The sequence below is a fragment of the Pan paniscus genome, chromosome 23 (assembly GCF_029289425.2).
Source record: "Pan paniscus chromosome 23, NHGRI_mPanPan1-v2.0_pri, whole genome shotgun sequence".
In the NCBI taxonomy this organism is placed as follows: Eukaryota; Metazoa; Chordata; class Mammalia; order Primates; family Hominidae; genus Pan; species Pan paniscus.
In genome coordinates this window covers 27173941-27240988 of record NC_085927.1, presented here as the reverse complement: position 1 = coordinate 27240988, position 67048 = coordinate 27173941, and the positions used below count along the sequence as shown (strand labels likewise).

The 67048-nt window shown below is 40.5% G+C and overlaps 1 pseudogene and 2 gene segments (V, D, J or C); all 3 read left to right on the top strand.

Annotated features, from left to right (window-relative positions):
• The first annotated feature begins 14262 nt into the window (after positions 1-14262).
• LOC100968710 (immunoglobulin kappa variable 2-28-like) lies at positions 14263-15080 on the top strand. The segment is given in 2 exon segments: positions 14263-14311; positions 14692-15080. Coding segments are annotated over 2 exon segments (405 nt in total).
• Positions 15081-22480: 7400 nt separating this feature from the next.
• Positions 22481-28748, top strand: LOC117974300 (immunoglobulin kappa variable 1-39-like). The segment is given in 4 exon segments: positions 22481-22594; positions 24428-24527; positions 24652-24939; positions 28588-28748. Coding segments are annotated over 4 exon segments (663 nt in total).
• A 19062-nt stretch (positions 28749-47810) lies between these two features.
• LOC100968666 (zinc finger protein 532-like) lies at positions 47811-65886 on the top strand (annotated as a pseudogene).
• The last annotated feature ends 1162 nt before the right edge of the window (positions 65887-67048 follow it).

The following is a 67048-nucleotide window of genomic DNA, read 5'->3' as shown; positions in this document are numbered from 1 at the left end:
TCATATTATAGTTGTCTTTGTTCTCAGAGTCTGTGATTTCTGGCCTGTTGATACAGGGGAAGATTGAAGAGTTATTACTTCAAGTTTACACCCGATCTACAAAGAGGGAGAGGCAAAGGGGTGTGAAGCTAAGGTGTTTCCTAGACAGTTGCTTTACCTGGATTGATATATTAATTTTTCCATTTTCTTGCAGCATATAAGAGCACTCCAAAACTTAAAGGAGTGAAACAACAATTTATTATTTGTTGTGATTCTATGGGTTGGTTGGGAGGTTTTTCTGCTGCCTGGCCTGGGCTTTCTTATGCAGCTGCCGTCAGCTGATTGGTTTTTATGTGTCATGAACTGAACTAACTCTTTTTATGACAAGTATGTTTTATTCTCATCTTCAGCTGACAATACTGAGGCAAGGAGAGGTCATGAAATGCCTCCAAGGGGCGCATTACATCCAAATTGTAAGCCAGGATTCTACTCAGAAAATCTGATTCACAGAAGTCAGTGAGGAGTGTGACAAGACAGGGATTCTGCAGGGCTACCTGGATGGGACACTCCGTGAGAGGCCCCAGAAGTGCTGCTAGAGAGTGGAGTGGTCCCTGTGCAACAATTTGAGCACATGGTTTTGTCTCTTAACACCTTCGAGAAGTTCATTAATATATATTAAGGTAAGTAGTGTGATTAAAATGGCATTTTCAATAGCTAAGAATCACAGAAAAATGTTACTTTATGTGACTCCTAAGATAATGACAAGGAAACAAGAAAATAATATGAAGGCAAAAAAGAAAACATTAGACTGAGGCCTTTGGATAGCAGGTTGAGACTCCTCGTAGTGGAGAGCACATGGGTATCTTCTTTCAGGAGATGTGAACAAGCAGGGAAAGGAAATGTGAGCTAGAACAAAATCTTGGTTACTCACAAGAAGCCTAAGAGGAAATGAGAAGTCTTCTTCCTGAGCACCAGAAGGCAGAGAAAAAAATTCTCCATGAAAAAAAACAAACAAGAGAACTTAGAGGAATTGCATGCTCAACACATTCCACAAAACACCTTGCAACCAGCAGAGGGGGAGCCAATAATCTCAGAACTCAGATGTTTCCCAAATCTCACCATTTCCCCACCTTCACCCCTACTGCTCCACACTAGTGAAACCAACATCATCTTCATCTTAGACCATGGCCAGGCTCTCCTCAGATCACCCAGCTTCTCCCCTCACCCACCAGCAGTCTACTCCCAATTCAGTAGCCAGAGTGATCTTTTAAATAGATGAATAGTGCTTCTCCAGGGCCAAAATCTCACAAAAGTTTCCACATCACACAGAGTAAAAGGCCAATTCCTACCTGGCCCCATCTTCCCTGAACCCTTCCTGTTACTTATGCAACCGCTTTCATGGTTCTGTCCTCTGACTCACTGGACTCCAGACTTGACTCTCTGGTTTCCTGGTTCTGCCCTAAACAAGCCTCACACAGTCCCACCCTTGGAGCTCTACTCACTGGTCCCTCAGCAGTGATGCTTTTCTCCAGTCCCCTCTTGGGCTCCCTCCCTGACTCCCAAAGACAACCTAGAACTTCCCATCTTAATGATCTCTCTGAATGTGTTCATAGGACACCCTACTCCATGCTTTTGCTGGAGGTGTTTTTTACGTTCTACCTTATAATATAATTTATTTCTTTATGATTTTACACTTTATAGGCTGACTCCCTTTAGAGGAATTTAAGCTTCATGGGATCGGGGCCATTGTCTATTTTTGCATTGCTGTATCCCAGTATATTGGGAGTACCTGGCAAACAGTAGGTGCTCAGTGGGGGGCACTCTTCCCAGCAGTCTGTATGTCTAGAATTCTGGGAAGATTGTAAAGAGTGGATTAAACTGCTTGTTATATGGAAATGTTTCCTTTTCCTTTTTCTATTCCTTTTTCATACTCAGTCTTTAGGAAATAAGGAAAATTATAATTCTCAGAACTTATATCCTTTTCTCAAGTGATATTTTAGGTTCTATTTCCTGAAAACATGTAATAGCAATATAACATTATTGTACTCAATTGATTATATTACATATATAATGATCTATGTACTACACAAGTCATAACTACAGTAAAATTGACTTTCCATTTAAAAGACAAAACATATCAGATTATATCAGGAGTAAAATAATTGATACTTCAGTTTTGTTAGCTAAGAAAGAAAATGAGTACATTACTTAGATGTTTAGATAAGAAAGAAAACAAATTTCCACAATTGTGATTAATAATTTTAAATGGAATGTAATTTAAAGAGCTTCTCAGTCTGTTCAGGGGAACCTCGCTCACCACTACATGTTCACAATTCTGAGGAACACAAGAAAACCCCAGATAAGATTCTTGTTTCCATCAGTGGTGTGAACAGAGGTTTTCAAAACTGTTAAAGGGAAAAGAGTCTGAGTGTGGGTGAATGGTTGTGTTGTGCAGAATGGAGTGCTTTAGAGAAGAGAAGATACCACCCCCAATTTTTCCTGGCCAGCTGGACAGCACCATCGTCTGTCTGCAGAGAGTGGAATCACACAATGATGAGTCTGAGCCTGGAGTCTGCTTATCTTTGTAGCTGTGGTCACTCATGCACCCACAGTGCTTGGCCTAACAAAGTGATGTCCTTTACTAGTTCTTCCAAATAATGGAAAATGTTCAGGGCTCATAGAAATGATGTCTAAGCTGCAAAGGAAAAGTGTGTATAGAAGATGAATTTCTGATCAATGACTTCAGCCAGGTACAATCATGCAGCCAGGAAGATGACTGGGCATGTTAGGGGAAGAAAGAGAAAAAGAAACCATAGATTTTTATTTTTTCTTTCAAGAGGTTTGTACTAAACACCATCTGTCTGAGCCTAGGTAATTGGTGAGGTAGGACGGGGATTAAATTGGGAGTCCGGAAGGGAGAAGGTCTACCCTCATGCTGAGCCAATAGCCTTTCTGACCTGACCACTTGGGCAGGGGCTTCTCAATGAAAAAAAGAGGAGGCAGGTGGTCTCTGCAGCTAGAAGCACAGCAATTCCAATGCTTCTTTGCATGTTCCTCCCAGCCATGCTGCTGTTCAGAGCCCATATCAATACCTGGGTCAGAACTCAGGGCAAGCACTGCTCAGTTAGGACAAGAGAGACTCATGGAAGCCCCATCTCAGCTTCTCTGCCTCCTGTACTCTAGCTCCCAGGTGAGGGGAAGAGGAGATGGCTCTACACTGAAACTCTCTCAACCTTGTTGGTTCCTCTGACCTGGCATCCCTGCTGAGCAAGAACAGTAATTATAATTCAATGTAGATTAGTGACTGTGGTTATACTATGAAGATTGTGGGCTTGATGCAGTTTATATGAGTGATTTTCCTGTTTTATTCTAATCTCATGTCCCTCCAGAGAAGTTATGTTGATGCAGTCTCTTGACTCCTTGTCTTTGTCTTCAGGGAAAAGAGACTCTCTCATCTGTGTGTGCAGTCAGAGCATTGGCAGCTCCTTAGCCTGGTATCAGCAGAAACCTGGAAAAGCTCCCTGGTTCCTCATCTAAGGCACATCCAACAGGGCCACTAGCATCCTGGGGTTTAGTGGTCATGGATTGGAGACAGACTTTACTATCACCATCAGCTGCCTGAAGCCTAAAGATTTTTCACTTCTTTGTCTTTTTTTTTAATCTTTGTTTGTTTAAAGTCTGTTTTGTCAGAAACGGTAACCCCTTCTTTTTTCTGTTTTCCATTTCCTTGGTAGGTTTTTCTCCATCCCTTTATTTTGAGCATATGTGTATCATTGCATGTGAGATGGGGCTCTTGAAAACAGCATACCAATGAGTCTTAGTTCTTTTTCCAACTTTCCATTCCGTGTCTTTTAATTGAAGCACTTAGCCCATTTACTTCTAAGGTTAGCATGAATATGTGTGGGTTTGATCGTGTCATCATGATGTCAGCTGGTTATTTCACAGACTTGTTTATGTGATTGCTTTATTGCATCACTTGTTTGAGTACTTCAGTGTGTTTTTGTAGTGGCTGGTAATGGTCTTTCCTTTCCATACTTAGTGCTTCCTTCAGGAGCTCTCGTAAGGCAGGTTTGGTGGTGACGTATTCCCTCAGCATTTGCTTGTCTTAAAAGGATCTTATTTCTCTTCACTTATGAAGCTTAGTTTGGCTGGACATAACATCCTGGGTTGGAGTTTCTTTTCCTTTAGAATGTTGAATATTGACCCACAATTTCTTCCAGTTTGTAGGATTTCTGCTTAGAGAGCCACTGTTAGTCTGATGGGCTTTTGTTTGTAGGTGAGCTGGCCTTTCTCTCCAGCTGCCTTTAAAATTTTTGCTTTCATTCTCACCTTGGAGAATCTGACAATTATGTGTCTTGGAAATGATCTTCTTGTAGATTATCTTACTTTTGTGTTCTCCAAATTTCCTGAATTTGAATGTTGGCCTCTTTAGATAGGTGGGGGAATTTTTCATAGATGATACCCTGAAATATATTCTCCAGGTTTGTTTCATTTGCCCCATCCCTTTCAGGTATACCAATCAGCTGTAGAATGGGTCTCTTTACATAATCCAATATCTCTTGGAGGTTTTGTTTATTCCTTTTCATTATTTTTTCTATATTCCTGCCTGCCCACCTTATCTTAGTCAGTGTTCAAGCTCTGAGATTCTTTTCCCCACATGGTATGTTGTGCTATTAATACTTGTGATTGCACTATGAAATTCCTGTAGTGTGTTTTTCAGATCTAACATGCTGGTTATGTGCTTCTCTGTACTGGCTATTTTGTCTGTCATCTGCTGAAATTTTTTTTCATTATTTTTAGCTTTCTTGAATTGGGTTACAACATACTCCTGCAACTCAATGAATTTTATTCCTATTCCTATTATAAATTCTACTTCTATCATTTCAGCCATCTCAGGTTCAGCCTGGATGTGAACCCTTGATGGAGAGGTGATGTAGTCATTTGGCAGAAAGAAACCATTCTGGCTTTTTGAGTTTTCAGTGGAGAACTAATTGATTAATTTTTTTGTGCTTAGTGCTTTGTGTATCTTCTATACAAAATCTTTTTTTACATATATAGTCATGAAATATCTTTTTATGGTATTGTTTAAAAGCTTTATACTTTTGACTTTACATTTCAGGTTATGATTTACAATTAATATGCGTATCAATATAGAGGTAAAATGTGCAGGATAAGATTCATTTTGACATCATATGGATATCCAATTGATCCAATATAATTCAGTTATCATATTTTTTTCTACTAAATCACCGCTATGGTCTGATTGTGTCTCCTCCAAAGTTCCTGTTGAAACTGAATTTTCAAGGCAACAGTATTAGACATTGGATTCTTTGGTGATTAGCTCATGAGGGCTCTGCACTCATGATAAGATTAATAAGATTAATAATGCCTAAGAAAAGTGGCTTCACATTGATTCCAGCCTTCATCTGGACTCCCCCCCAAAAAACCACATAAACACACACAAAATAGCAAAACCAACAATTAGACAGCTATCCAAGAAAGAAAACAGCCCTTGGAGTGCTCCAGAATCCAATTAAGGAAGTGCAGGAACACAACGGGAGAAAAGCCCAGAGTAACCATGCAGGAAGGATGGCTGGGAGATGGCACATCTGAGAGTTTTGAGACAGCCAGGGGCAAAGAAGCAGGAGGCAAGTGTTACCAGCTAGGAGGCAGGGCCACTGCAGTCCCCATGGCCTGCTCTGTGGAGGACCCTGCAGCCTTGGCAGCTGAGGACCTCAGTATCCCCCAAGGCAGCTCCACTCTACAGCTTTCCTAATGAAGGCCCCTTAGTGTTCATTAATAAGGATCACAACAGCCTGCTCCAAAGAGGACACTGGTGACTTTGGCACTAAAAAAATCTGCAGCCATGGGCATGTACATCACCGCAGAGAGGAAGATTCTGCGACCTTCCCTCCACATCCTCCCAAGAAGCAGCCACTGTTGTGCGGCCTGGGATGGGGCTGCCTCCCAGCCCCAACTCTGCATCATGCCAACCCAGGCTCCAGGACCTCATCCTGTGTTGGCAACTCAGACCCTGAGCCACTTCCATGTGGACCAGCCCAGGCCCAAGCCCAGAGCTGCTGTCACACTCCAGAGACTGGCCTGAGGCTGCTCCGGAAATTACCTAGGACATAACATAAAAAGAGAATGTACAGCAACACAGTAGAGTGAATTGCAGAGAATAACCACACAGAGAGCATCTCTGGGAGGTGGCACACCTGAGAGACCTGAGAAATTCTGCGAAATGTGTCAAGGGTAATGAAACACATTAGTCTATGAGATCAAAAAAATGGAAACTTATCCAGGATAAACATCAAGACATGCATCATTATACAGATTGTAGTTAAAATGCAGAATCACATACAAAGTGAAAATCTCAAATGTATCAAGAAAATACTGGTTTCTTATACCAGAGAAACAGTAATAAAACACTTGGTGAACTGTTCATGGGACCAATAGAGGCAGAAGACAGTGAGATTATATATTTACATACTGGGTGGAAGGGACTCACCCAAGGATTCAATATCCAGTGAAGATATGCTTCAAAAATAAAGGTAAAGTAAAAACACTTCTTTATGAACAAAATGAAGAGAAATGATTACTTGCAGATATATTCTATAAGATATTCAAGAGGAAACTTTTCAGAATCACAGGAAATGACAGCAGATGGTAATCTGAATGCACAGAAATAAATGAAGATTTCAGAAACAGTAAAGAAAAGAGGAAGAAGCAAGGAAAAAACAAAAAAGTGTTTCCTTCAATTTATATGAAATTCTAGGCCAGGGGAAACCAAGCTATTGTGATGAATATCTGAATTCCAGTTACCTTGACTGAAATTGGGGAGCAGCTGTTGCCTGGGAAGGTGCATGAGGGATGAATCTGGAGAATTTGAAATATTCTAGAGATTCATTGGGATGGAGAACATACAGAAAACTTAGTTGCATATTTAACATTTCAGTTGTTTACTGGGCGTGTGTATTACCTCAAGAAAAAAACTGAAAAAGCCAATTCTGGACTCAAACAAATACAAAAAAAGAAAGAAGAATTATCAGTTACTTATGGAATCTCAACCTTAGTAAGGAGAAGTGAAAAGTGCCCCTGGGAAGTGCTAAGAAACAGGAAATCTAAGAGAGGAGACGAAAGGGACAGGGAATTTATCCTACTCATGCAGCATAGATTTTTATCTCTGTTGGTTTCCCTCCAAACAGAGAAGACATTTAAGGAACTTTTCTCACAAGAGAGGCCCCTTCACCCTTCCCTTGACTCTTTCCACTCCACTGCACCCACCAGGTGATTTGCATGTTGTCCCTTAGGGAGGACCTTCCCTTGTGAGTCTGAGATAAAAGCTCGGCTCTAACCTTGCCTTGACTGATCAGGACTCCTCAGTTCACCTTCTCACAATGAGGCTCCCTGCTCAGCTCCTGGTGCTGCTAATGCTCTGGGTCCCTGGTAAGGATAGAAATAAGATGAGGTGGGAAAATGGGGTGGGAGGGTGAGATCTGGGGGCTCCACAGCTTCCTATATTTATTTCAAACGTGTTAGAGGCACATGGTCTATGCTCCAGGAAAGAGAATTCATATTCTTGCCTTATGAATAACCAGGATTCTCCAAGGAACTATGACCAGTGCTCTGGTTAAGATCTTGAAAATAGAGTTTCGTACTGGCTAGTAAATTGTGCATTCATTTTAGAAAGTCTACTTTTGATGATATAAATCTAAACTTGAAAAAATACGTAACTGTAAATGAATATCATAAGGGAAATCATGAAAGTTGCTCATAGTGTGTCTATATAACCTTACACTTCTTTCATGTTATTTCAGGGTCCAGTGGGGATATTATGATGACCCAAACTCCACTCTCCCTGCTCGTCACCCCTGGATAGCTGGCCTCCATCTCCTTCTGCAGGTCTAGTCACAGCCTTGTATACAGGGGGGAATAAACCTATTTGTTTGGTACCTGCAGAAGCCAGGCCAGTCTCTACAGCTCCTGATCTATTTGGTTTCGAACCAGGCCTCTGCAGTCCCAGACAGGTTCAGTGGCAGTGGGTCAGGCACTGATTTCACACTGAAAATCAGCCGGGTGGAGGCTGAGGATGTTGGGGTTTATTACTGCATGCAAGCTCTACAAACTCCTCCCACAGTGGTACAGCCCCCAAAAGAAACCTCCCTCCTGTGGCATCCCAGCTGCTCACATGCACTGCTTGTCTGGGGAGCAGCTCAGCAGGGTCTCTGGGTCTGCAGAACAGGAGGTTCTTGGAGAATTCAGGGCAGAGTTTGCTGCTGAGGACTATGGCCCATGAGAGACTCAGTTGCACCTCAGTCCCACATGTTAAGGCTCCATCAGCTGTCACATGTGGCCACGTGCTCTGGGAACAACCAGCTCTAATGAAGGGAGAGCGAATGAAAACTCATCCTCATCCTCCCTCTCTTGCCCACATTTTTCGAGTCCATTTATTTGGCAGAACAATCAGATCATGGAAGCAGGTTAGTGGTAACTCAAGTGAAATACATGTTAGAAACGACTGGTTTGGGAATAGTTTTACACATGATAACATTTGGTCATGCTGGGAAATTGCTATCTTCCCAGTTTCCAAACTTTCTGTCTCCTTCACCACTCACATGAACCTGCCCTCCCTAGTATTATGATGGAGAAAGCATTGTACACCAGCTGTCAGGGAAGTATGGCTCAGAATAAATAGATAACCTATTTGATTTTTTTTTCCACTTACGGATTTTTAAAATCCATGTCAAATATAAGATAATAATACCAAAATAGTTTGACATGCCTCAGTTACCTTTTGCTGACAGAAAAATGGAGGTCTTGCAATTCCAAAAGTGGACTTTGAAAATAAACAACACAATTCAGATGTAAAACATAAAGTTTATGTGATGTACCACAGGAAAAATGCAGAATTATATGTGATTTTTATTTCCTTCTCAAATTCTTAGAATTTTAAAATTATTTTACAGACATAGTATTTTAGAGAAGAAATATTTAGTTCTATGCTGTCATAAGAAAATGATTTAAAAAATGAAAAAATGCATTATTTTTACATGACACTATTTTTTCCTGAAAATATATTTGAATCGTCTCTTTTAATAGATTTCATTGACAATAGTGCACTAAATTTATCTGCTTTTTTAATTTGAGGGCTACGGTGTGATAAATATCTATATACATTTTGCCATGCAACTTTAAAACCTAACAGAAATGCTTTCTGTTAAAAAAGCAATAGTGCTTTTTCCACCATAATGCTAGAGAGGGCAGTTTCATGTGAGTGGTAAATGAGAGAGAAAGTTTCCAAAGTAGGAAGATGGCAATTTCTCAATATGACCAAGTGTTAACATGTAGAAAACTATTTCCAAACGAGTCATTTCTAACATGTATTTCACTTGTGTTGCCACTAGTCTGCATCCATGATCTGATTTTTCTGCCAAATCCATTTATATGAATCCGAGTAATGAGTGATGTCTGTTACATGTGATAATACGGTGCAGAGACACATAAGACTGATTGAATTAATAGAACAAGATCCCGATGCAGGCTAATGGCTTAAATTATACTTGAGATGATTTATTTTAAGATAATGGATTCTGTAGTAAGTACAATTAAAATTCCAATGTGTCATTTCTGTTATGTTTAAAAGTTGCATGGCAAAATGTATATAGATATTTATCAGGCCATAGCGCAGGTGGCATCTGCAAACCCGGAAGAAGGTCTTTACCAGAAAGCGAACCCTGCTGGACATTGATCTGGGCACCAGAAATGTGAAACATGAAAATTAAATTCTGTGGTTTATGTCATCCAGATCAGTGTTTTTGGTGTGGCAGCGCAAGCTGACTCATCCACCTTCCCCGCCCTCTGTGAGCAGGAGCAGCCTTAGGAGGCCCTCATGGAGGCGGGGACCCAGCTTTGCTCCTCTTCCTCCTGCTTTTCCAACTCTCTGGTGAGGAGGGAGAACTCAGGCTTCATCTGCAGTTCCTGTGCATTAAACATGAATGTTTCCTTCAGGACGAAGTTTTTAGCCCATTTTGCTTTCTCATCAGAATTTAATCGGACATGAAAGTTAAGGATTATGAAATGGGCAGATCATCCTGTATTGACCAGATGGGCCCTGGTCCAGGTGGGTCAATAAAAAGGCTTTGTTAAAATGTCTGCCTATCTCTATCTTATAAGGACATCACGATTGTCCTTATAAGATAGATAGGCAGACATTTAACAAAGACTGCAGAAGAGAAGGTGATTTGAAGACAGAGACAGAGATTGAAGTGACGTGGACACAGAATGCTCAGGAAGGAAACAGAATCATTGCTTCCCTTTGTGCAGTTTGTTGGTAGGTGAGGTGGGCCCTGCAGAAAGATTAGCAAGCACAGAGGAAAAACTCACCACTTATTCCCACAGCTGTGTATATAGTTTTATAGGATTTCTAAACATTTTTTTTCCAAGGAAAAGTAAAGAACAATAACTCAAATATTTGGAAACAGGGTCAGCTTAGACAGGTCTAGAACACGGTCTGAAGGTACAACATATGAACAACCCTGTTTCTTCCAGTGCCAGAGAGATGGATTCTCAGAAGCAGAAGATACACATTCATGAAGCCTTCATTCCCTGAGCTGTCTGTGTTCCAGAATATTTATCTGTGAATCTATTCTCCAGTGAGTGACAATTTACAGTTAGTGAGATAATGCAGACAGCTTCAACCCCAGGTGCCTTGCAGCCAGGAATCCAGTCACAGGACCTGCAGCTTCACGAAGGGATGCTCAGTGGGTGGCTTGCATGCAAAGAGAAACTCTCCCCTTTAACAAAAAGAACCTTCATTGTGCCCCAAGTGGGGAACAGGCCTCTGTGTTACTCAACCTCATCCATGGTAGTGTTGGTTTGGAAAATACGGACTAATGCCGTCTGTAGAACAAAGTCTACAGAATTAGAAACAGTGACATATAAATGAGCTAAAGATGGCCTGTGGGTCCTGGCCCCCATGTTGTTTATTTCAAAACTGTGTTTACTTCTTTTTTTTTTGAGACGGAGTCTCACTCTGTCAACCAGGCTGGAGTGCAATGGCGTGATCTTGGCTCAATGCAACCTCCGCCTCACGGGTTCAAGCAATTCTCCTGCCTCAGCCTCCAGAGTAGCTGGGACTACAGGCACGTGCCACCATGCCAAGCTAATTTTTGTATTTTTAGTAGAGACGCGGGTTCACCATGTTGGTCAGGCTGGTCTCCAACTCCTGACCTTGTGATCCGCACACCTTGGCCTCCCAAAGAGCTGGGATTACAGGCGTGAGCCACCGGGCCCGGCCAAAACTGTGTTTACTTCCTAATGGCCTCTTCCAAACTCAAATTTTACAATGCAATTATTTTAAAAACAGCCCAAAGAAGAATACTTTTAGCCTTTTAGAAAATACTTACTTTGCATGTCCAGAAAATTTCAACCACATCTACTCGCAGTAAGATAAACCCCAGTTATGAAAACCTTAAACCAGAAACTCCCCACTGTGCTGCTGTGAGGCGTCCCCTAGACACACAGCCCCTTGTCCAGTGTCCCATCGTTTTGAGAAGCAACCCTGGCACCTTATTCTCTGCACAGATTCCTGCTGGGAGGGGCTTCTCTCTGCAAACCTGACAAAACGTCACCCAATAAAGTCATGTGTGCGACTGCCCCCCTGTGGCCATCTCTTTTTCCTTGATGAGCCCGCAAGTCCTTCCAATCCCCTACAAATCGGATCACAGTGTCCACCCCAAACACTGACTCCAGGGTCATGAACACAAACAGTTCCACTTCTAAGACTCTTGCCAAGTCTTACGAATAATGCAGTTGCTCCCAGTTTTATGGACCCCAAACTAACCGCATCAGGAAAAGGAGACACAGCCATAATAAACCCCACCTGTATAAGTCCTCCCTCATTCAGGTGACCATGGTTCATGTTAGAGACACTCAGAGGCAGAGGCCTGCCGCACACCTAGATCCGAATGGAGGTGGTTGTGACACCTTCTGATCTGTGTCCACTGTGGAGTGACCAGCTTTATCTGCTGTTGTGAAAGCCTTGGCATAATGTGTCAACAGATAAGAAAGGGAGGTTTCTAATCAGAATTAGTAATATTATCCTTTAAGTCTATAGGTAATAAAGAGTAATTTCAAAGCTCTTTTCTGACTAAAAAAGATTTCTACAAAATTTCACAATTTATATTTATGTACAGCAACAGATCATGAGATTTTTTAAAATCACAATAGTAACCTTCTTAACGATGTATTACTAAGTTTCATAGGAAATAGCAAGACTATCTTAAATTCAAGCATCTTAAGGAATACTTTGCAAAAACAACATTTTCAAGAATTGACCTTTAGTAAAAGAAAACCTGACAAATTTTTTTATTGTTAGTCACTTCCCTGCAATTCAAGTTTGTTTTTAATTAGAGATAGAACTGATTCCTCATTTAATACCCTTTCAGAATAATTATTTAAAACTTACAATATGATGCACCATCTCGTTCTACTTTAGTTAGGCTGATTGTGTTTTCTTTTTCTTTTCCTTCAGCCTCTGATGTTTCTATTGTTCACTAGTATGATTATTTAGGAGTCTAACTTTTTGAAGAATAAGAACTAGGTTTGAATTGGTTAATAACATAAGAAAAAGTCAAATGCACAAAAGTTACTAAATTTAATGAGAAAAGAGTAAATAAAATTGACATAGTTTTCTACAGTTTACTGTGAGCCTTTAATCAAATTTCTTAAGCACAATTTGATCTCCTTAACCCCCATTATTGCAATGGTGTTAAACATTGAAAGGTCTATAATATTATTTTTATTCAATTATCTTTTCCAATCTTGGAAAAAAGGTTATTTTGGTAGATTTCTCAGAAGATATTGAAACCAAGCTTTCTTCTGGAATCTTACCTAGAATTTCATGTATTTGTGTTCTTGGGCAATTAGATATAAATTTTTGTTAAATTACCCAAGATTACATAGCACTACAAGCTAGTCTTTCAGTTGTAGCTGAATTTTTTTTTTCCAGAAATGTGACTGTCTTTGTGATAGTGTTTGGTGTTGGCAGCATTATTCAGGAGCTGTTCAATTAAATACTAAGCACATCACTAACAAATCAAGAAACATGAGATTGTTTCCCTTAGTAATGATCAGCTGTGTGAAAGACTCACATCCCTGAACCATGTGCATCTTTACATGAAACCATGAAAATGTCAGTTACAGGTCCAGGTTACCCTGAGACATAAAACTGTAGATGCAGTCCTTGCTCTTCTCACATAGACAATTTCCTTTTCAACTGCAGACTCATGGCTGTGGCTGCACCACATCCAGGCTGGGGGTGACTCAGGTCTCACTCAGGGTTGGCAATAACCTGGAAGCCCTCATAGGACCTGATGCCACATGACCAGGGAGACTGTGTGAGAAGAGTTTTCGTAAGCACCACTCAGAAAAACATGATGCAATGTTATTTCTTATTTGTTTTGTATTATTAACCAAGGAAATTCTTCCCTATGAGATCCTGCTGGTTAATCTTGTATATGTGAGATGATTATGATGGGATTATCCCAGATTGAACAGTTGGTCACCAGGAATTTTATATTCACTGCCTGAGGTGTAACATTCTTGCCCCATTGCCTCTTACTTATGCTGGGCTCTTGGCTCTAAATGTAGAGACCCACATCATTCTCCCTGTGAGGTCCTTGGACAGAGTGCTTTTTTGGGGCTCACTCATCAGGTGCCAGGGACGGGGAGATTCTAACACTTGCACTGAATAATATTGAACAGTTATCCTGGAAACAGCACATACCAGGCAACACTTGAACTGGCTCAGGAGCACTTTTCATTTGCAGGCCCTCTGCCCGTCTGTGCTTGTGGGAATGGGGCTGTTTTCTTTCTCTAGATTGATTGGGAGGGAGGCCTGCAGGATGGCATTCACCTCCCAAAGATGCATCCTAGAAACACATTTCCACGTTGTCAGGGTCCTTGTGCGTTCTCAGTGTGGCATGCACTGCACAATGTGTCCCTGCCCAAGGTCCCGACTTCCACAGTCAGAGCCTTCTTCCCTTGACCACAGGCAAACTTGACTTGAACTACATTTGTTTGGCTCCAGCAAACATTTTATGTCACATTGTTCACAGAAGAGACATTCCCCCTGCCCCATCAACCTTTTCCACATCACTGCACCCACCAGGTGATTTGCATGTTGTCCCTTGGGGAGGACCTTCCCTTGTGAGTCTGAGATAAAAGCTCAGCTCTAACCTTGCCTTGACTGATCGGGACTCCTCAGTTCACCTTCTCACAAGGAGGCTCCCTGCTCAGCTCCTGGGGCTGCTAATGCTCTGGGTCTCTGGTAAGGATAGGATCAAAAGTGAGGTGGGAAAATGGGGTGGGAGGGTGAGATCTGGGGTCTCCACAGCTTCCTATTTTTATTTCAACCATGTGTTACGGGCACATGGTCTGTGCTCCGGGAAAGATTACTCATATTTTTTGTCTCAGGAATAGTCAGGAATCATCTCCCAGGAAAAATGACCAGTGCTCTGATTAAGCTCTTGAAAATAAATTGCTCCCTGCTGGCTAGTAACAAATTGGTTCATTTTAGAAAGTCTACTTTTCATGATAAAAATCAAAACTTGAAAAAATATGTAACTCTAAATCAAAATCTTAAGGAAAATCATGAAAGTTGCTCAAAATGTGTTTATATAACCTTGCACTTCTCTGTTATTATTTCAGGATCCAGTGGGGACATTGTGATGACCCAGACTCCACTCTCCCTGCCTGTCACTCCTGGAGAGCCAGCCTCCATCTCCTGCAGATCTAGTGAGAGCCTCTTGGATACTGATGATGAACACACCTATTTGAATTGGTACCTGCAGAAGCCAGGCCAGTCTCCACAGCTCCTGATCTATGAGGTTTCCAACCGGGCCTCTGGAGTCCCAGACAGGTTCAGTGGCAGTGGGTCAGGCACTGATTTCACACTGAAAATCAGTAGGGTGGAGGCTGAGGATGTTGGGGTTTATTACTGCATGCAAGCTCTACAAACTCCTCCCACAGTGCCACATCCTCGAACAGAAACCTCCCTGCTGGGTTGGCCCAGCTGCCCGCATGGGCTGCTTGTCTGAGGGAACAGCTGAGCAGAGTCTCTGAGTCTGCAGAAGAGAAGGCTGTTGGGGATGTCAGGGCAGGGTTTGCTGCTGAGGACGCTGGTCCATGACAGCCTCAGTAGCACCTCAGATTTCATATGTTAAGGCCCCACCAGCAGTCACAGCCTGGGGAAGGCATCAGGAGGAGGAGAATTCATGGGGGCTACGTGCCCTGGGAGCAACCAGCTATGATGAAGGGAGAGTGAATGAAAGCTCACATCCTCACCCTCCCTGTCTTGCCCACATTTGTCAAGTTCATGTAACTGTCAGAATAACCAGACCATGGATGCAGTTTAGTGACAACACAAGTAGAACACATATGGGAAATGACCATCTTGGGGTTTATTTCACACACGATGACACTTAGTCATATTGGGAAATTCATACTCTCCCATCTTCCTAATTCTGCTCTCTGACTCCCACCAAACCCTCCTCTCCAGTGTCTTACAGGTAGAAGCATTCTACACAAGCTGTGTGCAGGGGAGTACAGCTAACACTTAGAAAAAATGTTTGATGTTGGATTATTCAAATAGACTTTGTAAACTCATGGCAGGTATGAGATCTTAATGTTAAAAGATTGATTACTCTTAATTATTATTTGCCAAGTGAAAGAAGAGTTTTCACAATTCCAAAGGTGGCCTTTGAAAATAAACTGCAGGAACTCAAAGATGGAAAATATAAAGTTTATTTCAAGTAAAAAAGGGAACATTCAGAATTATGTGAGATTTTTATTTCTTTTCCAAATTCTAAAGGTTTTGAAAGTATTTAGGCTAAGTTCTATTTTAGAGTAGAAATGTATTACTATGTTTTCAAAAGAAAAGGTTTCAAAAAATACAGAAATGCATTCTTTTCACATGATTATATCATTACCTGAAAATGAATCTGAATTCAATGTTTTAGTTGTAAATGCCTGGAGCATCTATGCTTTTCATAGATTTTATTAAATATAGTGTTCTAAATGATATTGAACCCAATAATGAGTCACATGAGGTACATATAATTACACTGTGTGATAGACACAAAATAATGACAGAATCAACAGAAGAACTTCTGCTTCAGGCTAAGGGTAGAAAGTACACTAGGATGATTGTTTATTCCAATATAACAAATTTCATGGTAAGTGCAATTAAAATTCCAAAGTTCCACTTCTGTTACGTTTAAAAATTGTATGGCAATATTTTTATAGATATCAATCACACTGGAGCCTGCAAATGAAAAAAAAAAGTGACACCATATATTTTAAAAATACTGATAAATGAATCGTTGATCTCAAGAGTCATTATACAGAATTCAGTTAAGGAACAGAAAGTGTATCGGGGCGTGGTGGCTCATGCCTGTAATTCCAACACTTTGGGAGGTCAAGATGGGCTAATACCCTGAGATCAGGAGTTCAAGACCAGCCTGGCCAACATGGTGAAACCCTGTCTCTACTAAAAATACAAAAATTAGCCAGGTGTGGTGGCATGTGCCTGTGATTCCAGCTACTCGGGAGGCTGAGGCAGGAGAATCACTTGAACCTGGGAGGTGGAGGTTGCAGTGAGCTGAGATTGTGCCAGTGCACTCCAGCCTGGTTAACAGGGCAAGACTGTCAAAAAAAAAAAAAAATGTAAGTTGTATGACCCCGAGCTAAGCAATGATGTTGTCATCTTTAGCCCTCATGTAATTGATAGCCTCTAGCAACCTTGAATTTCTGCTTTGCTGTGAGACACAAGATTAGTCCCAACCCATTCAAGATGGTTAGATATCTTAAACAAACAAACAAACAAACAACTTATATAATGCTGATGTAACAAAGGGCTACACACTCTCAAAACAAAATGGTGAAAGGTGAACGATCCCCTGAACCTGAGAGAAGATACAAGCAGAATCAAAAGTGGCTGCTACAAAGAAGCTTCTAGTTACACTTGACCAAATGTGACAAGGTTTCTGTGTCTGTGCCATGGCAGTGGAGAGGCAGGTGGGTGGCCTTGGTGGTGTCGTTGGCTCTGTTCCATGAGGTCACTCAGGTGCGCAGGAGGCACGACCACCCTTAGTGCACAGCTTTCCTCCTTCCTCACAGTCACAGCCCCCATGGCCATCCTGAGAAGCGTGAGTGGAACAGAGTGAAGGGAAAGCTGTTTTCTTCTAAAGCTCAAAAATCTTGAACTTTCAAATAGGGATAAGTGTTATTTTTGCTCCAAGCACACATTTGAGAAATCTTCCATTTAGCGGATCTGATGATAAACCCACATTTTTTGTTTGTTTTAATCTGAAAATGTATTTGTATGGTTCTTGGAAATATTTTTTTGCATATAAAATTATATTTTATCAGCTTATTTGAAGTTTTATTTACCATTTGATAATTACTCCTAAAATGTCATTGATTAAAGAAAGAATCATCTATTGCTCCAACTGTTCTTTACTAAAGGTAATTTGTCTTTTTAACCTCATCAGTCTCCTTTTAAGCTCTCAAACTGACCTTATTTTTTTTTTACAGATTCAATGCATTAAGTCAATCTATTATTTATGATGAATTTATTTATGTATTTTCGCTATCACAAGTAGAAAAAGCCTATAAGTTGCTATGCCAAAAACCTGCCTCTAGATGGCAAACAAACCCCACAATACACAAAAGAGAGCCAAATTCTTAGAAACCCTGGGAAAGGAAGAGGGCTACTGTCCCATTAACCACTTGGAGCCCTTAAGGCAAGAATGAACTGGAACATCTGGAACATCTGGGAGGAGACACCAGGGTGCGGAGTAGTGGGGAACCTGCTCTGTGCTCTGAGACTGAAAGCCCAGCCTTGCCTCTCACTGCTGCCTTGACTGTGTCCCCATCTGCTGTGAAGTGAATGGTGTCTTCTAAATTCATGCTGAGCCCTAATTGCTGAAAAGTGTAAGACATGCAATGGGGGGATTATGTGCATCTTCCCGACACCAACATGATGCTCAGGAAGGAGACTTCTTGTTTTCTCTTAGGATTCTTTTACTAACCAAGATTTTGCCTCTACTGCATATTTCCCTTTGCTGATTGTCCCTCCCTTTTGACAGAAGATGGCCCAGGGGATTCACGACTAAGTCTCAACCTCTTACCCAAAGCCCTCAGTCTAGTGCTGCTCTTTCCTTCATGCTATTTTTGTTTGTTTCTTTTCTTGTAATCATCTTGGCAATAAAATAATCACTTTTTTCTTTCTACCTATTAAAGATGTTACCGTAGTTAATTACAGTGGTTTCCTTCAGAATGATAAATGGTCTTTCAAAATGATGTAAAGAGATCTAAATCCGTGTGCTCCAGAAGTTGAAAGAAGCTCTGTCTAGCACGGGTGCCAGTGACTCTCCCAGAGTGCTCCATGCAGCTGGCCCCACAGAGTCCCTCTGTGCTGTCATATCACCCACTGCCTTCTGTGAATGAGATATTCTGATTGGAATCCTGGTGGATGCTATTTGAGCCAGTGCCCCCACAACTCCTATGAAAGCCGAGGACCACAGGCCCCTGAAGACAATCACAGGTCTCTAGACTCACAGCTCATGACCGTCCTCTGCAGACACAGCTTCTCCTCGGATGGCTGAGGGTTGTCATTGGCTGTGTCCTTCCTTGTGCATGACAACAGGAGACATAGAAGGTCTGTAAGCAGCCCTGCAAGCCAGGTTCTGAGCAAGCCCTCCTGTGTGGGGCCCTCTTATCTGGACATAGGTGTGTAAACCAAAAATGAAACTCTAAGCTCCCTAACCAACTGAATGAACTCCTCCTCTCAGCCAAGGACACACCAAAATCAACCTGAAATACAATGCAGTCCATGATCGGAACGGATGATTGGATATGCCTTAACTTACCCTCTTCCCTTTAAAATTCAGGCACAACTGACCAGCTTTTAATATGAAGACAGAGACCTTGAGACTGACAAAGAAAACTCTTTATAGCAATAAGATACCAATGTGACAGATACCACGTCCTAAGATAAATCAAAGTATTTTCCCCAAGATATTGTTATTTAATGTATTTAAAAATGCCTCTGCAAAGCTGGTTCTTGTGGGAAAAATCTACATTCTGTAGAGATTCCTTTTTAAGTCTCTTTCCTGACCCAGAGAGATTTAACTAAGAGTTTGGCACCTTTTAAGTCTACTAAGAAACAATTACAATCTATTCTCTCTGAAACCTGCTACCTGGAGGCTTCATCTGCATGATGCAACCTTGGCTCCAAAACCCTTTTTCTAAACCCAGAAACTCCCTTGTGTTGATTACAGGTCATTAGATAAACTCTTTCAACCACCTATGAAATCTTTGAATCCACCTATGACCTGGAAGTCCCCAACATCCCCCCTCCTTCGGGCTGTCCTGCCTTTCCATATCAAAGCAATGTACAGCTTACACGTATTGATTGATATCTTATGTCTCCCTAAAATGTGTAAAACCAACCTGTAGCCCGACGACCTTTGACACGTGTTCTCAGGACCTCCTGAGGCTGTTTCACTGATATTTCTTTAACTTTGACCAAATAAATTTCTAAACTGATTGAGACTTTTCTCAGATACTTATTTGTTTATAGGTATCACTGGATACACTTAAGGAATTGAAGAGATTTATGACATTGAGAAAAGGAGGAAGCCAGGGTGTGTGGAGAGAGAGAGAGAGAGAGAGAGAGATTGTGATGTATGTACAGGACTAACACTGAGACCTGGTTATGTAATGGTGTAGTACTGAGTATCATCCCCAAATAGTGAGGTTTCATTCCAAGAAGACTATGCATGTGTCTCATTTGGGAAAACAGCTTTTGCAGGTGTAAATTAAGGAGCTTGAAACAGGGAGATGGTCTTAGATTAATCAACTGGGACTTAAATGTAAACTCAAGTGTCCTAAAAAAAAACAAGAGGTAGAGAGACATTTAGCATAGACTGAAGTGGAGAAGGCAATGTGAACACAGAGACAGAGATTGCAGTGATGTGTCCACATCCCGGGAGAGAGAAGCCACCAGAAGCTGGAAGAGCTAAATCAGACTGCTCCCTAGAGCTTCAGAAGGAGCCAGAACTGATGACTCCAAGATCTTAGCCCAGTGAAACTGATCTGGACTTCTGAACTATGAGAGATTCCATTCCTGTTGTTTGAAGCTACCACATTTTTGAGAACTTGTTACAGTAGCCCGAGGACACTAACACAAATGGGGCTCCGGGAAAATCCAGACTAAAGGTGTTGTGTTGGTTTGCAATCTCCTTGCTTAACTTTCTGATACTAGACATAAATATGTTGGTGAAAAATTTTGTGATTGAAGAAATGTACATGAAACCTACAGCGTACAGAGAAGCATCTGTTAGTTATAAGATAAATATTGATAATTTTAGTTGAAAATGCCATATGACTCTTAATATCTCACATAACATTCTGAGTTACTCAAGAATGCATAAAAGGGGCACTAGATACTCTTCTCATGTATGTGTGTGTGTCTCTCTATACATGTATGTACACTTCATGGTGCATCAGCTGGTGGAACCCTCAGGACACCCCTTCACATCCTCAGTGCCCCATTTCACACATGAGGAAACTGGTCATGACAGCACATGGCTGATTTGCATAAAAGTCACTTGGTCAGCAGTTGTTGAAGCTGAACTTGGAATCTAGGTCTGTCTGACCTTAACTATGTCCCTTCCACAGAGCCACGTTCATTCCATAGAGGAACCCACCACCTATAAAACCAGGAAAGAGACAAAGCCAGAAGTGCAGGGTGGATTTCCTAACACAAGCTCACTGTGACCTCTAGTCCTCATCACGCTGACACTAAGCTTAAACCCAGACCCTTCTACAGTTTTGTCTACAAAGCACAATTTGCCCAAAGCCTTTACAAACACCAACAGCCTTTCTTTCAGATATGGCAGCAGGGTCACATCTTACACGGCCCTGACCACATTTTGTCTCCTCTGCCATCCCCATCTCTCTGACTCAGTCCTCGCTTGCAGCCATAAAAAAGGATGAGTTCATGTCCTTTGTAGGGACATGGATGAGCTGGAAACCATCATTCTCAGCAAACTATCGCAAGGACAAAAAACCAATCACTGCATGTTCTCACTCATAGGTGGGAATTGAACAATGAGAACACATGGACACAGGAAGGGGAACATCACACACCGGGGACTGTTGTGGGGTATAGGGAGAGGGGAGGGATAGCATTAGGAGATATACCTAATGTAAATGACGAGTTAATGGGTGCAGCACACCAACATGGCACATGTATACTTATGTAACAAACCTGCACGTTCTGCACATGTACCCTAGAACTTAAAGAACAATAATAATAATAATAAAAAGAATGGGTCTTGTACATCCAATTTGCCCTACAAATGTTAAAACAGCAAACCCGCTTCCCCTTCCTCTTCTCATGTGCTGTGAGAGATGACCTCCAGGCTCTCAGATACCAAGATTGTACAAGACCTAACCCAGAGAATTACTCAAGACACTTTCTATGTAAGAAGAATTGTGGTGCTAGCTCTCCTCATAGAAAAATGTTTTCTGTCTCTTCTTGAAATTGACAGCAAACACAACAACACAGAACTATTTGGGAGAACAGAGGACAGTGATACACTAGGGAAGTAAAACACACCCCTTCCCCTTGCATTGGTTTCCTGTTGCTGCTGTAACAAATTACCACAACCTTACTGCTCCGCATAACACAAGTGTATTATCTTACATTTCTGGAGGTCAGAAGTCTCAGTGAAGTAAAATCAAGGAGTAATAGGGCTCTATTCATTCTAGGCTTCAAGAGAGAGAATCCAATATGGAGCATTCCATCTTTCTGATGTTCCCACATTCCTAGCAGCATGGCCCCTTCCTCCATCACTCCAGTTTCCCTGTCCATTGTCCCAGGTCCTCTCTGGCTGTTACCTTCCTCCCTCCCTATTATAAGGACCCTTATGATTATGATGGTCTCACCCAGATAATTCAGGATACTCTCCTGACCTCAAAATTCTCAACCATGTCTGCCAAGTTATTTTTGACTTCTTCATAAGTAATGATCATAGATTCCAGATATTAGGACAATGATGTCTTTAGTGGGTATATTATTCATTCCACAAACAACCCTCATCATCCACACCATGGTCTTCCCCTAAGGTAGAATAAAAATATCACAAGGCAGATTTATGAGGCGATGGACCTAGAAAAAACCTGAGACTCTAGGACTGTCTGATGTGTGGATGTCAAATCCTGGGAGATTCTGAGTCTCTGCTCTATGTGGACTCTATGTTGTGTAGCCATTTGTGGAAGGCTTCTGTGATTTTGTGACCTAGAGAAAATGAATCTCTGCTAAAATCAAATCTAAGAAAGATTGGCAAAGGGAATTTAAAGATTTCCTAAATTTTTGGAATTTCCCTATGCACTGAAACATGAGAAGTGGCAATAATTCAAACCAACGATGCCCTCCAAGAATGAGGATTTTTCCAATGCGTTAGGTTGGGTCCCCTCAGTGAGAAGGATGCCAAAGATTCGCATGCAGGCAGTATATTTACAAAGTGTGGGAAACAAGCAAGTGAGCAAGGGAGGGGAGGAGGGAAAGGGAAAGTGAAAGGTGCCTCAGAAGGAGCCACCTCTGAGGATGACGAGAGCTCAAGCCCACATAGAAACACAGGAAAAATGCCTCTGTTATTCCACCTGAGAGGTGAGGGAGCTGGGGGATGTGTACACCTCCTTTGTCATCACTGATTGACAGCCGTCCTAGGGGATGCTAATTCCAGGCCATGAGGTCTGCCTCATTTGCAGCCTGAGCTGCTTCCCCAGGTTCAGATAGAGCAGTGAAGGGGAGAAAGGGCCATAGAGAGTCAGCTGAAGTATAATGACTAGAATCCCCAAGGCGTAGTAACAATGACTGCTAAAATTATGCACAAAGAAAAAGCGCATTTGAATCCAGAGATGTATCTCTCTGAATCTGGATATATGGATCCTGGCAGCCTGTTCGGTAGCCATTTCCCAGAAATCCAGTCCTCTGGAAAAGCAGCAGGAGGTTTGTGCACAGGCTGCACTACCTTGGTCTGGCCACTGGTAGTCGTGCATGAGAACTGCTCCCTGGAGTATTTCTCAGTCCACTGACACTGATGTAATTGGCTCCACTTCCCCTGCTGTTGAGCCAGGCCGACACGCCCTGGGCAAAGGCATCTGTGTGAAGTATTGAGGTTCAAATCAGTGCTTAAGATATGTTTGGATGCAAAATACTTTTTCATCTACATGGGCAGTGTCTTGGCAGAAGATGGAGATTCTCTCTAAATGGATGTGAGACAGGGTGGCTGGCATCTGGTTCAGGATGATGCCCTGGTGCATGGCAAGAACATGCATTGGGCAGCAGCTGCCCTCGCTAAGGAGAGAGGTTCACTGACCTGGCTTTTCCCCCCTCACCTGCTCTCCAGAAAGCCAGACTCTAGGGCAGATGCTCCTGAGACCCCAGGAACAGGCTGGTGGGGAGCGCAGCTCAGAGCATTACTCAGGGATGTGGCCTTTGTCATCCTACTTTGAAACAATTGACTATTTGAGCCTAGATTGATAGAGGGCTTCAAGTTGATTTTAACCCAGGCTCCTATAGTCAGCGAGTGAAAATGAGATTTTAGTTGAAATAATGAGACCTGGTATTACTAGTCAGCTCTCCATGCTGGAGAACCATAAGAAATTATACCAAAGGCAGGAAAGGGGATAGAATATGGGGATCATCACGCCAAGAATAAGGTGCAGCCCATTTAGCCCCTGGGTCTTAAAGAGACCCATAGCTCTGGATAATGGCAGATCTATGCGTGACAGAGTTATCATCTTTGTGCATCTTCGGAGAATTGTTTTTCCTTTTACTCCTAGGAACAATGTCTTAAGTTTGTTAGTAAATTCTATTGAATTTATTAAAGATGCTTCTAATAAATTCTTTTTATATCATTTCAAAAAAGAAGCAACTTCACACTGACAGAGACATTGTTATTATAACACTAAATGCTATTACACTCATCAAATTCCTTTGAGACAAACTGAAATTTCTGACAGCCCCACATTCTACAACTTTATTGTAAATTTTCTGCCAAAAATGATGCTTTCCTATACACTCCTAATGCAAGTATAAATATATTATTTAATCTAGTCTTAGGTTGATTTAAAATTTTGAAAATTCACTCCAAAAATATGTTCTGTAACCGTATGGCCACTAATGAGAAGTGTACTCTTTCAAGGTAAATCTCTGCTGCCCTGGTCTGACCTGGGACTCTGGGGATACTGCACCCCTGTGCTGAGTTACTGAGATGAGCCAGCCCTGCAGCTGTGCTCAGCCTGCCCCATCCCCTGCTGATTTGCCTGTTCCTAGAGCACAGCCCCCTGCCCTGAAGACTTTTTATAGGCTGGTCACACCCGGTGCAGGAGTCAGCCCCAGTCAGGACACAGCACGGATGCAAGGTCCCCCACTCAGCTCCTGGGGCTCCTGGGGCTCTGGCTGCCAGGTAAGGAAGGAGAACACTAGGATTATACTCGGTCAGTGTGCTCAGTACTGTCTGGAACTCCAGGGAAGTCCTCTGATAACATGATTAATTGCAAGAATGTTTGTTTTTATGTTTCCAACTTCAGGTGCCAGATGTGACATCCAGATGACCCAGTCTCCATCCTCTCTGTCTGCATCTGTAGGAGACAGAGTCACCATCACTTGCCGGGCGAGTCAGGGCATTAGCAATAATTTAAATTGGTATCAGCAGAAACCAGGGAAAACTCCTAAGCTCCTGATCTATGCTGCATCCAGTCTGCAAAGTGGGATTCCCTTTCGGTTCAGTGACAGTGGCTCTGGGACAGATTACACTCTCACCATCAGCAGCCTGCAGCCTGAAGATTTTGCAACTTATTACTGTCAACGGAGTGACAGTACCCCTCCCACAGTGTTGCAAGTCATAACATAAACCCCAAGGAAGCAGATGTGTGAGGCTGGGCTGCCCCAATGCTCCTTCTGGTGCCTCTATCTGCCGAGGGAAGTTCTCAAACTCAGTCAGGCTTGGAAAATCATTGGGAGATTTTCCTAGAGGAGGCCAGGGAGGTTCCTCTGAACCCTAAGCCTCTTTTGCCCTCATCCCCAGCAGAAAAGATGTGACAATGCCTGTCCTGACTGAATAAAGAAGAGAGAGAAGTCCAGCTGAGGAGTCTGTGTTATGGGATAATCGGAATTTGTACAGCAAAAGAGAAGCTATTCTCAGTATTTCAAGGAGAAATTATTCAAGTTGAATAAATTAGAGTCTAAACCACAGTCTTTCCGAAGTCTATGGAGTGTTATTCATGAAGCAGGTACTAGACACAGGGGATTCTCAGGTGCTACTTCAGAAGCCAGGGTGCACCTGCCCCTGGTGGTATGTGCTGAACACCGTGTGATGATCCTCGGTCCTGTCTGGGAAGCCCAGGGCTGGGGGTGCTGATGCTCTCAGCTGCCTGCAGCACATCTCTAGGTGATTCTCCAGTCCACACCTAACTGCGTGTGTTTTACTTCAGGTGTCAGTGTACATGAATCTACCACTCTGACTTCCCAATCTCATGACAGTAATTAGTTGTAACTTATTGTAACCTCATGGAGCAACTCTAAAGAAACCATAGAGAGAAAAGGAGTTTTGGAAAATGTGCTCCCAGAAGTGATAGTAGTGATGGGGAATTGACAGCTGACGGGGAAGTAAGGTGACTCTTTCCACAAGGCTCAACATTTTGCCAGTTATGAATTGTTGCAAAATATATCTGAATGTGCTTTCAAGTATTACCAGTTTGGAGTCATAGCTGAAAAACTTTATTAAGTCACAGACAAAATGGGAAAATCAGGAAATTGTATGAAATATACAATAACACTGTGTGTGATGGCTCAGGTCTGTAATCCTGTGATAGTTAATACTGATTGTCAACTTGATTACATTGAAGGATGTAAGCATTGCTCCTGGGTGTGTCTGTGAGGGTGTTGCCAAAGGAGATTAATATTTGAGTCAGTAGTCTGGGGAAGGCAGACCCCCTACTTAATCTATGGGCACCATTTAATCAGCTACCAGTGAATATAAAGCAGGCAGAAAAAAGTGAAAAAGTGAGTCTGGCCCAGCCTCCCAGCCTACATCTCTCTCCCGTGCTGGATGCTTCCTACCCTTGAACATCGGACTCCAAGTTCTTTAGTTTTGAGACTCGAGCTGGCTCTCCTTACTCCTCACTCCTCATGCCTGCAGACAGCCTACTGTGGGACCTTGTGATCCTGTAAGTTAATATGTAATAAACCCATATATATATATATATAGAACTTATTAGTTCTGTCCCTCTAGAGAACCCTCACCAATACAGATTTTGGTACCAGGAATGGTTCTGCAGGAACAGAATATTAAGGTTGGAGTTCTTTTGTTGGTTTTGGGGTTTCTGGATTTGGCTGCTAAATATGATTAGATCCCTAAATGCTAAGGACTCTACTTTTAATAGTGTAGAGAACATTGACAGTTCTTGGCATGAAAGGTTTAAAGAGCTATGCAAAACAAATTCATTTGACACTAATGAATCATTGCTCATGAGAGGCAAGGAGTTTTGTGACTCTGTACCTAATACCCTTGACAAACACCTTGCAAAATAGATTCGTGAGGACAGCACCTGCGTCTTTGAAGAGCCCTGTAAAGGCTCTTCTCTGTATGTCAGATCTAATGGTGAGAACTGCAGTCACTCAGTTACAAAAGTTAAATACAATTTGGAATAATTGGATCCTGAAGTGGCAGGTACCAAGTGGTAGCACTCAACCCTCAAAGGCACGGTGGGCATAGCTACCGTAATGGGCAGAAAAGACAAAGCAGCAATCTGAACAGTCTGACTCATGTAGAGCTCTGGCATTGGCTAACTAATCACAGTGTTCCTAGAAGTGAAACTGACAGGAAGACTAATGCATTCCTACTTAATTTATGTAAGGAGGAAACTTAAGGTCAAACAGATAAAAGACTAATTGGAATTATAAAAACAGAGATTCACGGCCCCTCAATCAATTTCCAGCCTTGAGCCAGTTTACAGACCCAGAACCCCTTGAATGAAGGGGAGGCTGGGTCCCCCTGAGGTGTCCATGGCAGATAGGAATGCTGCTTTGAGGCTTTGGCAGGCCTGCATAGGTGAATCATGGTGGAGGCCTCTAGTATTTTGCAGCAAGGCCCGGTCATCTTCTCCAGTTAACTACTCTCCTTTTGAGAGACAGCTCTTGTCCTATACTGGGCTTTTGTGGAAACTGAACATTTGACTATAAGTCAACAAGTCACCATGCGACCAGAACTGCCTATCGTGAACTGGGTGCTTTCTGACTCATGTAGCCATAAAGTGGGTCATGCACAGTAGCATTCCATCATCAAATGGAAATGGTGTATAAGTGATTGGGCTCAAGCAGGTCCTGGGGGCACAAGTAAGTTACATGAGGAAGTGGCTCAAATGCCCACGGTCTCTACTCCTGCCACCCTGCCTTCTCTCTCACGGCCTGCACTGATGACCTCATGGGGACTTGCCTTTGAGCAGTTGACACAGGAAGGGAGGACTAGGGCCTGGTTCACAGATGGTTCTCCACAATAGGCAGGTACCGCCCAAAAGTGGACAGCTGAAGCACTACAGCCCCTTTCTAGGACATCCCTGAAGGACAGTGGTGAAGGACAATCTTCCCAGTGGGCAGAACATTGAACAGTGCACCTGATTGTGCACTTTGCATGGAAGGAGAAATTTCCAGATGTGTGGTTATATACTGATTCATGGGCTGTAGTCAATGGTTTGGCTGGATGGTCAGGGACTTGGAAGAAGCATGATTGGAAAATTGGTGACAAAGAAACTTGGAGAAAGAGTATGTAGATGGACCTCTCTGAGTGGTCAAAAACTGAAGATATTTGTACCCTGTGTGAGTGTTGACCAACAAGTGACTTCAGCAGAGGAGGATTTTGATAATCAAGTGGATAAGATGACCCGTTCTGTGGATACCACTCAGCCTCTTTCCTCAGACACCCCTGTCATTGTCCAATGAGCCCATGAACATAGTGGCCATGGTGGCAGGGATGGAGGCTATGCATGGATTCAGCAATGTGGACTTCCACTCACCAAGGCTGAACTGTCTGTGGCCACTGCTGAGTGCCCAATTTGCCAGCAGCAGCAGAAACTAACAGTGAACCCTTTGTATGGCATCATTCCCTGGGGTGATCGACCAGCTACCCGGTGGCAGGTTGATTATATTGGACCTCTTCCACCATGGAAAGGAGAGAGGTTTGTCCTCATTGGAACAGGCACTTACTCAGGATATGGGTTTGCCTACCTGCATGCAATGCTTCTGCCAAGACTACCATTTATGGACTCAAGGAATGCCTTATCCACTATCACGGTATTCCACACAGCATTACCTCTGACCAAGCACTCACTTTACAGGTAAAGAAGTGAGGCAGTGGGCTCATGCTCACGGAATTCACTGGTCTTACCATATTCCCCATCTTCCTGAAGCAGCTGGATTGATAGAATGGTGTGACAGCCTTTTGAGGTCGCGATTACAACGTCAACTAGGTTACAATACTTTGCCGGGCCGGGGCACCATACTCCAGAAGACCATGTGTGCTCTGAATCAGCGCCCAATGTATGGTATTGTTTCTCCCATAGCCAGGATTCACAGATCCAGGATTCAAGGGGTGGATGTGAAAGTGGAACCACTCACTATGATGCACTAGCAAAATGTTTGCTTTCTGTTCCCACGACATTAGGTTCTGCTTTACTAGTCATCTTAGCTCCAGAGGGAAGAACGCTGCTACCAGGAGACACAATAATGATTCCATTAAACTGGAAGTTAAGATGGCCACTTGGACGCTTTGGGGTCCTCCTACCTTTAAGTCAACAAGCTAAGAATGGAGTTACAGTGTTGGCGGCAGTGATTGACCCAGACTATCAAGATGAAGTCAGTCTGCTACTCCACAACGGAAGTGAGGAAGAGTACGCATGGAATACAGGAGATCCATTAGGGCGTCTCTTGGTATTATCATGCACTCTGAGTAAGGTAAATGGGAAACTATACCCAATCCAGGTAGGACTACAAATGGTCCAGATCCTCTCTGGGTCACGACCTGCTGAGGTGCTTGCTGAAGGCAAAGGGAATACAGAATGAATAGTGGAAGAAAGTAGTTATCAATACCAGCTACGACCACCTGACCAGCTGCAGAAATGAGGACTGGAACTATCATGAGTATTTCCTTCTTCTTTTGTTAAAAACATGTTTGTGCATGTATGCACTTGTACTAAGAAAATATCTTCATTTCATTTCCCTTTTCTTTATCAGGTGACATAGATTTGCTGACCTCATATCAGCATTTAAGTATTGTTTACTTTATGTAATAGTATTTGGGTTGGGGATTGGTGCATTTCCAGTTGTAGGAAGGATAGTTTATTATGTTAGGGGTAATTATGACCTTACTGTTGTCTGTATTTCAAGATTATGTATGATCTCAGGAGATGTGTGTGGGTTCAAGTTCACAAGGGGTTGGCTTGTGGTGGTTAATAATGAGTGTCAACTTGATTGGATTGAAGGATGTAAAGTGTTCATCCTGGGTGTGTCTGTGAGGGTGTTGCCAAAAAAAGATTAACATGTGAGTCAGTGGGCTGGGAAAGGCAGACCCACCCTTAATCTGTGTGGGCACAACCCAATCAGCTGCCAACCCATCCATACTATAAGCAGGCAGAAAAATGTGAAAAGAGACGGGCCTCGCCTCCCAGCCTACAGCTTTCTCCCATGCTGGATGCTTCTTGCCCTCGAACATGGACTCCAAGTTCTTCAGTTTTGGAACTCTGGCTGGCTCTTTTTGCTCCTCATCCAGCAGATGGCCTATTGTGAGACTTGGTGATTGTGTGAGTTAATACTTAATAAACTTCCTGTATTAGCCAGTTACATCTAGAGGGACAGAACAGGATATATACATATATGTATACATACACACATACATATATATATGCACACACACACACACATATATATATATTTATAAAGGGGAGTTTATTAACTTACAGGATCATAAGTTACACAATGGGCTGTCTGCAAACCAATGAGAAAGGAGGGCCATGGAGTCCAATGTTTGAGGGCAGGAAGAAACCAGCATAGGAGAAAGATGTAGGCTGGGAGGCTAGGCCAGTCTCTCCTCTTCAAATTTTTCTGCCTGCTTTATATTTGCTGGCAGCAGATTAGATTGTGCCCACCAGATTAAGGGTGGGTCTGCCTTCCCCAGCCCACTGACTCAAATGTTAATCTCTTTCGGCAACACTCTCACAAGTTGACACTCATTATTAACCATCTCACTCCCCTTCATATATATATGTATATAGTCCTTTAATTCTGTCACTCTAGAGAACCCTAATACATCTACACTTCTGATGATCTATTTCTTTTATTTTAGGTCATTTATTTCCCCTGGGTTGCCTACACTCGCTTCTTCCCACTCCCCTATGAAGGACAATATAAGCCTCTGGACCTCACTAGGTCAGGGCATGTCCCTGCTTGCACTATCCATGACACTTTCCTCTTTTACTCTTTAGCAATGAGGGAATGTTATCCTTACCCAGATGCCAGCCACCTGTCTCACATCCAGGACAGAGAGTCTCCATCTCCTCTCCAGCAAATACCCATGTATGTGGGCATGGTGGCATGTCCCTGTGATCCCAGCTACTCCATAGGCTTAGGGGGGAGAATCACTTGTGCTTGAGAATTCAAGGTTGCAATGAGCCATGATCACATCACTGCACTTCATGCTGGGTAACTGAGTGAGACCCTGTGATTTTTCCCCTATATTTTACAGGATTTTTTTTTTGCCTCTTTCTTCTATTAATTTATGTTTTGTCCATTCATTTTCTGCAAATCTTTAGAGGGCAAATAGGAAGTTTCCGTTTTTAATGTGGTGGCTCACGCCTGTAATCCCAGCACTTTGGGAGGCCGAGGTGAGCAGATCACCTGAGGTTGGGAGTTCGAGACTAGCCTGACCAACATAGAGAAACCCCACCTCCACTAAAAAAAATACAAAATTAGCAGGGTCTGGTGGTGTGCACCTGTGATCCCAGCTACTCAGGAGGCTGAGGCAAGAGAATTGCATGGACCTGGGAGGCGGAGGTTGCAGTGAGCCCAGATTGTGCCACTACACTCCAGCCTGGGTGACAAGAGCGAAACTCCGTCTCAAAAAAACAAAACGAAACAAAAACAAACAAAAAAACACCTACTGCCTCATTGAATTAAAGGCGTGTTCAGCAGTTTCTTTGTTATTTCAAAGAGTGGCATCTGCTTCAGCAGGGTCAGTTTTTAATGTATTTGTTTTGTTTCTTTTTTCTCTATCTGGTGTTCTTTTCTATTTTATTATAATTTTTTAAATTTGAGGGATGAGGTTTTCATAGTACTGAATATCAAACAATGAATCCACATGAATGATTCACCTAATTTCCTTGGTTTTAGTCCTCTATACAGGTTTTATATAGCAAAAGAACCGTTTAAAGACTTGGGTTACAAATGTATTTTATTTTATCTCTGGCATGCCTTGGGCTGAGAAAGCATTATATGGTGGCACAATATTTGTAACATTCTTATAGTCATCTGGTGGTGGTTTGAGGTATGATGTTTTGAAAATCTAGCAAGAATTAAAATATGTCAAGTTAGAGAGAAAAATTCCAGATTATTATTAAGATATAATTTATTTTGCCCCAAGTATATACTTCAGATTAAGCATCCTGGAACTAGGTTCTATAATTGAATAGATAAATTACACTGACAACAATGAGAAAAAGCCTTATCATTATTATTGTCTTCCTAATAATAGAAACTTTTATAAATGCATGCAATCCCAGGTAACCAAAAGTTTCCTTATAAAGTGTAACAGCAGAGCTTCAAAGGTGGCACTTTGGCAAGCCTCTTTTTTTGACTATGCCTTTTCAGTTTCCTTTGTGGGCTCCTTTTCTTTCATCTTTATTTAAATAATATTTCCCTATGTTTTATCCCCAGCCCATTGCTTGCCTCTGTACTGCCTCCCTGCCAGACTTCATTTAGTATCAGAATTTTACCAATAGCTAATATGCTTACGATGCTTACCTTTTCAGATTCGTATATTTAAATGTTTTGTGGTTATTTCATCCTGGATGTCCAAACTCAACATGTTAAAATTCAAATTTATCATCTCTCACCCCGGGCCTGCTTTTGGTCTGCATTTCCTACCTCTATTAATAGCTTCAGTCATTAGCCACCGACACCAGACAGTCTCGGAGTCATCCTGAACTCTATCTTCCCCTCCTTCCCCAAGTCAATCACTAATCAAGTCCTGCTAATACATTTCCTTACTATTTCTGAAATCCATCCCTCTTCCTCATTCCTACTAACATCCTAATTTAAAACTTTATTATCCTTTACCTGGACTATTGTCTTAGGACAACAACTTTAACCCGTTGCTTAGCCTAGGTGTAATCCACAGAGGATCTTGTCTGTCTAAAATGCCCCTCTAGCCACATCCTTCCCCTGCTCAGATCTTGTCATTGGCTCCCATGAACTGAAGTTGAAGTTTAAGCTCCTTAGGACAGCATACGCACCCTTCTATGATCTGTTCCCAGAACATATTTACTGGTTTATCTCATATCATGGCCCACTTTGTATTTTACACTTTTGAAATACAGAAAATCATTACATTCTCCCAATAATACTAAGCTAGTATATGCCTAAAAGCCTTTGCCAATATTTTGTCTTTTGTTGAGAATTCTCTTAGCTTATTTTGTCATGTGGTTAACTCCTTACGTCCTTTCATGACTCACATGTCAAGACTTCAGGAAACCTTCTCTAACTCCCAGACTGGGCTGAGTGATCCTTTTCTGGGTAAATAATGAACTCTAATCATAGTCTTCATAGCACTTACCATACTAATTTGAAGTCTGAAGTATTCCATTGTCTGCCTCACTTTACTTAGGCAAAGGAACCATGTCCTAGTCTCATTCTGGCCTCAGGACTTCAGCCTGGGCGGCAGTGGGAGACTGTGTGTCAAAAAAAAAAAAAAAAAATTGCCAATGATTGAAGCCTAATACTGAAGATTCTGGCTTATTAATAATTAGTCTGTTGCTGTGTGTTAATTGAGCTCCCCAAGTGATTACTCATGTAGGACTTCAAACCAATAATTTAGAACCTTGTGACTCAAAATCTGGGCAAAAATAAGCAGCATCAGTATCACCTGGGAGCAGCTTCAGGTCTCACTTTAGATTTACTCTGAATCTAAATATTATATTTTTATTAAAAAATTAAGAACAGATGACAAGCTTCAACTACATCTAAATTCTTTAGATTTACTTTAAAAGAATCAACATTTTGACACAATACCAAAGTGAACTAAATTCGCTTTTTTTTTTTTTTTTGAGACAGAGTCTTGCTCTGTTGCCCAGGCTGGAGTGCAGTGGTGCAATCTCGGCTCACTGCAACTTCCACCTCTCCAGTTCAAGTGATTATCTTGCCTCGGCCTCCAAAGTAGCTGGGATTACAGGCACATGCCATCATGCCCGGCTAATTTTTGTATTTTTAGTAGAGACAGGGTTTCACAATGTTGGGTCAGCTGGTCTTGAACTCCTGACCTCAAGTGATCTGCCCGCCTCGGCCTTCCAAAGTGCTGAGATTATAGACATGGGCCACCATGCCCAGCCTAAATTTGCTTTAATTTGGAGAAGTACTGGTCTAGAAAACACAAATTCCAAGGAGACTCAGGTTCTTAAGTTGATTTCTTGAGTACAAGTTCTTCAAATGCATTCTCCAAGATTAATTTTTTTTTTACTTTTTAAATTGACAAAGATTATACATATTCATGGCTATACGGGGATGTTTCAGTACATGTAGATGGTGATCAGATCAGGGTAATTAGCATATCTATCATCTCAAACATTTATTATTTCTTTGTGTTGGGAACATTCAAACTACTCCTAGGTATTTTAAACTACATAATATAGTATTGTTAACTATAGTCATCTACAGTACTATAGAACCCTAGAACTTATTACTCCTACCTAGCTGTAATTTTGTATCCATTAACCAATCTCTTACTATTCCTCCTTTCTCCCTACCCTTTTCAGCCTGCAGTATCCTCTGTTCTACTTTTTACTTCTATGAGATCAACTTTTTTTAGCTTCTGCGTGAGTGAGAACATGTGGTGTTGAAATTTCTATTCCTGGCTTATTTTGCTTAACATAATATCCTCCAGTTCCATCCATGTTGCTGAGAATGACAAGATTTTATTTATTCTTTTTTATCACTAAATAGCATTCCTTGGTGTATATATACCACATTTTAAAAATCCATTCATCTGTTGTTGGAAACCTAGGTTGATTCCATATCTTGGCTATTGTGAACACTGTTGCAATAAACATGGGGATGCAGATGTCTCTGCAATATAATGCTTTTCTTTCCTTTGGATAAATTCCCAGGAGTGAGATTGCTTGAGGGGTTTCAATACCGTTCTCCATACCGGCTGCACTAATTTACATTCCTACCAACAGTGCATAAGAGTTCCTTTTTCTCCAGCTACTCAGGAGGCTGAGGGAGGAGAACTATTTGAACCCTAGAAGCAGAGGGAGCCAGATTACACCACCACTGCACTCCAGCCTGGACGGAGAGTGAGACTCTGTCAAAAAAAAAAAAAAAGTCCCTTTTCTTCATGTCTTTGTCAGCATTTGTTATTTTTGTCTCTTCTATAATAGCCATCCTAACTGGAGTGAGATGATGCCTCACTGTGGCTTTGATTAGCATTTCCTTGCTGATTAGTGGTGTTGAACATTTTTTCATATATTTGTTGGTCATTTGTATGTCTTCTTTTGAGAAATGTCTGTTCAGAGCATTTGTTTATATTTAATTAGATTGTTGTGCTTCTTTGCTGTTGATATGTTTGAATCCCTTGTACATTCTTGATATTAATTTCCTGCCAGATGAGTTTATATTTTCTCCCATTCTGTAGGTTGTCTTTTCACTCACTTTATTATTTCCTTTGCTGTGCAGAAGATTTTTACCTTGATGTGATCCCATTTGTTTATTTTTTCTTTTGTTGCCTGTGCTTTTGATGCCTTATTCATAAAATATTTTCCCAGAGCAATGTCCTGAAGGATCTCCCCTATGTTTTCTTCTAGTAGCTTTACCATTTTGGGTCTTATATTTGGGTATTTGAGATACTTTGAGTTGATCTTTGTATAGGGTGAGAGGCAGAAGTCTAGTTTCATTCTTCTGCATATGGATATCCAGTTTTTCCAGCACCATTTATGGAAGAGACTATCCTTTCCCCAGTGAGTGTTCTTGGCATCTTTGTAAAAAATCCGTTGGCTGAGATATGTGGATTTTCTGGGTTCTTTATTCTATTCCATAGGTCTATGTGTCTGTTTTTATGCCAATACCATGATGTTTTGGTTACTACAGTTTTGTAGTATATTCTGAGGTCTGGTAGCATGATACATCCAGCTTTGTTCTTTTTGCTTAGGATGGCTTTGGCTATTCAGGATATTTTTTGATTCCATAAAATCTCTTTGGATTTTTTTTTAATTTTGTGAAGAATGTTCATAGGTATTTTGATAGAGATTGCATTGAATCTGTAGGTTGCTTTTGAGTAGTACTGTCACTTTAACAACATTCATATTTCTGATCCATGAGTGTGAATGTCTTTTCATTTGTTTGTATCCTCTTCAATTTCTTTCATTAGTGTTTTGTAGTTTTCATTTTACCTCCTTGGTTACATTTATGTCTGGGTTTTTTTTTTGGTAGCTATTGTAAATGGGTTTGCCTTCTTAATTTCTTTTTCAGCAAGTTTGTTGTTCATATATATAAATGCAACCAATCTTTGTGTATTAGTTTTGTGTCTTGCAACTTCACTGAATTTGTTTGTTCTAAAAGTTTTCTGGTAGAGTCTTCAGGTTTTCCTATATATAAGATCATGTCATCTGCAAATAGGAAAAATTTGATGTCCTCCTTTCCGATTTGAATGCCCTTTATTTCTTTCTCTTGTTTAATTACTCTTGATAGGACTTCACATTTATATACTTTGAATATTTAAAATGTTTACATAAATGTCAGAATCAACTTTCATTTTTCATAGAAAAAGAAGACCCTACTTGTTTTGCAGTTTTAATATTAATCAATTATTATTATCGGAGATAAATTATTTAACAAATTAAACTGTCTATTAAAATATTTCACCACAAATAAATTCCATAAGGAAAATATCTACAACTGTTTTTATGAAAGAAAAAAAGGCTTCTCTACAGTTGCTTAGGCCTGGTGCCATGGCACACACCTATAAATCCCAGCGCTGTGGGAGGCCATGGCAAGAGGATCCTTTGAGCCCAGGAGTTTGAGACCAGCGTGGACAACAAAGTGAGACCTCATCTCTACAAAAAATAAAAAAGAAATTAGCTGGCCATGGTGGTGCGTGCCTGTGGTCCTAGCTGCTCGAGAGGCTGAGGAAGGAGGATCACTTGAGCCAGGGAGGTGGAGGTTTCACTGAACCATATTCACGCCACTCCACTCCAGCCTAGGCAACAGAGCTAGACCTTGTCTCAAAAAATTAAGTTAGTTAAATTAAACATAAAGTTGCATTGTATTTAAGAAATTGGGAAAGCAGAAAATGCTTCTGTTTTTCTTTTGAGTTGAACAATGAGAACACATAGACACAGGGAGGGGAACATCACATACCGGGGCCTGTCAGGGGGGTGGGAGGCTGGGGGAGTGATAGCATTAGGAGAAATACCTAATGTAGATGATGGGTTGATGGGTGCAGTAAACAACCATGGCATGTGTATACCTATGTAACAAACCTCCACGTTCTGTACATATATCTCAGAACTTAAAATGTAATAATAACAATAATAAAAACGACAAAAAAAGGAAATGCTTCTTGTTAGAACAGATTACATACCCGCATTGCTTTTTATAATAGCCTGTAATAACAGAATATCCACAAGGTGGCAGTAATATATCAGTTTCATCCTCTGAAATTAAAACTTTTGCCTATTCGGTAATACAATGGATCTTTTGAACTCACTCTAACACGTAGAATACAGCAATTTGACTTAATAATTAGCCTTTAATTTATAGTCTTGTATTATCACTTTAGTGGTTTGAATTATTTTGTATTTTAATATATTTAAATGAATTAGTCCTATACAAATTGACTAATTTGACATGTGAAGGTGTTTTTATTCTATTTTCAGAAGTTTAGCTTTAAAAAAATTTCTAAACTTCGATATCTGGTGAGTGTCAATGTTTTTATCTTATTAAAAGGTGACAGACCACACTACATTCAACTGATTTTTTTTTTTTAACAAGGATGCAAAATCAGTTTAAAGGAAGGATATCTTTTTCAACAAATAGTGCTAGAGCAATTGGACATTCACAGGTACAAAAACTAAGACTGACCTAAATTTATACTTTATATAAAATTTAGCTCACATAAATCACAGGCTTAAATGTAAAATGTAATATTATACAGCTTAAAGTTGTGTATGGTAGCTCGTGCCTGTAATCCCAGCTACTACTCAAGTGGCTGAGGTGGAAGCATCACTTCAATCCAGCAGTTAGTGGCTGCAGTGAGCAATGATGGCACCACTGCACTACAGCTTGGGCGAAACCTCGTCTCAAAAATAATTAATAAATAAATAAATTCATTAAACTTTTTAAAATAGAAGAAAAGTCTTGAGACCTTGGGCTAGGCAAATAATTTTTAGGCTTGATATCAAAAACAAAATCTACAAAAGGAAACAGTGATAAAACTGGACTTCATTAAAATAAATAAACACTTTTGGGTTTTGTTTGTTTGTTTGTTTGTTTGTTTTTACTTAGAAAGACCCTGTAAAGAGGTTGAAAAAATGAATTACAGAGTGGGAGAAATAATTTGCATACCATATATCTGACAAAGAACTTATATCTAGCATATGTAAAAAATTCTCAAAACTCAATAGTAATAAATAAGGTATCCAATTAGAAAATAGGCATATGTGACCTCTCTGTATTATAACTTAAACCTCATGTGACCACAATTATTTCAAATGAAATAAACAAAACAGCAATGCCTGTTTCTAGCATATAAAATAATCAGAGAACATAGAATTGTACAAAGTTAAATTATTGGGCCATTTACTTAATTTAAATATTTTTAAATGCGTGTACCCATTTTGCTTGAAGGTGTGTGCAAGTATGCTTGTATTTTTTTAATGATAATACAGTCACACGAGCATCAAATTTATTTTTTAAAAGTTTATAGTTACCCCACACAAGTTCTTATTGATTCCCTCGTTCTTAACACCTGCATAATATTTCATTTTATGATTAATGGATTGTAGGTTTATTCTTTTAAAATCACTTGTGTTGTTCTCATGTTTTTTTTTTTCACTAAAAAGTGTTGCAATGCACAAAATAAAAATATAAGGAGGGTCTTTTCTGGATCTCTGTTGAAAAACTTTGAATACAAATTACAAGTTCAAATCACATGCAAAATAAACATTTTAATTAATAGGGCTTTTATGCAAGATGTTAGTAGCAGCAGCAGCACAGTTTTATTAATATCCCTGAATCTCTCACAAAAACTGACTGAGCAACTGGGATAACAAGGTATTAACTATGACAAAACAATGTAACAGGGTGTCATCATGGACCTTTTGTGAGGTTAAACCACAGGGACCCAGGGGAATCATCAATTTTTTTGGAAGAAGGAAGGAAAGGGAAAAATTGTTTAATGGCCCTGGGAACTGGAAAACCTACAAATACAAGCGCTAACATCTATGTTCCTAAATTCAGAGATTCTTACTAGGCAAAAAGAACTCAGCAGATTAATCTGAGAACAGCAGCTGAGGCTGGCAGAAGGCTTCCTGGGCCTCAACTCATAGCTGAGAGTGAGGATGGCAAAAAGCAGGTGCTGTGAGTGGTCTGTTTCCTATGAACCCTACAAATTAACCACCCCCAAAACAAAGCCCTGTCCTAAGGAGAAACTGCAGGAAGTCAATTATAAATTGAGTTGGGAAGCACACTGAGGCTCAAGAAAAGGGAAGCTCCAGGTTAAGATGCAAGAGAAGAAGGGAAAAGGCAGTTTTCTGCAAGTTCAAGCACAAATAATTTCTTTACCGTCTAGTTCTGGAAATACCAGGTGCTGTGTGTGTATGTAAAGCAGGAATTTTGGTTGAATATTATATAATTTTCTGACCCACCTTTACTAATCCAGTTTCCCCTGTACTCAGATCTTCCATGCTACAGACAGACTGACAGATGCTCAGCTCAGCAAATAGTAGCTAATATTTTCTAGGAAACTAGGTGCTAAACGGTTTTCTTAAATTTCGACCTCCAGGTCTGTAAGTTGATTTGAAGCATTACCAGTTTCTGGTTCTGCACAGGTTGTTGAGCGCACGACTTCTCTCCTCCAGTGGAAAGTCCACCTGCTCACAATCAACCATCCTTTCCTGCGGCCTTGGAGACACTGCTCAGTGTAGCACGCCTCCCAGTCTAGAATAAGCACATTCATCATCAGGCTCTCTCATTTTCTGTCTTATCTCCATTCCATCTACATACAGTTTTTGTTTTCGCCAATGTTTTTAAATAAACAACTGTACAAGCACAACAATGACAACAGAAACCTTCCTTCCCCCAGTGCTGTAGTGAGCAAGGAATATATTTAACTTCAAATAAAAGACAAAAACAAATGCTGGATAAAGCTGACAGAAAGAAATGCAACTGTAGGTGCTCTGGCAATGTAGAAATGATACAACTAAGAAAAATGGAAGAAAAGGGAAGAGAAAGTATTCCTCAGAATGATTTTACTGACTGCTCATCTGTAATGCCTGGGAGTCAAAGGATATTGTTTATAGAAATGTAAGCATACTTAATGGCACCAGGGGAAACAAAGTTAATATGATTAAATCAAATTGTGGGATGAAAAACCACATAGGGAGGACAAGAAAGAGAATACAGCTAATACCATTGTTCTTAGTTTAGAGACATTAGCTACTGTCTAAAGAAAGAGATGATTTTATGAAATTACATAAGGTAGCCATCAGAATAAAAGTTTAACTCTTCCAAATATCACAACATCAAAACAAAAGCAATAAAAACAAACAAGACAGCAAAAGACAGATATGTGCATATAAATCATAGCATCATATACAGTAATCAAAATATAACGAAACACAATTTATCATTAAAAGTAAGTGGGCTTGACTCTTATTAGAGGAAAAAATATTGTCAGATTAAATCAAAAAGCAAATCTCAATTCTATGCTGGATATAAGATAAAGTGTAACAGAAAGTTTAGAAATAAAAGTATAGGCAATGAATAAAAGCATCTTCTCTTCATGCGTTAGTATAAAACAGTAAGTCAACACATCATACGTTTTCTGTTTTTACACTTAAATGTCTGGAGATGTTACACCACTAGTATGAATTTACTTCAGATATATAAAGGATACACTTTTATGTGGTTAGAAACAGCAATGATAACAGTTAAGGTGAAAATAACATCTGCATTGACGCTAGGAAGAAAGAGCCATTGTTGGGTACATAGTGATCACATTACCATGGAGCAATCTGTTCCCAACTGAAATGTCCTTGCCCTTCTACTGAAATCATGTAAGATTCTGCAAAAGTAGTGTTTACTTCCCACAAATCAGCCATTTGTGGGAATGGCTGCTATTGTTGTCCACACAGAATGAGCATCAGACCTATATTTAGCTGTTGTGTCATTAAGAGTCGTATATGGCCCTTTCCAGAGGCTGTTATTTCAATTATATTTTGGAGAATTAGTCTATTTCCAGACAAATAATTTTACCAGAACTTTGATCCATATGAAATGACCCTTTGGTAGGGATCCAGGGATTGAGTTTATTTTTAATTACTGTAGCATCCTGGTCAGGTTGAGAAACAGATTACCTTTATATTTCCCTGGCATGTGAGCAGGGCTAGATTTAGCATGAGAATGCTTGAAAGTTTATGGTTTTTTAGAAATTTTATTTACTGTGTGTCTCTTTATCAAAATAAAATTAATGCTGAAAAGCTATATTAAATGAATTATTTTGAGATGGTCTCTTCCCCCTTCTTCCAATGAGAGGATATCCACAGATATGTCAGGAGCTTGCTTTACCTAGAAATGTGTTGAGGGCCACAGGTTTGGGTTCACCTAGGAATGTTTAGGGACACCTCCCCAAGTTGTTGTTGAAGAGTGGGGTAAATGTAAGATAGAATTAGGCTCACGGAGGCCAGATGAGAGCATCATGTCACCCCAGAAACACAGCATATACCTAGGAGATCTGTTCTCAGTATCAAAGTCTTAAGCACTGTAAGATTGCCTATAGACCAAGACAACAACTATATATATATATATATATATATATATATATATGGTTAATAAAATCAGTTAATATATAAACATATATTTATTTATTAACTTATTTTTATTTTTATCTTCAGACAGCGTCTTGCTCTGTCACCTAGGCTGGAGTGCAGTAGTGCAATTAAGGCTCACTGCAGCCTTGACCTCTGGGGTTGAAGCTATCCTCCTGCCTCAGTCTCCTAAAGTGCTAGGATGAGAGGTGTGAGTCACCTTGCCAGGCCCAGGGCAATAACTATGCAATGTTTCTATAATTTGGAGCAAAAAATATTTGAAATATGTGTGCATTGCTTTTTAACCTTTTCTATTGATTTACTTTATTAAATACTGAATAGAAACAATATATTTATAAAATATTTATTTTATATATATAATAAGCACATAATGAACACCTGTGTCTCCAGTCTTGGTTTAAGAAATTAAGCCAAAAGTAATCATAAGTGCTTATGATTACTTTTGAAGTCACCTGTACAACTTTTGCTGACTGCATCCCCTTCTTCAACACTCTAACGATGGCCACTGTGAGCACTGTGTATATTGAATTGTGTTGTATTTTAATACCGTGTGCACTACATTGTTTTCCTAGCTGTATGCTATTGTATTTAGTGAGCATAATGAATTATATCAGTATAATTCACTTTTGTCATTTCGTTGTTTCAGCTTTTCTGTACTAATTATTGCCAATATATTTCTACTGGCATAAAAACAGACACATACAACAGTGGAACAGAATAGAGATCGCAGACAAATCTACACATTTACAAACAACTCATCTCTGACAAAGGCATCAAGAACATACACTGGGAAAACAACAGTATTTTCAATAAATGATCCTGGGAAAACTGAATAACTATATGCAGAAGGATAAAATTAAACCCATCTTACCATACACAAAAATCAAATCAAATAAGAATGGATTAAAGACTTGAATCTGAGACCTGAAACTATGAAGCTAGTAAAAAAAAAAAAAAGCATAGGAAAGGCCGGGCGCGGTGGCTCACGTCTGTAATCTCAGCACTTTGGGAGGCCAAGGCGGGCGGATCACAAGGTCAGGAGATTGAGACCACCCTGGCTAACACGGTGAAACTCCGTTTCTACTAAAAATACAAAAAAAAAAAAAAAAAATTAGCGGGGCATGATGGTGGGCGCCTGTAGTCCCAGCTACTCGGGAGGCTGGGGCAAGAGAATGGCGTGAAAAAAAAAAAAAAGAAAAAAAGTAAAGCATAGGAGAAATGCTCCAGGACATTAGTCTGGGCAAAGATTTTTTTGCGTAAGACCTCGGAAGCACAGGCAACAAAAGCAAAAATAGACAATGGGATTATATCAAACTAAAAAGCCTCAAGCAAAGGAAACAATCAACAAAGTGAAGAGCCAACCACAGAATGGGACAAAATATTTTCAAACTATCTATCTGAAAGGATTAACAAGTAGAATATATAAGGAGCTCAAACAACTCAATAATAAACGAACAAAAAATCTGATTGAAAAATGGGCTACTGAAGACGCTGAGGTAGGAGGATTTCTTTTTTCTTTTGTTTTTTGAGATGGAGTCTCGCTGTCACCCAGGCTGGAGTGCAGTGGCGCGATCTCGGCTCACTGCAGGCTCTGCTCCCCCGGGGTTCACGGCATTCTCCTGCCTCAGCCTCCTGAGTAGCTGGGACTACAGGCGCCCGGCACCAAGCCCGGCTAATTTTTTGTATTTTTAGTAGAGACAGGGTTTCACCGTGTTAGCCAGGATGGTCCCGATCTCCTGACCTCGTGATCCGCCCGCCTCGGCCTCCCAAAGTGCTGGGATTACAGGCGTGAGCCACCGCGCCCGGTCAGGAGGATTCCTTAATCCCAGGAGTTTGAGGTTACAGTGAGCTATGATTATGCTACTGCCCTTTAGCTTGGGTGACAAAGCAAGACCTTGCTTCTAAAAAAATAATAGTTAAAAATATATAAATAAATACAATTTAAAAATGGGCAAAAGATCTGAACAGATATTTTCTCAAAAGAAGACATACAAATGGCCAATAGGAAGATGAAAAAATGTTCAATATCACTAATCGTCAAAGAAATGCAAATCAAAATCACAATGCAATATCATCTCACCTTGGTTGAAATGACTTGTTTCAAAAAGACAGGCAATAACAGATGCTGGCAAGGATGTGGAGAAAGGGAAATACTAGTACACTGTTGGTGGGAATCTACATTAATAAAGCCACTATGGAGAACAGTATGGAGGTTCCTCAAAAAAGTAAAAATAGAACTACCATGTGGTCCAGCAATTTCTTTACTGGATATATATCCAAAATAAAGGAAATTAATGTATCAAAGACATATCTACATGTCGATGTGTACTGCAGCACTATTCACAGTAGACAAAATATGGAATCAGCGTAAGTGCTCATCAACAATAGATTTTAAAAGTCATATATATACATAATGGAATACTACTCAGATACAAAGAATGAAATTCTGTCATTCACAGCAACATAGGTGGCGCTGGCCATTTGGCTTAACGTAATGAACATAGGCCATTATGTTAAGTGGAATGAGCCAAGCACAGAAAGGCAAATATCACATGTTGTCATTCATATGTGGGCAGTAAAAAAGTGGATCTCATGAAGATAGAAAGTAAATTGGTGGTTGCTAGAGGCCAGCAAGGGGAGTGGGAAGAGGAGATTAAGAGAAGAAAATATAAATGTATTTATCACCACTAAACTGTCCTCTAAAAATGTACAGATGGTAAATTATATATATACATTTTAACTCAATAAAAAGTTAAAAAAAATTCTGCTGTGTGTTTATAGAGCACATGTACAAGACTTTCTCTAGGGTTGTATCAGTTTTCTATTCCTGCTGTAACAATTTACCACAAATTCAGTGGCTTAAAAGAACACATTTTTGTAAGATTTGAGTCAGTTTTAAAAAACACACACAAACTTATTGTCTTAGAATTGTTTTGGTTGGAAATCTGGCATGGCTCTCACTGAACTAACATCAAGATGTGGCAGGCTGCATTTCTTTCTGAAGGCTCTAAAAGAGCATCTGGGTTGTTGGCAGAATTCAGTTCCTTGTGGTTGTAGATCCTCAGTTTCTTCCTGGTTGTAAACTTTGGGTCATTCTCAGCTTCTAAAGGTCACTGGCTTTCCTTGGCTTGTGGCCCCCTACCACTGTTTTAAAAGCCAGTAATAGTAGGCCACATCTTTCTCATACTGCCATCTGTCTGAATCTCAGCATCCAGAAAATATTCTCTGCTCTCAAGGAATTATGAGATTAGATTGGACTCACCAAGGTAATTCAAGGTAATTTCCCCATTTCAATGCCCTTAATGGTAATCACATCTGCCAAGTCCCTTTGAACATGGTAACGTAAGTTAGCATGTTCACCTTATCTGAAGACTGGGATGTGGCTGTCTTTGGTGGGGGGCAATTATTCTGCCTAACACAAAGATACACAACTTGCAGATATACAACTAGTTCATGGAGATGAAACATTTTCAAATCTACAAGAAAATGTTTTCTAAAATGAGCATTTCATATTAGACTTTCATGAGCACTGTATCAGAATTATATGTACTTCATAATGTTGCCAATACTGATATCAGATATTTAATTTTCTAGCCAGTTCAGGATAATGTGAATTGTGAATAATATATTTGTTCATTCAGTCAACAAACATTTTTTATCAGATACCACCGATATGCCGGACAGTGTCATGGATCCTAAAAATATAGCTGTTATTATTATTTTTTTAAACAAAGTTCCCACTGTGATAAAGCTTTTATTCTTTGGGACAGGCAGACAGTAATCCAGATAAATAAATGCAAGGGCAAATTGGGGGAAGAATTGGAATGGAGAGCTCAGAATCCGGCCCCAAAGAAGGACAGAGGGAAAGGGTTCAGAATCTCGGTGCGTCCACACCAAACAATTCCATGAGGGCTGAGGAGACAGAGCTGAAAGGCTTGTCTGACATCACAAGAGACAGAAAAGTGAGCCCCATTTTCATCTCTATCCTGACAATGTTCCTGGCTTGATTTCCTCCTTCCAGCAGACACAAGAATCAGGGAGCGCACCCTGATGGTAACATTTTTTTCAGGGGCCTATTTTGGGGATCCTGGTGAGAACCTGAGTCCGTCACTGACCACGGCAGCCCAGCATGGTCCCCAGTGCGTGGCCCAAGGCCAAGATTCTCTACCTCCATCCTGGAGGCAGAAGAAATGTCTGGGGGAAAATGAGAGGTTTTAGGTGGTTGGCACTGGGTGAGACCAAGGAGAAATTTTAAAGCTGTGTGTCCTGGGGCCGGGGGCGGTGGCTCACGCCTGTAATCCCAGCACTTTGAGAAGCCGAGGCGGGCAGATCACGAGGTCAGGAGATTGAGACCATCCTGGCTAACGGTGAAACCCCGTCTCTACTAAAAATACAAAAAATTAGCCGGGCTTGGTGGCGGGCGCCTGTAGTCCCAGCTTCTCGGGAGACTGAGGCAGGAGAATGGCGTGAACCGGGAGGCGCAGCTTGCAGTGAGCTAAGATCGCGCCACTGCACTCTAGCCTGGGTGACAGAAAGAGACTCCTTCTCAAAAAAATAAAAATAAAATAAAAATAGAAAATAGAAAAAGCTGTGTGTCCTTTGTTTCTTCATATTTTGCAGATTTTTGATGTCAAAATATTTTCATAGTCAAAAGAGTGTTAATAAAGAATGACTTCTCTGTTATAAAAACCCTAATAGTGAATGTATTTACCAAGAAGTTAGATTCTATCTTTGGTTTTTTTGTTTTTTGCCCCGTAGTTTTAAAAAAAAGTTTTATTGTATGGATATTCTACAGTTAGTGTATCTATTCACCTCTTGATGGACATTTGGTTTGCTTCCAGTTGTTTTTGCTATTTCAAATAAAGTTGCTACGAATGTTTGTCCAATCGTTTGGACATAAGCTTTCATTTGTCTTGGGCAAATAAGCAGGATTTGAATGACTAGGTGGTGTGATATGTGTAACATTTTTTTTTTTTTTGAGACGGAGTCTCGCTCTGTCGCCCAGGCTGGAGTACAGTGGCGCGATCTCGGCTCACTGCAAGCTCCGCCTCCCGGGTTCACGCCATTCTCCCGCCTCAGCCTCCGGAGTAGCTGGGACTACAGGCGCCCACCACCACACCCGACTAATTTTTTGTATTTTTAGTAGAGACGGGGTTTCACCGTGTTAGCTAGGATGGTCTCGATTTCCCGACCTCGTGATCCGCCCGCCTTGGCCTCCCAAAGTGCTGGGATTACAGGCGTGAGCCACTGCTCCCAGCCAGTTTAACTTTCAAAGAAACTGACAAAGTGGCTGTATTTCCAGCAGCAGTGTGTGAGCATTCCTGTTCCTTCGTGTTCTCACCAGTGTTTAGTATGGTCAGTCTTTTAAATTTTAGCTATTCTAATAGGCATGTAGCAGTATCTCATTGTGGTTTTAATTTACATTTCCCTAATGATGAATGATGTTGAACATCTTTCAATGTGCTTACGTACCATCCATCTGTATTCTATGGTGAAATGTCTGTTCAGATCTCTACATTTGTGTTAGACTATTTGTTTTCCTATTATTGAGTCCTGAGAGTTCTTTGTATATTTTGGATGACAAATGTATCTTCACCAGATATAGCTTTTGTAAATTTTTACTCCCAGTCTGTGATTTGTCTTTTTATTCTCTCAATAGTGTTTTTCTTTTTCTTTCTTTTTTTTTTTTTTTGACAGAGTCTTGCTCTGTCACCCAGGCTGGATTGCAGTGGCACGATCTCGGCTCACTGCAAGCTCCGCCTCCCGGGCTCACGCCATTCTCCTGCCTCAGCCTCTCTGAGTGGCTGGGACTACAGGCGCCCGTCACTACGCCCAGCTAATTTTTGGTATTTTTGGTAGAGAGGGGTTTCATCGTGGTCTAGATCGCCTGACCTCGTGATCCACCCACCTCGGCCTCCCAAAGTGCTGGGAGTACAAGCGTTAGCCACCGCGCCTGGCCTCTGGACAGTGTTTTTCACAGGTCAGATTAATTTTTATATAAATCATTTATTTTATTTTTATTATGTAAAATTTTATAATTTTTAATTTTATTTTTAATTTCCTTTTTAAAAGGTAAATAAAATTTTAAGTGTAATGATGCAAAATTTTGTTTAAAAGTAAATGTATATAAAAGTGTTGATATAGACTAAAACATTGAATAAGTAAGAAGGTAGTTAGTTGTCACAGTAGGAGTGAAGTGAAAAGCTTCCCCTTTCACCCTCTGAAGATTACCCGAAATGAACTGCCCATACACAGATTAATAAAAGAAAGGGTATACAAACTTACTTAACCTGCAAAAACATGAGAGCTATACACAAAGTATAAGGCTTGACGATGGCTCAGATCTGAAACGCTCTCCTCATAGGCAATAGATATATAGACCCAGGATGCAGACAGTATTTTGTAAATCATTTCCTTTGGAAGCTGGATGGGACAGACAAATTACGGGAAGGTGAGAGATGGAACTGCACAGGAAAAAAGTTTGTCTTTGTCACTTTAATCTTATCATTACTAGAGAATATTTATGAATATTTTAGAATAATATATTTTTAAGCCCAAACCTCACCAAATGTTTTTTCTAAAACAAATACTTTTTGTTGTTGTTTGTTTTTGATACTGTGTCTCACTCTGTCACCCAGGTATGGAGTGCAGTGGTGCAACCATGGCTCACTGCAGCCTTGACCTCCTGGGCTCAAGTGATTCTCCTACCTCAGCCTTCCAAGTAGCTGGGCTACAGGCATGCACCATCATGCCCTGGTAATTAAAGAAAAAAAAATTTTTGTTAGAGACCAAGTCTCATTATGTCACCCTGGCTAGTCTTGAACTCCTGGAATCAACTGATCCTCATGCCTTGGCTTCCCAAATTATTGGGATTATAGGTGTGAGCCACAGTGCCTGACCACATATTTCTATACTTCACTGAGGAAAGGAAGGTGCTAGGAAAATTGGTTAAGAACTATTTTTTAAAAAGCTATTAGTAGTGTTTTATTTTATTTTATTTTTTAATGATTGATTGATTTTTTGAGATTGGGATCTCACTATGTTGCCCAGGCTGGTTTCACATTCCCAACTTTAAGCAATATCCCTGCCTCAGTCTCCCAAGTAGCTGGGATGACAGGTGTGTGTCACCATACCCAGCTCCATTAGTAGCATTTTTAACAATTGTGGGCCACTGAGAAAGAATAATTTTTTTTTAATTAAAGTTTATCTTTTAAAAAGCACATTTGTAGAAAATTACTAGCATAATCTGCCTAAAATAAATATACATATTGAAAAAATGTTTGCTCTGAACAAAAAGAAATATATTCACCACGCATACATACATACACACACACGCACACACGCACACATGCACACACACACACATTATGGAAGATTTCAAGACCAGGCAATAATTTCCACTCAATCCAAAAACAATGCAATCCCAGAGCTGAATATTTAGGTGAAAAATATATCAGGAATGGGAGGCATTCAGGTTTAATTTTCATGTTTTGTTAGAGTTAGGATGTGAGTTTTCATTTTAAAATATTCTTTATTTTTTTGCTACTATTGTGGTTTCTGTATTGTTACTATACAATCTGTAAACTAAATAGTAAAGGAGAGAAAAGTGATTTTCAAAGAAGCTGGCTTGGGAACAGGTACTATTCTGGGAAGATGAAAGGTTTCACTTAATGACTGGTACCTGTGCCACTCTGGTTATTTTAACTGTTAACCTTTTAGCAAGAGGTTTTTCTTTTAAAAGAAATCCTTTAATATTTGGGAAGCTAGTGCAATAGTACACATTGAGGCCCACATACCACATGCCAAATATTTAAAAGGCATATTTCTAGCTAACCACTGTACATGCATATATTTTTTCTCTCTTATTTTCTTATTTTAGTTTTTTTCCTTGTCAACAATTTAATTTTAAGTCCACACATATCTTCTATCATCCCACTTTGACAAATAATATTATACCTTCAAAATGATGTGGAAGACTAGATTGGAATTTAGAACTGTAGAACCTTGTAATTGTACAGGCAAGTTTCTTCCTGGGAAAAAATAAAACAGGAAGAAAAGGCTGGGCAGCCTCTGGTTCAGGAAGGAAATTCGGGGGTCCCTTATAGCAGCATCTCTAGTACTTGGGAACCAAACAGACTTCTGGGCCTGTGAGGCTGGAATGGGCCCTTCTGGAGAACACGACAGAGAAGTTATCTACTGCCTTTGCCCCCAGGGCCCAGGCAACACTTTTACCCTCCATTGCTTGTTTCCGAAGTTAAGGGGAGGAGACAATGTTTTGTTTAGTGACCTCGACAGAAAAAGTGTCCTCCTGCAACCACTCATTTGTTACTTTCCTTCTTCCTGAATTGCCTGGACCCACTCCTCCTCCATTTGACTGGCTCTGTGCACTGATGTTATAGTCAGGAGATTTTTGGGAATTGTGGCTTCTAAAAATGTACACCCGACTCTACCCATAGCTGGCCCTGTGAACCTACACACCTGCTCCACTGTGTCTCCTTCTCAAAGAGACACTCTTCCTGCTGAGTCTCTGCCCTCTGCTCCTAGATCCAAATGGCATCTCCTACCCTATCCCTGTATGGCTTAACCTAGGGAAACTCTTTCCCAGAGGAGTCAGGTAAGGAGACGGTGGCTGAGCTTCTTACAGACTTAAAGGAGACATCCTGGAATTTAGGAGTCCGTCCTTCCTTTCTGTCTCCCTGGCAGCTCCTGCTGCTGCTCAAAGTTTAGCTTTGTCTCTCATCCAGCTCAGACTGTTGCTGGTCCTGATGGCCTCTGCTTAGCTGTATTAGTATGTTCTTGCATTGCTATAAAGAAATACATGAGAAATACCTTTAGTTGGCTCACGGTTCCATAGGCTATACAGGAAGCATGGTGGTTTCTGCTTCCGGGGAGGCCTCAGGAAACTTTTACTCAAGGTGCAGGGCAAAAAAAAAAAAAAAAAAAAAAAAAAAAAGCTACCAGCACTGCACTGTGAGGCCCTGATCCCTGAGCTAACTTCATATTATTACCTCTACAGCAAGTGTCCGTGAGAACATAGATATATTTCTTATGTGAGTACACAATTTACAGAAGAGGAGCTACCCTCCCAAACCAAAACAAAATGTCATAATTTTAATTTACCAGCAAACCTAGGTTGCTTCTGTGAAATGATCTCATTTGCTGAGTTTTAAAATTGACTAAATTTCCCAATTTCCAAACGAAAATATTTAGTTATCTTGTCTTGCTATGTGTTTCTGGTTAATATGATGATTAATTTTTGGTCTATTACTTAATATATTCCATAATTGTTGATATGGATTATAAGGACTCACAAAATAGTTTTCAGATGTCTTTAATTTTTTTACTTAGTGTAGATCCTATAAATGGATTAGGAGTATTCTATTAACTCCCATTTACTCAGAAATCGAATTGGAGTGGTAAATTCTGTTTGAGGTAACAAGGGATATCAAAGGAAAAAAATAATTTTGTGACTATGTCTTCTATACATAAATTTTTCAGGCATCTTTATCAATGGCTTATACTAAAGACATTTTCTGGATCATGGGTGACAAACAGAAGACATGCGGATAAGTGGCATTGTGTACACTACTGCATTTTATCATCTGGTTTATTTTTAAACTTTTATTTCTCTTAAGGATGTTTCATTAACCGGTGCATCACCAGGTTAACAGTCTCTGGAACACTAAACTTACCAGAAAATACTTGTTGATTGAATTAATAAGAAAACAACATTAGAAAACAGTGGTGGCTTGTTTTTATCTGTTGCAGTATCTTGGAGAGTAAAGCCTAACTCTTTAATTTTGGCCAAAGATATAAAGAAATACCTGAGAAACACCTTTAGTTGGCTCATGGTTCCGTAGGCTATACAGGAAGCATGGTGGTTTCTGCTTCTGGGGAGTCCTCCAACACTTACTGGCAGGGTAATTTTGAAGAAGTCATGATAAGATGGTTGTTACAATTAAATGAAATAATCAAAGTGGAAGAGCTTAGTTAGCTGTCTTCCCTAAATGAATCACTGGCAAGTAACAGTGTGATTGATTTTCCTACCAGTCAGGACTCACACCTTGAAGCTATAGGAGGGTAAACCTCTGAAGACCATACAATTTAGGGAACACTAACACCTCAAAAAACTCTGTAAACTTCCTTCCTTCCTTTTCTTCCTTCCTTCCTTCCTTCCTTCCTTCCTTCCTTCCTTCCTTCCTTCCTCCTTCCCTCCCTCTCTCTCTCTCTCTTTCTTTTCTTTCTTTGTTCATTTTTGAGACAGAGTCTTGCTCTGTCATTCAGGCTAGAGTGTAGTGGCTGGATTATGGCTCATTGACGCCTTGACCTCCTGGGCTCAAGCAATCCTCTCACCTCAGCCTCCCTAGTAGCTGGGACTATTGGCATGCTCAGCTAATTTTTTCCTCCTTTTCTTTTTGTAGAGACAGGGTCTCATCATGTTGCCCAGGCTGGTCTTGGACTCCTTGGATCAAGCAATCCTGCTGCCTCAGCCTCCCAAAGTGCTGGATTACAGGCATGAGCCACTGAGCCCAGCCTTAAGTTTTTTTCATACAGGAGGAAAGAATTTGGGAAAGTAGGTGTGTGTCTGTGTGTGTGTGTTGGTTAGGGAACCAACACATTTTTCTGCAAAGCTTGAATTCTGTGCCTCAGTTTTTCATTTTTGTTATGTGCAAAATAAAATCGTATCCTGCTATAGATTTAAACCTGTGAGCGGATCCTACTCAAAACCTGATTCAAACTTTGTGTAGATCTTTGTCTCTCTATGGCATAAGAATAAATTCTTCTGGTTTTCTTCCCTCAGAAAAATGGACTTAGACTTCCCACAAGCCTTCCAGAAAGAACTCACCTGCCTCATCTGCCTGAATTACCTCATAGACCCCATCACTATAGGCTGCGGGCACAGTTTCTGTAGGCCCTGCCTCTGCCTTTGCTGGGAAGAAGCACACATTCCTGCCCTGCATGCAGGGAACTGTCACAGCAGGAAGATTTCAACCAATATTCCTCTGAAGAATCTAGTGTCCATTGCCAGAAAAGCCAGTCTCTGGCAATTCCTGAGCTCTAATGAACAAATGTGTGGGATCCACAGGGAGACAAAGATGTTCTGTGATGTGGGCAAGAGCCTGCTCTGTTTTCTGTGTTCTAACTCTCAGGAACACTGGGGCACAGAGACACTGGCCCACTGAAGGGGCAGCTAAGGAACACTGTGTAAGTGATGACTCAGAGCACTTTGAAAGCTGGAGGGCAGCACAGGTAAAGAGATTAGGAGGAAGATGAAGAGCATGAGGATTAATCTATTCTTTACCGAGTGTCATGTACTGCCTAGGTATCAGTGATATAACTGTTATCCTGCTATCAAATCTACTGATAAGTGGCTCATTTAACTTATATGCACTCATCACAATGCAAGAAATCCTCTGACTGCTCCTACCATCGTGGCCCCTAGCCATGATATGACTTGTCTCCACACTAGCAGAAACTAATTGAGTCCCTATATTAGGGATAAGTGGCATTTATATATATATATAATTTTTATATGATATATAAAATATAAATAAATATTTATACAATATATATTATATACATATATACATACATATATACATATATATCTCACAATGCCAAAAATGTTTTGTCTTCGAAATAATCACAGCGCATTTGGAGAGACAAATGCATCTACAACCAGGCGACAACACTGAAAATAAAATTGTAGCAGTATGAATAGGGGATTAAATGAGTTAATTTTTTCCTGGGGTTCAAAAAAAGAAACAGCAGCAAAAAATGGTACTTAAGACTGAAAGTTGGCTGGGTGCAGCTGCTCATGCCTGTAATCTCAACACTTTGGGAGGCCAAGGTGGGTGGATAACCTGAGGTCAGGATTTCGAGACCAGCCTGGCCAACATGGCGAAACAACGTCATTACTAAAAATACAAAAATTAGCTGGGCATGGTGGCAGGTGCCTGTAATCCCAGCTACTCGGGAGGCTGAGGCAGGAGAATCACTTGAACCCAGGAGGCAAAGGTTGCAGTGAGCCAAGATCACGCCATTGCACTGCAGCCTGGGTGACAAAAGCAAAACTCCATCTCAAAAAAAAAAAAAAAAAAAAAAGAAAGTTCTGGGTTATGACACAGAACATATGCAACATGAATATGTCATGGTTATGAACATATAGACTACTCAAGATTGTGTATTTTTAAAATAATAGAATACTAGGTTAAAAAATTAGCATCACAGAATGAAAAATAAGCCACAAACTAGCAGAAGATAATTGTAACACATAAAAACAAAGGATTAAATACAATGGTAATATAATGATAGCTACTCTTACAAAGTTGTTTCTATGTCTCAGGTACTATTCTGAACAACATACGTGCATCTTGAATGCATGAAGAATTCCTATATAAGAAAAACACAAACAACAACATTTAAAATGAGCAAAAAACCCGAATAGGAATTTCACAGAAGAGAAAACATAAATGGCCCATAAACATAATAAAAGATGCTCGACTACAATTCTAATCAGGGAAATAAACATTAAAACCCCAAAGAGATACCACTTCATACTCTAGGAAAAACCTAAAAGGCTGTGAATATCTAGTTTCATTGAGGAAGAACAATGGGAAGACTATTCACTGCTGGTGAGGGTGTAGATTGGTACAACTGCTTTGGAGAACAGTTTGATGCCACTCAATAGAGCTGAACACACACATGCCCAATGACCAAGCAATTCCACTCCAGGTACATACTGTAAAAATACTCCTGCACATGTAGAATAGGAGACACTGCATAACAAAGTTCACTAGAACATGAGGCTGAGGTGGGAAGATGGCTTGAGACCAGGAGTTCGAGGCTGCACCAGTAGCTGGGACTATAAGCATGTGCCACCGTGCCTGGCTAATTTTTTGCTGTTGTGGTTGTTGTTAGAGATGAGGTCTTCCTTTATTGAACAAGCTGGTCTCCAACTCCTGGCTTCAAGTGATCTTCCCACTTCTGCCTCCCAAAGTGCTGGGATTACAGGTGTGAGCCACCATGCCCGGCCAAGTTCTGCTTCTTAACCTGAGGTAGATACTTTGATGTTTCATTTTCCTTTATTGTACAGATATACTTTATATTCTCATATGTGACACAAGTCAAAATTTAAAAAAACAATTTAACGTTTATTCCCTTTAGATGACTGATTAGTAAATTTACATAATGAATTCATTACTGAAACAATGTATAGATTTCAGACTAGGAAAGTAACTATTTATAAAAGAAAAGCTTAAAACCTGAAACAGAAACAAAATCCTGAAACTGTAAAATTGAGTCAAACTAAAATTTAAAAAACAAAGCAATGATATAAAGTATCGTTTGTCCAAATGCGTTCTACAAAACGCTTTTTTCTTAAATACATCTGAGGAAAAACAGGTTCTAGGAGTAAAGTATGTTTGAAAAGTGCTGGGTTAAACAACTGAACCTATGAAGGAAGGAATAGAACTTCTCAAGCTCTTGACTCTGGAATCTTTTTTACACGGCAATTAACACCATGCTTCTTCTTGGATTTGTATTTCAGATAAACACAATCTGGGAAACATTTTATAATAGAGGGCCACACCAGATTGACTATTGCCCCCAGGAATGAAATGAAAACAGGAATGGATTCTCCAGTAAGAGGTACCCAGATATCCTAATCTTCAGTAGCTGACCTAAACCCTGGACAAGTGGGATCAAACCCCATAACCAAATACAACTGTTTAGGAACTAAGTGGATAATCACTCTGTGTTGTATGAACATGTGGGCAGTGTGTTTCCTACACAGCTTAAAAGTGCAACAAAAAAAGATCTAGGTGTCATACAAAGAATTTCTACCACTGTTAGGGTAATGGTGGACTGACAGGCAGAGGGTCTTAGATGTGACTCAAGTAAAGTTCAATAGAAGCTTCCAGCACAGATATTCATGTTTCGAATTGGACCGCTCAGTTAAAAAGTTTTTCCATTAGACTTCCCCTAATCAAATTAGAAATTATCTAATTTTCTAATAAAGTTTTCCCCAGGCACAAGGAATCTGTGAACTGGACCTAAAAAATTCTGCATAATGTGCTTTTATTACCATAAAAGATGCACATTTATTTTAAAAACTTCTCTACACCACCATCATAAACCTTTGCACACACATTTCTTTTGGAAGCTAACTTCTGAGTGGTAATGAAATATATTCTTAAGAAAAAAGTCTGACACAATGCCTTTGCATCTTAAAATATGTTAAAATATTATTTGAAAAGAGTCAAACATCTGTCTTTTCAGGGTATCACAGGGCATCAAACTGGAAAATGTGGCACTGCCAGGAGTTTCTACCTGGTGAAGGTTGGCAGACTTTTCTCTTCAGAGGGCTCTTGACAGGGTAGCATCCATTATCTTGCCAATTTACCAAAACCTAGGCCCAATCCTCAGTCTTATAGGTTCAGAAATTTATTTTTATCATCATCAATAGGGTAGCTACATTGCTTAGAAGCAAACAAAATAACCATGCTTCAATAGAAATCAGGATATAGATGTATTAATACAGAATGACAAATATAACTGTGACAGAAATAGGAATGCCTGTTTATGGTCACATACGGCCAATACTTTCATTACAGCCAAACTCATACATGCAGCCAAATAAGAGGCCCCTGGATACACAGGGAATCAGAATAAAAAAAGAAGAACTGAACATTTAATAGTCTTCTTTCATTCAACTTCACTTCAACTTCCTATTCTTCAAGAAGTATACCTGGCAAAGCTCATTTGAGAGAGGAAAAGCTTTCCTCCACCCTCTGTTTTACAGCGCTGAGGCTTCTCATCACAGTTCTATGACTTGTAGCTTAAATCCATGTTACATGGTCACTGGCATTGTTAGTGCTTCTCTTTTAACACTGTAGGAATTAATCAATTCGGTAGCATATTTAATTAATTCTATCACTAGCCTGGCTACTGGCCACCCTTCTCTTCTCAACCAGGAAATTAAGTCAGAAAGGCTTATTTTCCCTTAGTAAGACTTTGGGGACATAGCAAAGTTCATGACAATAAGAAAGAAGTGGCAGCAAGGGTTTGAAAAGAGTGCTTTCAGTCAACTGAGGGGTTCCCATGGGAGAAGCAGGATCAAAGAGAGAGAGAGAGAAAAAACAGGGAGGGCTAATTAGATTAGTTCATAGTTGTCCCAAGAGCGATGCCTTTGGGGGCTTCCCTTAGGGGGGAAAGAGTCCAGGCCAAAGGGATGACCCGTGAGATGGCTGCTGTAAAAGTGGACAATTCTTTTTCCAGTGGCCTGGCTATTTGCAAAAAAGGCAGACATCTTAGGGCACAGGGGTCTTTAGTTTGCATGCACAAGTAGAAGTACTCCCAATCCCTGCAGTTGTTGTAACTGGGAAGACATGCACCTGTTTACCTTCGTAAGTGTTTCCCCACTGTCACCACTGTAATTCTAGGTTATCTTTAGGGAGGCCAAACTTATCTACCTACTGAACCCAGTCCAGTTTCCATCTGATCATCAGACTGAGTGACCTCTTACGTCGATCCAATACAGTTCACCAATCAAATCCAATTTGATGCTGGACTCAGTCAAGTTTTTACCAATGACTCATCAGCTACCCAAACCTCAAAAGGCCATATGTCATCTCACAGCACAAACTGGCCACTGGCACCCACCCCAAGGTTATTTGCCCTCTCATAGCACAAAACCCTGGATTCGAAACCCAAAAGGATCAAGGTTCAATGCAAAAACAGCAGAGTCTGGCCTAAGAGGAATGTACAACCTCAGAAGGAGAGCAAAGGGGCCAGCAGTGTCTTTCCTGAATTCCTCAAGGGGTCTTGGGAGGTGGATCCCATCCAGCTTGCCAGAACTCTCAAAAGACAAAATTACAACAAATTTACTTTAAACTAAATGAATTAAATAAAATAAATAAATAAAACTTAGCTTTTATTTATTATCTCAGAATCAACTTCAAAACCCAGTCTGGATAAAAAATAAAAATAAAAACCCTTACAAAGGTAAACAAATGCATAGCTCAAAACACAAATCCTTGGAGCTTCAAAATTTGAGAGAGAACTTGCCCAGGACCCCTGCTGCTGTGAGAGATCTGTGTGCACAATGGACCTGGTGGGTCGCTGTGCTTGGGCACTCCATGCTTCTGGGGTTTGATGGAAGTTCTACTTCAGATTGCATTTCCTACACTAATCTGTTAAAAAAAACCTTTACATACGCTAAATTTAGCAGAGTTTATTTGAGAAAAGAAACCGTTTAGGAATCAGGCAGCAGTTTGCACCAAAAATGGCTCAGAACACTCCATGCCACCATATGTGCAGGTTATATTTACAGCTAGAGAAAAAGAACTGCACAGAAACAGCCTGATTTGGCTGCTGTTGGTATTTACCTCATATAGTCGTGTTTTGGCAGCTTTCAGCCTCTGATTGGCTGAAGGCTCAGCTGTTTTCATTGGCTAAGACATAGTTACATGTTATAAGACTATAGTCTTGGGTTAAGTTACAGTTATTTTTACACATTAAGTTAGGTTACAACTAGCTATGTATAGAGAACTCATTAGGCCGAACTTAAAAATGTATGGAGGCCACTTTAGGACAAAGATAATTCAATTTAACAATACCCTTATGTATATATTTACTCTTTTTATGTATTTCTATATATATTAATAAATATAAGTAGTTGTATGTACATATATAAAAACACACCTATGTGTGTGCATACACATGTATGTGAGTATATATGTTTGCTTCTACCCTGTATGAGCGAAGTATGCCAGAGTGGCAGAGTGCTACATACATATGTGTAAATTTCTATATTAAATATATTTATGTATGTTACCTATATATTTATATGCTCATAAATATATATTTCCTTGAATAGTCACCTATGTTCTCTATTTCTAAATTTATAAATGTGCATATTTATGTGTGTGTGTATATGTATATATATATGTATATTTAATTTTTATGTGTTTGCTTCTGCCTTATTTGTAAGGTAGCCCAAAATGGCAGAGAGATTACATATGTATGCTATAAATGTTTATAGTATATATTTATGTTTATGTATATATTTAAATGTTGCATAGTTTTTTTTTCAAGAATTTGAAAAAGTTTCTAAATTGAGGAAAAATTTACGTAAGATTAAGCACTTTAAAGTGTATCATTCACTGACATTGAGGACATTCTTAACACTCTCTAGTTCCAGAATTTTTTTTCTTTTTTGAGTGGGGTCTCATTCGGTCCCTTAGGCTGGAGTGCAGTGGTGAGATTTTGACTCACTGCAATCTCCACCTCCCAGGCTCAAACAATCTTCCCACCTCAGCCTTCTGAATAGCTGGGACCACAGGCACATGTGCCACCACGCCCAGCTAATTCTTCGTATTTTTTTTGGTAAACACGGAGTTTCACCATGTTGCCCAGGCTGGTCTTGAACTCCTGAGCTCAGGCGATCCACCTGCCTTGGTCCCCCAAAGTGCTGGGAGTTTTTATAGTTCAATGTCTTACATTTAAGTCTTTAATCCCTCTTGAGTTACTTTTTGTATATGGTGATAAGTAGGGGTCCAGTTTCATTCTGGCATCTAGATAGCCAGTTATCCTAGAATCATTTATTGAATAGGAAGTCCTTTTCCTCTTGCTTATTTTTGTCACCTTTGCCAAAGATCAGTTAGCTGTAGATGTGTGGCTTTATTTCTGGGTTCTTTATCCTGTTCTAATGGTCTATGTGTCTGTTTTTGTACAAACACCATGCTGTTTTGGTTACTGTAGCCTTATAGTATAGTTTGAAGTGAGGTAGTGTGATGCCTCTCGCTTTGTTCTTTTTGCTTAGGATTGCTTTGGTGATTTGTGCTCTTTTTGAGTTCTTCATAAATTTTAGAATAGGTTTTTTTTCTAATTCTGTGAAAAATGACATTGGTAGTTTGATAGGAATAACATTGAATCTGGAGATTGCTTTTGATAGTATACGGCAATTTTAACAATATTGATTCTTCCTATCCTTGAGCATGGAATGTTTTTCCATTTGTTTGGGTCAGCTCTGATTTCTTTCAGCAGTGCTTTGTAATTATTGTTTTCTCGTTGTAGAGATCTTTCACCTCCCTGGTTCCCTTTATTCCTTGGTATTTTTGTGTGTGTATGTGTCTACTGTGAATTAAATTGCATTCTTGATTTGGCACTCAGCTTGGATATTGTTGGTGTATAGAAATACTGCTGATTTATGTACCTTGATTTTGTATCCTGAAACTTTGCTGAAGTTGTTTATTAGACCTAGGAGCTTTTAGGCAGAGACTATGGGGTTTTCTAGGTATAAAATCATGTTATCTGCAAACAGAGATAGTTTGACTTCCTGTCTTCCTATTTGGATGCTTTAACTTCTTTCTCTTGCCTGATTGCTCTGGCTAGGATTTATAGTACTGTGTTGAATAGGAGTGATGGCAGTGGGTATCCTTGTCTTGTTCCAGTTCTCAAGTGGAATGAGCCCAGCTTCTGCCTGTTCAGTGTGATGTTGGCTGTGGGTTTGTCATAAATGGCTCTTATTATTTTGAGGTATGTTCCTTCAATACCTAGTTTATTAAGGGTTTTTAACATAAAGGGATGTTGAATTTTATCAAAAGTCTTTTCTGTATCTATTGAGATGATCATGTGGTTTTTGTTTTTAGTTCTGTTTATGTGATAAGTCACATTTATTGACTTCCATATGTTGAACCAACCTTGCTTGTTTATCCCAGGGATAAACCCTGCTTGATTATGGTGGATTAGCTTTTTGATGTGCTGGTAGATTCAGTTTGCTGGTATTTTGTTAAGGATTTTTGCATCTGTGTTCATCAACGATATTGGCCTGTAGTTTTTTCTTTGTTGTGTCTCTGCCAGGCTTTGGTATCAGAATGATGCTTGCCTCATAGAATGAGTTAGTGAGGAGTCTCTGCTCCTCAATTGTTTGGAATAGTTTCAAGTAGGGATAGTAGCAGCTCTTCTTTATACGTCTGGTAGAATTTGGCTGTGAATTCATCTGATCCTGGGCTTTTTCTTGCTCAAAATCATAAAATTAGATGGAAATTATTTTATTATTGATTCAATTTCAGAACTCATTATTAGCCTGTTCAGGGTTTCAGTTTCTTCCTGGTTCAATTTTGGGCAGTTGTGTTTTCAGGAATTTTCCCACATTTTGTAGGTTTTCCAGTTTGTGTGCCTAGAGGTGTTCATAATGGTCTCAGAGTCTTTTGTATTTCTGTAGGGTCATTGATAATGTCTCCTTTGTCAATTTTGATTGTGTTTATTTGGATATTCTCTCTTTCTTCTGCTGTTTGTCTAGTTAGCGTTCTATCTATCTTATTTAGTCTTTAAAAAACTTCTGGTTTATTGATCTTCTGTATGTTTTTTCATGCCTCACTTTATTTCAGTTCAGCTCTGATTTTGGTTATTTCTTGCCTTCTTCTAGTTTTATGGTTGGTTTGATCTTGTTTTTCTAGTTCTTCTTCTAGGTGGGATGCTATGTTGTTAATTGGAGATCTTTCTAACTTTTTGATGTGAGCTTTTAATGCTATAAACTTTCCCCTTAACACTGCTTTAGCTGTGTCACAGAGATTCTGCTATGTCTTATCTTTTTTTTCTTTGGTTTTGAAGCTTATTTCTGCCTTAATTTCATTATTTACCTAGCAGTCATTCAAGAGCAGGTTGTTCAATTTCCATGTAATTTTATGGTTTTGAGCAATCTTCTTTGTATTCCCTTCTATTTTTATTGTGCTGTGGTTTGACAGCGTAATTGGTATGATTTCAATTTTTTAAAATTTGTTGAGAATTGTTTTTTGTCTGATTGTGTGGTCGGTTTTAGAGTATGCACCATGTGGTGATGAGAAGAATATATATTCTGTTGTTTTGGGGTGGAGAATTCTGTAGATGTCTGTTAGTTCCATTTGGTCAAGTGTTGAGTTCAGGTCCCACATACATTTTTTAGTTTTCTGCCTCGATGATCTGTCTAATACTGTCAGTGGAGTGTTGAAGTCTCCCACTATGATTGTGTGGGAATTTAAGTCTCCTCACAGGTCTCTAAGAATTTGTTTTTATGAATCTGGATGCTCCCTGGTGCTCCCTGGGTACACACATAATTCTTGTGTTGGATGCATATATATTTATAAGAGTTAAGTCTTCTTGTTGAATTGAACACTTTACCATTATGTAATGCCCTTCTTTGTAGTTTTTTGATTGTTGTTGACTTAAAGTCTGTTTTGTTTGAAATTAGAATAGCAGCCCCTGCTATTTTTTTGTTTGTTTTGTTTTTGTTTTCTGTTTGCTTGGTAAGTTTTCCTCCATCCTATTACTTTGAGCCTATCAGTGTCATTGCATGTGTGAGATGGGTCTCTTGAAGATGGCATACAGTTGGGTCTTGTTTGTTTGTTTGTTTTAATTTTTTGAGACCGATCTGTCTCTTTCACCCATGCTGGAATGCAGTGGCACAATTATGGCTTCCTGCAGCCTCAACCTCTTGAGTTCAGGTGATCTTTACACTTCAACTTCTGGAGTAGCTGGGACTACAAGCGCATGCCACCATGCCTGACTAATTTTACATTTTTTATAGAGATGAGGTTTTCCCATGTTGCCCAGGCTGGTCTCGAACACCTGGGCTTAAGCGATCTGCCCACCTTGGTCTCCCAAAGTGCTGGGATTACAGACATGAGCCACTGCACCCAAGTGGGTCTTGCTTCTTTATTCAACGTGCCACTCTGTGCATTTCAATTGGGGCATTTAGCCCATTTATGTTCAAAGTTAAAAATTCTATGTACAGAATTGATCCTGTCCTTATATTTTTTTCAGCTGGTTATGCAGACTAGATTTGATTTTGTAGTTGCTTTATAGTGTTAATGGTCTATGTACTTAAGTGTGTTTTTGTGGTGGTTGGTAATGGTCTTTTGTTCTCATATTTATTTTATTTTATTTTGAGACAGGATCTCACTCTGCTGCCCAGGCAGAGTGCAGTGGTATGATCTGGGCTCATTGCAACCTCTGCTTCCTGGGCTCAAGTCATCCTCCTGCCTTAGTCTCCTGAGTGGATGGGACCACAGGTGCATAACACCATTCCTAGCTAATTTTTATATTTTTTGTAGAGACAGGGTTTCACCATGTTGACCAGTCTGGTTTTGAACTCCTGGGCTCAAGTGATCCGCCTGCCTCAGCCTCCCGAAGTGCTCAGATTACAGGCGTGAGCTACTGCGCCTGGCTTGTTTCTATATTTAACACTCCCTTAGAGACCTCTTTTAAGGCAGGTCTGGTGGTAATAAATTCCCTTAACATTTGCTTGTCTGAAAAGTATCTTCTCCTTTGCTTATGAAGTTTGTTTGACTGTGTATGAAATTCTTGGCCTCCTCGGCATTGCACCATCAAGACAAAGTTGTCCTCCAACTTCTCGTCCTGCATTGCTGCCATTGCAGCTCTCAGAACTAAAAAGATGGCTTCAGACTCCTCCAAAGAACAAGTGGCCAATTCGAGGGAATCCTCCCCGTCACCAAAAGAAGTAAACGACAGTCCGAGAGCCGCCACCAAGTCTCCTGAATCCCAGAGTCTCATCGATGGGACAAAAAAACCATCCCTAAAGCAACCAGACAGTCCCAGAAACATCTCAAGTGACAACAGCAGCAAGGGAACCCCGTCCTCTCCTGCAGGATCCACACCAGCAATCCCCAAAGTCCGCTTAAAAACCATTAAGGCATCTTCTGGGGAAATCAAGAGAACAGAGACCAGGGTATTGCCAGAAGTGGATCTTACTCTGGGAAGAAACCTTCCAAGCAGACGGTGTCTGTGATGGCCTCTGTGACATCCCTTCTGTCATCTCCAGCATCAGCCGCTGCCCTTTTCTCTCCCCCAGGGTGCCTCTCCAGTCTGCAGTGGTGACCAATGCAGTTTTCCCTGCAGAGCCCACCCCTAAACAGGTCACAATCAAGCCTGTGGCTACTGCTTTCCTCCCAGTGTCTGCTGTGAAGACAGCAGGATCCCAAGTCATTAATTTGAAGCTTGCTAACAACACCATGGTGAAAGCCACGGTCATACCTGCTGCCTCTGTCCAGAGTGCCAGTGGCACCATCATTAAAGCTGCCAATGCTATACAGGAGCAAGCTGTCATGATGCCAGCATCCAGCCTGGCCAATGCCAAACTTGTGCCAAAGACTGTGCACCTTGCCAACCTTAACCTTCTGGCTTAGGGTGCCCAGGCCAACTCTGAACTCCACCAAGTGCTAACCAAAACTCAGCAACAAATAAAGAGGGCACTAATCAATGCAGCAGCCTCACAACCCCCCAAAAAGTTGTCTCGAGTCCAGGTGGTGTCGTCCTTGCAGAATTCTGTGGTGGAAACTTTCAACAAGGTGCTGAGCAGTGTCAATCCAGTCCCTGTTTACATCCTAAACCTCAGTCCTCCTGCCAGTGCAGGGATCACATTACTGATGCATGGGTACAAGTGCTTGGAGCGTAGGGACTCCTTTGAACTTGAAGAGTCTGACCCAGCACTACAACAGATGGAGCATGTGCGTCGAAGTAACGTGCAACCATTGTACAAAGAACCTCGTTGTTTACAACAAATGCAACCTCCTTTCCCAAGCCCGTGGGCATAAGGAGAAGGGGGTGGTAATGCAATGTTCCTACTCAATTTTAAAGCCAGTCTCAGCAGGTCAAATCATAGTTTCTCCATCAAGCAATACTTCTTCTTCATCTTCCACTCTTCAGAGCCCTGTGGGAACTGGCATACACACTGTCACAAAAATTCAGTCTGTCATAACTGGCTCCTTCAAGCACTCCCAGCACCACAGCCATGCCCTTAGATGAAGACCCCTCCAAACTGTGTAGACATAATCTAAAATGTTTGAAGTGTAATGAAATCTTCCAGGACAAGACATCCCTGGCTACACATTTCCAGCAGGCTGCAGATATGAGTGGACAAAAGACTTGTACTATCTGCCAGATGCTGCTTCCTAACCAGTGCAGAGAATCCATCAGCACAAATCTCCCTACACCTGCCCTGAGTGCAGGGCCATCTGCAGGTTGGTGCACTTCCAGACCCATGTCACCAAGAACTGTCTACACTACACAAGGAAAGTTGGTTTTTGACGTGTACATTGCAATGTTGTGTACTCTGATGTGGCTGCTCTGAAGTCTCGCATTCAAGGTTCTCACTGTGAAGTCTTCTACAAGTGTCCTATTTGTCCAATGGTGTTTAAGTCCGCCCCAAGCACACATTCCCACACCTACACACAGCATCCTGGCATCAAGATAGGAGAACCAAAAATAATATATAAGTGTTCCATGTGCAACGCTGTGTTCACCCTGCAAACCTTGCTGTATCGCCACTTTGACTAACATATTGAAAACCAGAAGATATCTGTTTTCAAGTGTCTAGACTGTTCTCTTTTATACGTAGAGAAGCAACTTATGATGGACCATATCAAGTCTATGCATGGGACATTGAAAAGTATTGAAGGGCCAACTTGGGTGTAAACTTGCTTTTGAGCATTAAGCCTGCAACTTATAATTCAGCATATCAGAAAAAAGAGGACAGCAAATCCATGAGTGGGAAAGAGAAACTGGAAAAGAAATCTCCATCTCCTTTGAAAAAAATCAATGGAAACCAAGAAAGTGGCCAGTCCTGGGTGGACGTGTTGGGAGTGTGACCGCCTGTTCATGCAGAGAGATGTGTACATATTCCACGTGAGGAAGGAGCATGGGAAGCAAATGAAGAAACACCCCTGCCACCAGCGTGACAAGCCTTTCAGCTCATCCCACAGACTGTGCTGGCACAACCGGATCAAGCACAAAGTCATCAGGAAAGTGTACGCCTGCTCACACTGCCCAGACTCCAGAGGTACTTTTACCAAAGGGTTAATGCTGGAGAAGCATGTCCAGCTGATGCATGGCAACAAGGACCTTGACCTGAAAGAAATGACAGACGCCACCAATGAGGAGGAAACAGAAATAAAAGTAGACGCCAAGGTCCGCAGTCCCAAGTGGAAGTTGAAAGAACCGGTTCTGGAGTTCAGGTCTCCCAGAGGAGCAATCACTCAACCACTGAAAAAGCTGAAAATCAATGTTTTTAAGGTTCACAAGTGTGCCGTGTGTGGCTTCACCACTGAAAACCTGCTGCAGTTCCACGAACACATCCCTCAGCACAAATAGGATGGTTCTTCCTACCAGTGCCGGGAGTGTGGCCTCTGCTACATGTCTCACGTCTCTCTGTCCAGGCACCTCTTTGTTGTACACAAGTTAAAGGAACCTCAGCCAGTGTCCAAGCAAAATGGGGCTGGGGAAGATAACCAACAGGAGAAAAAACCCAGCCACGAGGACGAATCTCCCAATGGCGTCATGTCAGACAGAAAGTGCAAAGTGTGCGCAAAAACTTTTGAAACTAAAGCTGCCTTAAACACTCACATGCAGACACATGGTATGGCCTTCATCAAATCCAAAAGGATGAGCTCAGACGAGAAATAGCCACAGACGCTCCATGAGGAAAATCCCTGTCCACATTGGGATAAAAAAGACACTTTTGTTACACTAAGTTTGCAGTATAATAAAGTTAACGGTACTGTCTAGGCTGTTGCTATATATTCTCTTTCAACGTGCCTTCCTTCATCTTGTCATATATATCCTCATTAAGTATTAAAACAGAATTTGAGTTTAAAAGAGTTTGTATATATTTAAACGAATAACTTTTTATACTCTTTGTTACATGTTTGTATCAGTATTCAGTGGAAAACGTTTTGAGTTGTTTTGGGTTAGAATTTTTCTTTTTGTCCTGTTTCTTTAAAACAGAGTTCTTAGTAACAGGGGCAGTTCCTGAATTCAAATAAATCATTTTGTATGTTTCAAATTTGAATGGCTTAACTAATTACAGGCTAAAATAATGCCTTTTTTAGTGTTTTTAATTTTTAAAATTCACTACATAAATTGGAACTAATTGTGGGTCTCAAAAACACTAGGAACTTCTAAATGTCTTAGCACCTCCTGGATGTGCCTGCCCCGAGGGAGTGAGTGCACGTTTGAGACAACTGCACTCCAGTGTGGGCGCGCCTTTGTCTTCAGGCCACGACGAAGGGTGTTTAAAGCAGGCTTGCAGGTCGCTCCTTTCCCAGCCATGGATAAAAACTGAAGCCAGGAATCTAATAAGGAATGCTGATTTCCTCAATTCCATTTTGAGGAATGGGGAAGGTTATTCTAAAGAAAAAAAGAATGGGACTGGTTTTCTGGGCAGATCTGCAAGGCTGGCTTTAAGAGCTCAAGGAGGGAAAGTAACAAAACGGCTGGACTACTATAAAAGTTACAAATACGTAGTTAGACCAATAGATCTACATAGTCAGGTTTTTGTCATGTAATTTATTAACTATTACAGAAACACCACTAAGAATATCAAGTATTTCTCTGGCTCTTGATAGAAAAAAAAATCAGCTGACTTAATCCTTTGTTTTCAAAAGAGTTGGCGTTTCCTCTTCTGGGTGTTACTGCCAAACGTTCTGGTGCTTAGAGTTGGGATGCACGACATCAACCACCGACTTATCAATGCAGCCGGCTGTGTATCGCAATTGGCCGTTACCTTAAGCACTGAGCCACATGGGATTAGTTCAGCCATTTCAAGAGGTATATTTAATGTTGGTAG